At 39.1% G+C, this 72,089-nt stretch overlaps 2 protein-coding genes and 1 non-coding gene across 6 annotated transcripts; 2 read left to right on the plus strand and 1 right to left on the minus strand.

Moving 5' to 3' along the window:
• The first annotated feature begins 7,540 nt into the window (after nucleotides 1-7,540).
• On the plus strand, nucleotides 7,541-7,647 carry LOC142168533 (small nucleolar RNA R71). The gene has a single exon (XR_012698388.1). It is a non-coding gene; the product is annotated as a small nucleolar RNA R71 (small nucleolar RNA).
• Nucleotides 7,648-18,458: 10,811 nt separating this feature from the next.
• Nucleotides 18,459-24,205, plus strand: LOC107783022 (autophagy-related protein 18d-like). 2 transcript variants are annotated; one of them, XM_016603982.2, is made up of 5 exons: nucleotides 18,459-18,895; nucleotides 19,940-20,745; nucleotides 22,902-23,157; nucleotides 23,446-23,569; nucleotides 23,859-24,205. In XM_016603982.2, the coding sequence occupies exons 2-5, from the start codon at nucleotides 19,969-19,971 to the stop codon at nucleotides 23,950-23,952; spliced, it is 1,251 nt and encodes a 416-aa protein (XP_016459468.1). In that variant the 5' UTR covers nucleotides 18,459-18,895; nucleotides 19,940-19,968; the 3' UTR covers nucleotides 23,953-24,205. The 2 variants fall into 2 exon arrangements, with proteins under 2 accessions (XP_016459468.1, NP_001312280.1); NM_001325351.1 differs by lacking the exon at nucleotides 18,459-18,895 and having other exon boundaries at nucleotides 19,969-20,745; nucleotides 23,859-23,952.
• A 982-nt stretch (nucleotides 24,206-25,187) lies between these two features.
• On the minus strand, nucleotides 25,188-35,101 carry LOC107783021 (uncharacterized). 3 transcript variants are annotated; one of them, XR_012698069.1, is made up of 8 exons: nucleotides 34,387-35,101; nucleotides 31,163-31,239; nucleotides 30,865-31,033; nucleotides 29,872-29,960; nucleotides 29,611-29,775; nucleotides 29,358-29,435; nucleotides 27,607-28,393; nucleotides 25,188-25,712 (listed from the first exon to the last, which is right to left on the minus strand). XR_012698069.1 is itself a non-coding variant. In XM_016603981.2 (8 exons), exons 1-8 carry the CDS (start codon nucleotides 34,874-34,876, stop codon nucleotides 25,607-25,609), a joined length of 1,278 nt encoding a protein of 425 aa, XP_016459467.2. In that variant the 5' UTR covers nucleotides 34,877-35,101; the 3' UTR covers nucleotides 25,188-25,606. The 3 variants fall into 3 exon arrangements, 2 of the variants coding, with proteins under 2 accessions (XP_016459467.2, XP_075084210.1); XM_016603981.2 differs by having other exon boundaries at nucleotides 28,290-28,393; XM_075228109.1 differs by lacking the exons at nucleotides 25,188-25,712; nucleotides 27,607-28,393 and adding an exon at nucleotides 28,998-29,251.
• Between the last annotated feature and the right edge of the window lie 36,988 nt (nucleotides 35,102-72,089).

Here is a 72,089-nt window from a genome sequence, read left to right on the forward strand (position 1 = left end):
GACAATTGTATGACCTTGCTTACCTTGGTCGTATCCTTGACTTTTCCTTCCTCCATTACGAGAACAATTGGGCACCTCACACATTATACCTGTCATGTGCGTCATTCCTTTAATACTTAGGCCTTTCTCATTTTGTAGCACGATGTGCATCACTCCTTAATATTAATAAGGGAACTCCGAGACTAACTTAGAACCTTAATACATGATCGAGTATAGAAGAAGAGAAACATTTCCTAAATGTCGTTGTAGCCTCCCTATTATAAGTGTGGCCGGCAACACACCGATAAAAGGGACTCTACTGACACAGATCCATGACACCTTAGGACTCATAAACCATGCTCTGATACCAAGTTTGTCATGCCCCAAACTCAGGGAGCATGACCGACGCTCAACCGAGTAGACCCTGTCGAGCAAGCCTAATTTACATTAACCTCTTGTCATTACTCACGCATGATTTACCATAACATAATTAGATCTTGACTTTCATATTGAATACATTTGGCTCAATGTCCTAAAATTCTCCTCACGATAGGTACATAGCTTTATAAATATCTGTAAATACTGTGAACATAGATACATGACAAAACCCAAAACTTTAAGTACATAACCCACAGTGTACATGGAGCTTCTACGACAATAGATACCTATATACATAAAATGAACTAGATCCAAACACCCACTAGAACCGTAGCGGGCTCACCATAAGCTGAGTAGTGAAGAAGATCCCTGTCAAAGATACATATCATCCTATAGAAGTATACCTCATCCATTAAAAGATGCAGCGCCCCCGGAAAAAGGGACGTGAGTACATGTGGAATAGTACTCGTATGTAAGACAGTCAAAACAACATATGAATATATGGTAACTCAAATAAGAGGCAAATAAAGTACATCAAGAAACTACAAAACATCTCATAGGATCACATTTCAAGTCTTATTATACTTGCATCATTCTAAACTTCTTTTAGGATCAACTGAGCCATATGAACTAAACGTGGAATACATAATATAATGTAATTGTAACAAAATATACAAACAAGGCCAATGAAAGTGGCACCTTCCTCCCTTATTATACACATATACATTTCATAGACCGTCCTTAGTGTTCACATATCATATTATACACCTATGCGTCTCATAGACGGTTCACAGTATCACCTATACAATACACTTGTGCGTTTCGTAGACTATTCACAGTGTTCACTTACACAATACAAATACACCTATTCAAGGGCTTGGAAATACAACATGAATATGATGAATCATAGCAACAATAAAAGGGCTTAGATAGCCGTTAACGTCAAGCAAATTTATTTAGAGCTTCCAATAACATTTATAGATATTCAGTCGGGATTCCTCTATAACCACCTTCACACAAAGCGGCCGTGCCGCCTCACCCCAACATATGCGGGTGGAGGTGTATCATGATACCACAATCTCTACACAAAGAAGTCATGCCGCCTCATCCCAATATATGCGGGTGAAGGTGTATCACCATACCACAATCCCTACACAAAGCAGCCCTGCCGCCTCACAATAATATATGCAGGTGGAGGTGCATCAAAATACCACAATCCCTACACAAAGTGGCCCTGCCGCCTCACCTCAATATATGCGGGTGGAGGTGCATCATAATACCACAATCCCTACACAAAGCGGCCTTGCCGCCTCACCCCAATATATGCGGGTGGAGGTGCATCACAATACCACAATCCCTACACAAAGATGTCATGCCGCCTCACCCCAATATATGCGGGTAGAGGTGTATCACAATACCACAGTCCCTACACAAAGCGACCCTACCGCCTCACCCCAATATATGCGGGTGGAGGTGTATCACAATACCACAATACATACACAAAGCGGCCCTGCCGCCTCACCCCAATATATGCGAGTGGAGGTAAATCACAATACCACAATCCCTACACAAAGCAGTCATGTCGCCTCACCCCAATATATGCGGGTGGAGGTCTATCACAATACCACAATACCTACACAAAGCGGTTCTGTCGCCTCACCCAAATATATGCGGGTGGAGGTGTATTCCACAATACCAAAACTCTACACAAAGTGGCCTTGCCGCCTCACCCCAATGTATGCAGGTGGAGGTGTAATCCCAATCACAATACCATATATAAACTCAAAGCGACATAGTTTGTCATTACATTTAAGGTCGTAATTTCTCACATCATTGGAATAATTCATGTTCGTGCTCATCATGGAGAAACACAACTCATTACATTAGCACATGCATGGTAAATCAATAAGTCTATTTCAATGGCACATGGACCCAATTCCTTTTCTTAAGGTTCATCATCATTTAACAAAGGACATCTCCCTTCCATCTCATTACTCACTCCCTTGACATCTTGAGGTCATTATCTAGGTTCATGACTCTTGGGGACTTGACAATCGAAGTCATTTACATAAATTATTTCAGAAGCATACAACTATAGTTTAAAACATTGGGACATACAACACTTCATAATTCTCATTTAGGCAACGACCACATTTCATGTTCATACTATCACTTACTTGTACTTACCATGGGTGATCATAGAACATTAAGAGCATTTAGAACATTTAAGAACATCATAATCTTTACTCACAAGAATGTAGGGGCTTATAACGCATTGGAAACCAAAGTACAAATACGTACATCTCATAACCTTTCACACCATATATCACTTAATCCGTACTTTCAACCACTTACAATATTATTATTTCATTGGCTCTCTTGGCCATACATATAATTCTTCTTTCATGGCGCAATGTCCGTATTTCATATTCTACACTTTCATATCTTTCCTTTCATGGATCATCATCATAAATATCAACATATACAATATTCCGGAAATCACAACTTTAGGTTCATTGGCAATGAAGACTCTAAACACAATGGATTTCATTCCAAGAAATGGAGTAAAATGATTGGCAATCGAAGCACAAGTTAAAATCATAAACGAATAACCCATCATTTATTCTAGAAATACTTTCCCCCATAAGGGCAATACACCATTTCAACTCATGATTATGTAAGAGCTCAAAATATATTGGAAATACCTACCAAGCATAGCATTAGTTCGAACAACCACATTTGGACATGACTTGAATACATAAGATTTTGGATAAATCTATTTTCGGAGTTAATTTGGAATAGTTGAATCAAGGATCATTTCAAAATATTTCACACATCATTTCATTTTGTTGGCGCTATTGGCTACAAGTATAACTTTCACTCTTGGCACGTTGGCCACACTTTATATCCGCAATTCATTTATTTCACTTCCAACCATCTTTATAGATTATCAACAATAAGACATTTCCAATCAAGACTTTAGGTACACATATGAGCAACTAAGGGTCTTAAGCATAATGAGATTTTCTCACACAATTTGACATCATAACCTTCATTTGAAACACGACTCAAAGACATAGTATTTTAATACACATATCATTCTTGAACACATTCCCAAAGGATAACATAATGTGATAGGAGCATTAGGAACATGTTTGTAATACATAATTCTCGACACTTTGCTTATTCGGGACAATCGAATTTTTTGGGAACAACTCGGAACATAGAATAAGGAACTTGAGCCAACAATACTTGAAACTTACGGGAAGATCATGAAATTCATTTCTAAAAGAGTAGTTTAGCCAACATACCTGAAATTCATCCCTTAATGATACTACAATGATCCACTACACTAAAAAACTTCAATCTTCAATAACAACATTCAATGGGAACAACATTATTAACAAATCCCATAGTTTAGGCCATTTAGGTATTTTATCGAACACCTAGTAGGTATGAATCTCTACACTTCTTAACCATAGAATTAGTTCATCCAACTACTACCATTTACCAACAATTTATCCTACCATCATTCTTAAACAATTCATAACTTCCAACATCACATACATGACTATCCATCCACACCCAACCAATAAAATTCCATCAAATAATCAGCTTTCAATCTCTACAATGGTTATGTATTTAAATTGGGAACTTATAGCTTCCAATCACCATACCATAAGTTCCAATACTTAATAAATACTCATATTTCCATAATATATCCATACATGTAAGTCTAAGGGTGTATGATTACCTTTTGGAAGAAATCTTGCAGAACCCTCCTTTGAGTTCTTGAAGAAATATCTTGAAAATCTATGTATTTTATGGAGGATTGAGTTTAGTTTTAGGATGGAATTGATGGAATGAAATACAAAATTAGTAGGGATTACTCACCTTGAATATGGGAGGAGTTGGAGGTCTTGAGAGAGTGGAGGAAAACCCCAAAGTTCAGCCAAGAGAAATGGGGTAAAATGAACCCCGAATGAGTATATAGCGTTTCGGGCGCCACAGGTGGCGTGGGGCACTGGTACCAGTACCTAAAAGAAATCCCAGTGCCAGGGATAGTGCTCTACGCTACCCTAGGCACTGGCGATGGGAAATCATTTCTATCTTGCTTGAAAATGGGCATAACTCTCTCATACGTTGTCCGAATTCGATGAATCTTTTTGCTATGGCTCCGTAATTTCAGTACGGATCTAATGATTCAATCAAAACTGAATTTGGAGCTCATTTTCTTAATGTGATACCACTTATACTCCAAGAAAAGACGTCGTTGAAACACTTTTGATGTCAAAATAATGTGGTTCCACCCCATAGGTCTCCTTTGATACTCGAATACACCCGAATACCGTTGACGCACTTTAAAATCTTAAATCATTGGAAAATTTTAATGGGGCCTTGACACGTCATTCATAACTTTTCACACATATTGACATATAGGCATAGAGATGCATTTTTCTCATGCCATTTGAAAATGAAACATTTACCTGTTGAAAGCTTTTTGGGAAAATTACAGTTTCCAAACTTACTCATATTTTTGGCGATTACGGTAAAGGATTTGGGTTTCACTGATATACTTGGAAAGCATACCTATTTTTCTGGAACTGTGAACGAGCTGAGCATTTTATCTTTGAGTTACTTCTTTTATTACTTTCATTAAGTTGTTATAAACTGTTGTTGGCTATTGGTGTTGGATTCCGACCTATGTTCTAGCCCGTCACTACTTTTAACCTAAGGTTAGGTTTGTTACTTATTGAGTACATGGGGTCGGTTGTACTCATACTACACTTCTGCACCTTGCGGGCAGATGTTGCATGTTGATGTTGTGGTGATCGACATGAGCTGGATATGAAGATGTACTTGCATTCTGGTTATAATTGCCTCTTGTTCATGGTAGCTCTAGACTTATGAAAAATCTGTTTATGTATTATTCAGACATATGATGTATTTTTATTTCACACCAGCGTTGTAAATTCTAATCTTAGAAGCTCATGATTTGTACTACCAGTCCTTGAATAATGTATAGGATTCAAATATTTTCTTAATTGTCTTATTAAATTTTATTGGAATTAGATAGTTGTTAATTGGCTTACCTAGCGGGTTGGGTTAGGTGCAATCATGACTAGTTGGATTTTGGGTCGTGACACTTTTTCCTTTCGACTTTAATCCCTCAAGAAACCTGTCGATGATATCCATCGTCGGGAAAAATAAAACTTTTTAAAAATTTTATGGTTTTTTCAAAAAATTTCCTATCTCTAACTACTACAACTAAGCAAAAAGAAACACATATACATACAAATATCCCCCACCCCAAATTTTAAGTTATGGCATGTCCCCATGACACACAATTAAAAAGCATAAATTAAAGGAAACTTTCCTGAACATCTAGTCAAGGTTTGAGTCGAAGTTGCGCTCCATTCCTCGCCTCCGAACTAATACACACAACCATGTGGATAGCTTCTTCTCGGCCTTCTTGGGGTACACCTCACACTTATCTTTCTCGCTCACCGCAACCTTCGCTTTCGAGCCCTTCACTTTCAACTCAACACTCGCAGTTGACTTGTCCTTTTGTGCCCCCATTTCTACATCCATCTTAAAAGTCATAGTCTCCTCACCCACTCTAAGCATGAGTTTTCTCTCGTGTATATCCTATATAGCTCTACCCGTTGCTAAGAATGGTCTTCCTAGGATGAGGGGGACCTCCTTGTTTTCCTCCATATTTACCACTATAAAATCCATAGGAAATACGAACTTATCCACCCGAACTAACACATCTTCCACTATCCCCTCGGGTATTATAGTCTTTTGGTCTGCCAGTTGCAAAGATGTGGTTACAGACCTGATCTCTCAAATCTCCTTCTCCAATTTTCTGTAGATAGATAGAGGCATTAAATTAATTGAGGCACCAGAATCACACAAGGATTTATCAAAATTAATAGTTTCTAAAGAGCAAGGTATAGTAAAACTCCCTAGATCTCCACACTTTTGTGGGAGTTTATTTTGCAATATCGCACTGCAATGCTCTGTGAGCTTGGCCACTGAGGTCTCCTCTATTTTTCTCTTCTTCGTAAGGATCTCTTTCAAGAATTTGGCATAAGAATTCATCTACGAGAGCACTTCTGTGAATGATAAGTTTACATGAACCTGTTTCAGCACATCTAGAAATCTCCCAAACTGCTTGTCCAGCTTTTCTCTACTTTGTTTTTGAGAGAAAGGTAGATCAGGCATATGTTTGCTCTTCTCAGGGTCCTCCCTTCTTGACTTTTCTTCCTTATTATTCTTCTTCTCAGCTTTCATCTGGCCTTTCTTCTTCTTATCAACATCACTCTTCAGCAGCTCCCCACTTTCTTTTTCAAGTCTTACATCATTTTGGATTGGGGTGAGATCTTCCAACACTTGCCCACTTCTCAGAGTTACAACATTCACTGTTTTCTTGGGATTTCTTTCCGTATCAGCAGGGAGAGTTCCTGGAATCCTCTCAGACAATAGAGTGGCTAGCTGCCCAACCTGTCTTTCTAGGTTTCGAAAACTCGTGCCCAGTTCTTTGATAACTGCTCCATGTTCCCGTATAGCTGAGCTATGAGCTTCAAGCCTCTCATCAGTTTTCAGAATGAAAGCCTTCATGAGATCTTCTATGCCAGAGTGAATGGGATGTTGAGGCTGATATTGCTGCCTCTGCTGATTTTTGAAGACCGGAGCTCCTTGTCCCTGGGGTCTAGGGTTGTTTTGTTGCCATGCATTTGCAGTACCCCCAGGTGAACTCCATGAAAAACCGGGGTGCCTCTGATCCATTGCATTAAAATTATAATTTCCCACAACATTCACTTCCTCAGTTGAGGCTTGACACTCATGAGTAGGGTGTCCTATTCCACATATATCACAAGCTGCGTAAGGCTCATTTTATATCGAGGGTAAGGTAAGCTTTCGTATTTCTTTAGCCATAGTATCAAGATGTACCTGCACAAATGTATTAGCATAAACTTGGTGAACACCAGTTGATCTTCTTCTTCTTTCAGCACTCTCAGAGGGCCACTAATTAGCATCTTCAGATAAATCATCAAGAATCGTAACTATCTCCTCTGGAGTCTTCTTCATCAAAGGGCCTCCAACTGCATTGCTCAATGTTCTACGCGAGGCCGGTGTCAATCCTTCCCAAAAGTCCCGGAGTTGCATCCGTAGTTCAATTCCGCTATGTTGACACTTTCTAACTATCTCATTAAACCTCTCCCATGCTTCAAAAACAGTTTCAGTCTCTTTCTGGTAGAAGTTATGGATTTCTCTTCAAATCTTGCCCGTCTTAGCTGAGGAGAAATATTTATTAAAATATTTTCTGGTCATTTCCTCCCAGGTTCTAATCGATCCACTGGGAAAACTTCGAAGCCACTCATTCACATCATCTTTAAGTGAAAAGGGGAATGCCCTTAAGTACACTGCATCTTGTGACACCCAATTATATTGAAAGGTGTTCATAATCTCCTCGAAGTCCATTAGATGTGTGTTTGGATTTTCGTTTGGCTTCCCTCTGAAGACAAAGCAATTTTGAAGGGTTTGAAGCAACCCTTACTTCAACTCGAAATTGTTTGCTGCTATTGGAGGTGGTCTAACACTGGATAATCCTTGATTGTAGGCCGGTCTAGCATAATCGCCAAGTGGTCTCCCAGGCATAGGAGCTATATTTTTGAACTGGTCTGCAGCTAAGGGTTGATGCTGATTAAGTCTATGACCCCTCTCTTCTTCATAGATATTCTGTGCATCTCTAATAGCTGCTTTCTCGGCATCCCATGTTAGTTTTTCTCGGAGTTTGGCTAACTCTCTTGCAGCTAAATCTATATTATCATCACCGTTTCTAGCCATAGTTTCTTAGTTTGAGGATTGACTAACCTTTTCTAACTTCTCAGTGAGATCTCTTTCCTTCCTCAATTGTCGCAGTTTTGTTTCTAACTCTGGCTCATATGGTAGCACTTCTTTCGCAGAAGCTCGATTCATGCACCAATCTTAACCTGTAACCTGCGCACAACCCAAGAACACCAACCGTAAAAAGGGAAAAATAAAATAAAAAGAAAAAAATTCCTGAATTAGCACTACAAATGTTTTAAAACACTATTAATTGCCAATCCCCGGCAACAACGCCAAAATTTGATGAGCGCAAAACACACACTTAAATTGTGCTTGCTAATCAAAGATAGTATAGTATAATATCGTTCCCACATGGATTGGAGTTAAGTAGTATTTTCGTAGTTTCTAGCTTGATTGCTATCCAGGATAATCAACAGTTGGGATTTATATGATTAAAAACTAAAATTAACTAAGAATCTAAAGCTATTGACTAATGACTATCGAGACAAGGAATAAGCAAATAAGGTTATCAATGGGAGAAGATAGGGTTTTGATAGGATAGGTACAAGATAATTGTTCGGGATCTAACTCTAGATAATTCAATAGATAATTCACTTCTAATGTTCAAGTGAGTCTCTCGAATTCACTCAATTATTAGTTCAAATATTCAGCAGAACTCCTCTCTCGATTAAGTCTTAACCTCACGAGATGAACCAATTTTAAGCACGTAAAGATATGCAAGAATGCGTAGTGGATTGGTTTTTAGGAAAACCTCTTTTGATTATTCTCCTAACTAGGTTTAATCAATGATTCAACTAGCCTCTTTCGATTACTTCGAAGAATCTATGAACTCAACCAACAATATAATATAAAAATATCACAAGTTATGTCTCTCTCGATTACATGAACTAGTGAATATAGATGCAACAATTAAATCATCCAAAACGATTCAATACATAAAACTAGAGTTATAATTCACAAACAATCATCAATACACCAAATTCATCAAACCCTAAAGGGAACTACTCCATAAATATGAAAAATTTCATCACAAATATAATTAAAGTATAAGAAAGCATAAATTCGATCCAAACTCGGGTCTTGAGTGAGGAAGGAATGATGAAATCCTTGTGCTCGTGCTCTTCCAACTCCTCCTTAGCGTCCTTAGGTCTAAAGTATGTCAAAAGTCCAGAAAATAATATTTTTTCCATGTGTTTATACCATGTAGGATCGGGCCCAGATGAAATCACCCTTTTCTAGCCGAAATAGGAAATTCACTCTGTCAAATTTGTACAGGCGCGCTGCATGGGGCGACGCGCCATGTGGGAAAGCAGTGGGGAACTTCAGAGGTCTAGCACTTTTCAAGAAGCAGGATTTTACACAGCTGCGGTGCCCCACGTGCCGCGGCTGTGTGGTTTTCTCAGAGTACAGATTAAATCTTGTGTTTTGACGTCCAGACTTGGTCCTCGACCCCCGACCACGATCCCAACTTAATCCCTTGGGCTTTTACTCAGACTTCAAAGCTCCAAATAGCTAGAATTAGCTCCACAACATCTACATAGCTCGGAATCAATCCTACACGGCATTAAACACATAATAAGTACAAAACACTACCAATTAAAGCTCAACACAAGTAAAGTGTAGTGAATTAGAGTGCAATAAGCGACTAAAATACGTAATTATAGCCTACCATCACACCGTCGAAAGAGGTTAAGGAGCATCTCCAACAAAAAAAAATGCCTTGTGTCCAACCTGTTGATTATGTTCTTGAGTTGCAAAAGTTGAAAGCTGATATTAAAAAAGTTTGTATTGGTTTTTTATTTATATTTGAAAACCTTTGTTTAGTATGTATATTGTAAGTCTATTATTTTTCTTCTTTGTTTCTTTTTTTAGCTCGATCAACAGTTAAAATCCTTTATGAAATATGTTTCTGATAAATTCAAGGAAGTCTTTGAGGTGATAAATTTCAAGGTATATGTTTCTTTTGCATATTCCCCTTTATTCTTTAGTTAACTTATTTTTTTTGTTTAAATAGCTTAGTGGAAGCGAAAACAAATATGATCCACATACTAAGGGAGACACAGCTGGTGGTCAGCATAATAGTAATTTTCTAAGTAATATGGAGTTAGGCGGAAATGAAGACGTGGACATGGATGGTTCTAAGGTGTGCTTTCTTGTGCATTCTGCCCTTTTTCTTTCTTTCTTATTTTAGATAATTTGATTCCTTTTTTAAATAGATTAGTGAAAGCAAAGGCAAAGATGTTTCACATACTCAAGGAGACACCAGTGCACATCATCCTGGTAACTTTGTGCTAGAGCATGATGCAGATCAGTTAGGTGTCAATATCAAGGAAGGACCTTTTGGTGGTATTTTTATTATGTCCATTGCTACAGTAATTTTACACCATATGGAGGCACGATGGTGCTGTTGGTGAGACTACAAATATTGGTGAGGTACCAGGGGAGATGCAAGAAGAATCTGAGAAAGAGGTTTTAGAATCTCAAACTGTTATCTACAAGCCTGAATTACTTCATGAAATTTCGTCGAAAACGCGAAAAAGAAAAAGATAATCGGTTATGGTCGTGCAATCTCCATTTATTATTGTATTTCATCGAGGATCCAGTAGTGGTGTTATTGCAGTGAAAGAGAAAAGCAAATTTATGCTATTAAGCATCTTTTTCAAAGCAGAGTCAGTCATGGTATAAAAAATTATTTGTTGAATATATTTCTTGCGTGGGTTAGAGAAGGAAATGTAACAGCCTAACCTACTAGTGATATTGTCCGTTTTGAGTCTAGGTCGGCACGGCTTTAAAATGCGTTATTAGGGTCTAAGGCCTGTTTACTTATATACTCAGCATCTCTCCCATATTCTATCGATGTGAGATTTGCCTAGGGTGTGATATACACCCTCCTTAGGGACTCGGCATCCTCGCTGAGATTTTCCCCACCACTATTCAAGGTTGCACGCGAAGTGGCTCTGATATAATATGTAACAGCCCAACCCACTAGTAATATTGTCCACTTTAGGCCTAGGCCCGCACGACTTTAAAGCATATCACTAGGATCTAAGAAATGTCTACTTATATACCCAGTATCTTTCCGTTGCCTAGGGTGTCATAGGGAAGTCCAGGAAAAAGTATGTTTTGAATTTCTGAGTTTTTTCATTTTCATGTTTTAGTGAAGTGCCATTTGTATCATTATTGCATATTAAATTACCTGTATCTCCTTTGTGTATATTGGTTGCATCAAATTGAATATGTTATACCACGAAGGAAATCTACCCGAAGCATATTAGTGAATTGAAGCCTAACTGTAATCTTGGTATTTATCATATTGATAACAACGAACGATTTCACACTTTGGCCTATAATGGTTTGCGTTTGGAAGACACAGTATGTAAGAATATACTTTTATAGTTTGTTTCATTTTTAGATTTCGTTACCTATTTTATACTATAATACTGATTAATTATATCTTATTTGTTGATTCTGCAAATTGATATTTTCTTCTATTATCTTAGGAAGAAGAGGAAGTATAGCGAAGATTTACCTGTAAATTGTACCACCACAGATTGGTACTTCGATGAGAAAATTAACGATTGTGCTGTATTTGCAACATCATTTTCCTAGTATTTCATTGAGGGCAAGACACCTCAGTGTGACGATCCGATATGTCGTTTTAAGTACTAGCTTTCTTTTTTGTGTTTCGAGACCTTCCATAGCATCATTTAATGAATTATAACTTGCGTGCTATGTACGTGTCAATTTTCGGAAAGTTTAAATGCAAATTTTAAAGGAAAATATAATTTTTGACTTTGAAAGTGGCTAAAGTTGACTATAGTCAATATTTTGGTAAACGACATATCAGTGTTTTGATAATTTCGGTAGGCTCGTATGATAATTTTTGACTTGTACGCATATTTAGTTGGAGTCCCGGGTGACCCGAGGCCGTTTCAGTTTTATGCAAAAAAAATTTAGAAAATTGAGTTGAACTTTGAAAATTCTTGAGTTTTTGCGTTTGATTCTTGAATTTAAATATTATTTTGATGATTTGAACTTATGAGCGAGTTCGTGCGATATTATTACACTTGTGTGGATATTTGGATTGGAGCCTGAGGGGCTCAGGTGAGTTTCAGATATGTTGTGGACTGATTTGGTGTGATTGTTGTGTTGCTGAACTGTAGATCTCGCATTTGCGAGAACCTGCTCGCATTTGCAACACCGGGAAAAGGGATGGCAGCTTCGCTTTTGCGAAGATTTATTTGCATATGCGATGGGTTCAACCTTCGTATTTGCGAAGTTCTTGTCGCAATTGCGATTATAGGGCAGAATGGGACAACTTCGCTTTTGCGAAGCCAATTCCGCATTTCAAGTGGTCCAGTGTTTGCATTTGCGATCATTGTGTTGCATTTGCGACATCAGAAGAGTTCATGCACTAATTTGCATTTGCAATTAGTGGTTCACTTTTGTGAACATCGCAATTGCAAATCAAAGTTCGCAATTGTGATACCTGTAGCAGGGTAAAATATTGGAATTTCGGGACTTAGCTCATTTTACATTATTTTTTAGACTTAGACTCCATAGAGGCAATTTTTGGAAGGCAATTTCTTCCCAACTTTATAAGTTAGTAACTTTAACTTGTTTTCATTCAATATCCATTACTTTTTCATGAATTTCATTATCAGATCTAAGATTCCTATACTAGAAATTGGGGGTTTAGGGTAGAAACTAGAGATTTTGTAAAATTGAGATTTAGACCTCAAATTAGGTTCAGATCTTGAAATAAATCACATATTTAGTCTCGGGGATGAATGAGTAATCGAAATTTAGTCTTAATTTCGGATTTTGACCACATGAGCCCGGATTGACCTTTTCAATTATGTTAAAGATCGAACCTTTTCCGTATGAGGGTAGTTTTTAAATCTTGTTTTGACTTGTTTGAATAATAATTGACTAGATTCAGGTAGTTTGGAGGCTTGTTCTAAAGGAAAAGATATGTTGAGTTGTTGATCTTATTCCGAAAAGAGGTAAATATCGTGGTTAACCTTGATTTGAGGGAATTAGGACATGATTAATCCATTTGCTACGTAATTTATGTGTAGGGACGGTGTATATGCGAGGTGACGAGTGTATATGAGTTGTCATGGATTCGATCTTCTCGGACTTCGAAGGTCCCGTTAACCTGGTTGACCACGAGGAGGGAATCACACTTAGCCTCTACGACTTTCGCTACCAAACTTCTGGCTAGTTCGAGACCTGCAATCATGGCCTCATACTCGGCCTCATTGTTAGTCAATTTTGCAATTCTGATAGACTGTCTAACTATATTACCTGTGGGCGATTTTAGTACGATGCCTAGTTCGGACCCCTTTGCGTTCGAGGCACCGTCCTTAAAGAGGGTCCAGACTCCCTAGGAGCTACTCGATTTTATCAATAGTTCTTTCTCAATCTCGGGTACGAGGACCGACGTAAAGTCAGCCATGAAATTTGCCAAGATTTGAGATTTGATAGCGGTTCGGGGTCGGTACTCAATATCGTACCCGCCAATTTCTATGGCCTATTTAGCCAATCGACCTGAAAGCTTAGGTTTGTGCAAAATACTGCGAAGAGGATAAGTTGTTACAACATGTATTGAATGATATTGGAAATATGGTTTTAGTTTCCTAGAGGCACTTATTAAAGCAAGCGCTAACTTTTCTAAGTGTGGATACCTAGTTTCGGCCTCGCCTAAGGTCCGACTGACTTAATAAATAGGGAATTACGTACCTCATTCTTCTCGGGCCAGGACTCTGCTTACCGCTATCTCCGAGACAGATAAGTACAAGTAAAGTTGTTCGTTCACTTTCGGGGTATGAAGAAGCGGCAGGCTCGATAAATACCACTTCAGCTCCTCCAAAGCCTGCTGGCATTCCGGAGTCCATGCAAGGCTGCTCTTTTTCTTAAGTAGTGAGAAAAACTGGTGGCTCCTATCTGAGGATCTCGAAATGAATCGTCCTAGGGTGGCTATCTGTCCCGTTAGCCTCTGCACAGCCTTTACATTATCTACTACTGTGATGTCCTCGATAGCTTTGATTTTATCATGGTTGATCTCGATTCCTCGATTGGATACCATGAAACCAAGAAACTTGCCCGAGCCAACCCCGAATTCACATTTTTCGGGATTGAGTTTCATATTGTACTCTCTTAGTATGTCGAATGTTTTCTGTAAGTGCTTTAAATGGTCTTCTGATCGTAGGGACTTAACTAACATGTCATCAATATAAACTTCCATTGAATTTCCTATTTGTTTTTCGAACATTCAGTTTACTAGGCATTGATAAGTTGCACAAACATATTTTAGACCGAATGGCATTACGTTATAACAGTAGGTACCGTACTTAGTGATGAACGAGGTCTTTTCTTGGTCCTCTTGGTTCATCTGTATCTGGTTGTACTCGGAGTAGGCATCGAGAAAACTGAAAGTCTCGTGGCCGGCCGTGGCATCGATCATACGATCGATATTAGGCAAAGGAAAAGAATCCTTAGGGCATGTTTTATTAAGGTCTTTATAATCTATACACATTCTAAGTTTGTTTCCCTTTTTAGGGACTACCACCACATTTGCTAGCCATTCGGGGTAGTTTACTTCTCGAATGGATCATATTTTAAGAAGTTTGGTTACCTAGTCTTTGATGAAGGCATGTTTGACCTCGAACTGGGGCCTTCTTTTTTGCTTTACCGGATGGAATTTCGGATCCAAACTTAGTCTATGAGTAGTTACTTCTAGTGGGATCCATGTCATGTCAAGATGGGACCAAGCGAAACAATTTATGTTAGCTATAAGAAATTAAATAAGCTTTTTCCTAAGCTCGGGATTTAACCCCGTGCCCAGGTATACCTTTCGTTTGGGCAGATGTTCGACCAGCGTGATTTGCTCTAGTTCTTCGACTGTTGATTGGGTAGCGTCGGAATCATCGGGGACCACGAAGGATCGAGGGACCCCATATTCATCATCTTCGCTAGTCTTCAGATTCCCTAGTAGGGTCGAGGCTGACGTTTGTGATTGCTATTTGGTATTACGTTCCCCTTTCAAATCTGATCCTTTGGTCGATGATAGTGAAGATATCGGAATTACTTCATCGACGACAAACATTTCTTTTGTGGCCGGTTGCTCTCCGTAGATCGTTTTGAAACCCTCCGATATTGGGAATTTCAGAACCTGGTGGAGGGTCGAGGGTACAACTCTCATATTGTGGATCCACGGTCTTCCAAAAAGAGAGTTATACCTCATGTCGCCTTCGATCACGTGGAACTTTATTTCTTGGATGGTCCCGGCCACGTTTATTTGGCAGAATTATCTCGCCCTTAGTAGTTTCATATGCCATATTGAATCCGTTTAGAACCGGGGTTGCGGGCACGGCCTGGTCCTGTAGACCGAGCTGTTCTACGACCTTCGATCTAATAATGTTGGCCGAACTACCTGGATCAATTAACACACGCTTAACTTGAGTTGTATTCATAAGTACAGATATTACCAGTGCATCGTTATGGGGTTGGGTGATTCCTTCTGCGTCTTCATCACTAAAGGACAAGGTTCCTTTAAGTGTGTAATCCTGAGACCGAGATCGCTTCTCTCTTACAATCGACATCATAGTGCATTTAAGCACCGGCCTCTAGGGGATATCGATCCCACCGATGATCATGTGGATGATATGGTGTGGCTCTTCTTGTTCGTTTTGTCTTTTGAAATCCTTATTTTTGAAATGGTTTTTGGCCCGGTCACTTAAAAGTTCTCGAAGGTGCCCTTTATTGAATAACCGGGCTACCTCCTCTCTCAATTGCCTGCAATCTTCCGTTATGTGGCCATGAGTGCCATGATATTCACACATTTGATTTGGGATTCCTCTAGGTTGGATCGGTCTGCAGAGGTCGAGGCCATTTAGTATCTTTGATGCGTCTGATAGCCGACACGATGGCGGATGCATCGATGTTGAAGTTATATTCCGATAATCGCGGTGCTTCCTTAGGTCCAGTATGCCTGTCGAACCCATTCTTGTTCATCAGCCCCCGAGACCCTTGACCTCGATCACTTCTTCTATTGCTTTGTATGAGGTTAGGTCCTGGTTCGTTACCCCTATAATCTCCACTATACGGCCGGTATCGGTCCCTGATCGGCCTTTGTTCTCGGTTGATGTCCCTTTTAATAACGGACCCAAAACCCAACTGGTCGTCTTCGACTCTAATATTCGATTGATACCGATTATGAACATCGACCAAGGTAATAGCTGGGTATTCGATCAGGTTCTGCTTCAACCGTCGTGAAGCTATCGAGCCTCGTTCGTTCCGACCTTGAGTGAAAGCTTGAACAGCCCAATCATCTGTGACTGGTGGTAGGTCCATTCGTTCCATTTGGAAACGAGATACGAATTCTCTTAGCATCTCATTATCTTTTTGTCTTACCTTGAAAAGGTCCGATTTCCTGGTCTCGACCTGTATGGCTCCAGCATGTGCTTTTACGAAAGAATCTGCAAGCATAGCAAAAGAATCGATAGAGTTAGACGGTAAATTATGATACTATATCATTGCTTCTTTTGACAGGGTTTCACCGAAATTTTTCAATAATACAGATTCGATCTCGTCGTCTTCTAGATCGTTCCCTTTAATGGCACATGTGTAAGAGGTAACGTGTTCGTTGGGGTTGGTCGTTCCATTATATTTAGGAATTTCGGGCATGCGAAACTTTTTGGGGATCGATTTCGGAGCTACGCTCGGGGGGAAAGGCTTTTGTACGAACTTTTTGGAATCTAAGCCTTTTAATATCGGTGGTGCCCCCGGGATCTGATCAACCCTGGAGTTATACGTTTCCATCTTTTTGTCATTTTCTTCAATCCTCCTTTCTCCTGACTCTATTCGTTTTGTCAATTCCTCGAGCATCTTAACAATTTCGGGATTAGTCCCCAATTCTTGCTCATTTGACCTTACTACAACTGGTCCCGTTTTGTGGGTGATTTCTTGGGGTGGACTGGGCTCGAGTCTAGTCGGTGCCTGGGTTTGGCTCTACAACTGGGCTATTGCTACTTGTTGAGCTTGCAACATTTCGAAAATCATACGCAAGCTGATTCCGTTTTCCTCAGCGTTTTGGGTATTTGGAGCTGCAGATCGAGTTCTACCATGAATGCTATTTTCAGGGTCGGAACGTTGGTTTGCCTCGATTGCCACATGTGAATTAATGTCTATTGACTCTTCGACCCGAGCTCCAACGGAATAGACGAGTGGCCTTCCACCCCCGGGGGGTTAAGTTGTTGTTCTCATCTTGAAGGCCAGCTTTATTGTCGATAGGTAGGGTCATTAATTGAGAATTCGTCGTTTTCAACCTGAAATCAAAGACACTTCCAAGAGCAAATGTAAAATAGTGTGTTTCACAGAGATTCGTACCAAATAATCACTATTATCCTTAGCCCCACGGTGGGCGCCAAACTGTTTACCCGAAAAACGGATAGAGTTGAATTTATACGTAGTTCTAAGAATACGTGGTATAACTTGGTACAAATCGGAAAAGTAAGTAGAAATATATCAAATATTGACTGTATAAAGGAATGAAATACAAACCAAGTTGATTAGAGAATGATTTATAAACGAACAAGATAAATCAACATCCAAAGCTCAAAAAAGGATAAACTCTCTATATATCAGTGTAATAATCTTTGAAATGTAAGTGTATGAATGTTTTTATCTTTTCTTCGGATGTTCTATCTGCCCTTACAGAAATGATACTCACTCTTAATATAGTGAAAAAATTCTACTTTGGATATAATAAAAAATACATAGTGGAGATCCCATGATAGATTAATTAATTAGCTTTTCCTTAATTCCCGCCGAGATTGTCTCTCTAAGTGCGGCTACAACGACTCTTTGTCTCATAACTCGATCTAGGTTGGTCTTGGTACTGATCGATCTCCGGATCCCGAGCTCGATATCGACTCGAGCTCGATATTGACTCGGGCTCGGTATTGACTCGGGCTCGGTATTGACTCGAGCTCGATATTGACTTTGAGCTCGGTATTGAATCGGTCCCTGAATCTTGAGTTTGATAACGTGGCTTCGGATCTCATCTCGATATTATGAAGACGACCCTTGGTCCGTTATGTTCCAATCTTGACTAATTACACGAAGAGCAAAACAAGTTTTGACCGTATACACTAATATGCTAGTAATATATATTAATTAGTAATCCTTTTTGTTTTCCTAACAAAAGGTCACACATGAATGATCTAATGAAATTTTATTGTAGATCAATGGAAGCCGTAGTTTCTTCTTTACCTTTTCTTTCTTTTTTTCTTTATAGACAATTCAATTATGAAGTATGTTTCCGTAGAAAGTAAAACTCCATTTAGATTTTAGATGGGGATTTTGACTCGAACATGATTTTCTTAAATTTAATACAAAAAAGAAAACATCTAAACAAGGATGATGGTGTCACTCTGTCAAAAACAAAAGATCCCCTCGAATCCGCGGATCTCCCCAACAGGCCACACCCAAAAATAGAAATAACCAGAATAACCCGTCGGACTCTTCTCTCCTCAGTCGTGCTTTCCTCTCCAATCTTTCCCCTCAATCACAATTCACCCTCCCAAAGATCTGGGCTTCTCTCTCTTTGATCGTGACATCGCAATCGCTACCACAAAATTTGAGCTTCACCAATCGCTGCCGAACTAACACAAAGGTCAACACATTTTACTCTTATTTATGTTTTTTTTTTTCCATTTTCAATTGTACATGCCCGAATGTGGATAATTAGGGTTTACTTAAAGATACTATCTTTCTGATTTTTTCATTTTAGTTAGGTGATTTTAAACTGTACGATTTAAAATCCAGTCAATTCTAATGATAATTGACGCGAGCTGAGGTTTGCTTGAAGAGTGAGTATACTGTGCTGAAAAAATTGAGCTTCTTCAGGAAATCAGAGAACAAGATCATTGAGTGATGATAAGATGAATCAGGCTTTATTAGTGATGCTCCTCTATTTATGTCTAAAGGCAAATAGTAATTTAATTAAAGAGATAAAACTGTGACTTAGAATTGATTGAAAGATTATGGTGTGAAATCCTTTTCAACTTGCAACTACATGTCCAGAATGTGGTTCACACAAATGCACTGTGCCACTTTAATTTAGCCTGCAAAGAATCAAGCTCTTAAACTGTGAACATTTTCCTAGAGACAAATTGGCCTCAGCAAGTGATCATCTAATTTGTGGTAGCATTTGCAAAAACATGCTCTTGGAGAGGGTCAAGACGTTTTAAAGTTAAAACTTTTTTAAAAAATGCAGAGAACAACACGTAGAAAGTGTCTCAAGTTTTGTATTTCCTTTTTCATGTGGTTCATGACTATTTAAATATAAAACTTATCAGAAAAGTGTCTTCTAAAATTTAGCTTCAACTAGTTTTCATTTCTAATTCCAATATAATTAATGTTATTGCTTGGCTGCCCTCTAAAACATAAATGTTCTCTAGATCTATAGAGGTTCTTCTGTGGGCTAAGAAGTAAACTTTATACAGCAAATTTTGTTGTTGACGATGGTGGAAAACCAAAAAGATACTCATGCTGCTTTGGTAGTTATGTACTTTTGCGTTCTGTGCTATTACTCACGCACTTCTAGACTTAAGTATTACGAGCCTTTTACATTTGTTCCTTGCTGTCTTAAGGTATGCACTAATTGTTTTACATTTGTTTGTCGTCTTTATGTGCTTTTTCAAATTTGATTTTGTAGATTTCCATAGCTTCTGTTTGCATTTGGTGATGACTACTCTATCATCCCCAACGAGTTCAACTGTCTCACCATCTCGAGGGACACTTCCACCAGCAGCCTATGGGACATATGAATCCCCCATGATCGGGGCCTCTCATTCTGGCCATTCTGAACCAGAGATCAGTGACAATGATGATACAGAGCTACACTCTGTGTCATGGAATCAGGATTACAGTTGCTTTGCTGCTGGCACTAGCCGTGGCTTTCGTGTATATAACTGTGATCCTTTCAAAGAGACTTTCAGACGTGATCTGAAAAGTGGTGGGTTTGGAATAGTAGAGATGTTGTTCCGATGCAACATTTTAGCACTTGTCGGTGCCAGGACTAACGCCCAATACCCACCTAATAAAGTTATTATATGGGATGATCATCAGAGCCGATGCATTGGTGAATTTTCATTTAGGTCTGACGTTTGTGCAGTGAAACTAAGACGGGATTGTATTGTTGTAGTCCTTGAGCACAAGATATATGTCTACAACTTTATGGATCTGAAGCTTCTTCATCAGATAGAAACTGTGGGCAATCCCAGGGGACTTTGCTGCCTCTCACACCATTTAAATACATCTGTATTGGCTTGCCCAGGCGTTCGAAGAGGACAGGTCCGGGCTGAGCATTTTGGCTTGAATATGACAAAGTTGATCAAGGCGCATGATTCTCAGATAGCATGTTTAACCTTGACTATGGATGGGCTGCTTCTTGCAACAGCAAGCACTCGGGGAACTTTGATAAGACTCTTCAACACCATGGATGGAACTCAGTTGCAAGAGGTAGTTTCTTCTCTCATTTCTGAGGAATTTTGTTGAAGAACTAGAGATTCAAATGGTGATAGGAAGGGATGAGCACAAAGCTGGCTCATTCCTTTTGCAGTTTTCTTAGTGTCGGATTCTCATAAAAGTCGGGCGTTGTCATCAAATATTCCCGTTCCAATTTTTCCTGAATTACTTTCCGGCATGGAGATTATTTTTGACATGTTAAGGTACATACCTGTTAAGTTTCTAAGGTCAAAAGACATCATCTTGAGGTCAAACTAGCATATAAGAACGTAATTGTATAACTCAGCTGCCTAGTAAAAGAAGTCAATCTTGTGGGATGGGCCATATGAAAAGTAGTTTTAGTTAATGGGCCGTAAAGAGTGGTAAGGTACTTATTTACATCAAAGCTTAACTTGGAGGCCATTTCGTCTCTGATCCAGCACAAAAAGGAAAATGGATACATACAAAGGTTATGTAATTGCAAAATGTGAAACAACTTATAAACATACATTCGTAGGTGTTTAGAGGTATAATGAAGTAATTAAAAGTTTCCTCTCATTAATAGTGATAGGGAGGAGGACGGAAGCAAAAGAGGCGGGAGAGAATTAGTGTGTATTGCATGTAGAGAGTAAAATAATATCTTGAAATGTGAGAGAAATGAATGACTCGGGTAAAAAACCCTTCATCAAGATGAGTTAGCAGAGGTGCAAGTTTCCTGTGTTTGCCAGAATCAGAAGTGGAAGAAGTACCAGAGTCAGTTGTGAGAAATGCGTCATGACCCTGACTAGGGGAAGAATGGGAGGTATTGTAGCGCTACGGAGTAAAATGGCGTTGGTACTTTGGGATGTGAGGAAGGGGAGTTATTCCATTGGTATTTCTTTAATAATATGTGGGCACTGTTATTTAGTGGGGCTTTATGGGAGTCTATAGGCCATAGGTGAGGGATCAAAACTAGAGTTTCGGTAGGAAGTTTCAGGGTGGATGTGGGTGGCAAGAGATTCCATGGGCAATTGGTGGGAATCTCCATGCAATTAGGTTACTGGAAAAAAGCTGAACTAGGAGGCATTCTCTAGAGCAATGGGGGATTATGGGGCTTCATAAGTTGTCACCAGTTGATCAATTTTCCATTGGCATGTGCAAGATATACTTGGTCAATTGATGAGAATTTTATATCAAAATCGAGACTTGACAAATTTCTTATCTTCATAGGGTGAGAGGAGATAGATATATATTCAGTCGCTATCTAAAGTTCTCTTCACGGCTTCAACAAGTTTTAGTTTTTCCTTCTAAATGTAGTTCACATGTAATTGAGAAGTAGCCTTAACATTTTGTGTAAAAATCAAACTATGTCACTTTAGATTGGAGAAAGGAGTATAATATTAAGTATTTTAGACTCGGTATTGCTAATAGATGGGATCCTTTTGCATCACAGTGAACTCTATAGTGTTGCTTATAGACAAAACTACAATAGGTGAAAATGGTACGACCTTCAAATTTCATTTATCTATGTATGATACTGAAAATGGAATGACCTTGAAATATTCAAAACTTTTAATACTTTTCATGAGATAATTTAAATGAATACCGTAGTTAGTGAGGGTTCATATAGCCGAACCCAACTTGTTTGGAATTGAGGTGTAGTAGTTGTTGTATGTATGTATGATGCTGAATATTTTGAATTTCTATATAGGTATGGTTTTACATGCTTTAGGGGGGGTAATATTTCTCAAGCATGCTTCTGTCTTGTTTCTGGTGGTTGAAAATGGAATTGCTGAATGGACAGGACATCAAAAGTCTACTTAGCTTTAAGAATTAATTGTTGTCTCCTGTTAGTTGAGTCTTCTTTAGCTCTTCACTCTGCTGCTAGTTTGTTAAGAATCTCTCCTTAAGAATACTTTAGGGCCTGTAATACTCTTGTGAGACAATCCACAAAATCTTTGAGACTTCTAATTGTCTACAAAATACAAAATGGTATTAATGGGGCCACCTTTTGGTTTTAGATACTGATTTTGAGATGTTTTCCTCTAATTTCCTATTAGATTAAAAGCATGCTTTATATGATTCCTGTTCTATTTTGGCTTTCCTTTCATCTAATGGTGACTCTAATACTGAATGATAATATGTTATCTTTAGCATAGATTGCTTAATTCCTTACATATGCTTTGCGTTAGGTGCGTAGAGGGGTTGACAAAGCAGATATCTATAGTATTGCACTATCACCAAATGTGCAGTGGTTGGCCGTCTCTAGCGACAAAGGTACCATCCATGTGTACAGCCTAAGAGTACGTGTTGTTGGCGAGGATGCTGCAGCTGATTCTGCTGTTAGAACTCCAACATTATTGTGTCAAAATTCATCAAATTCTCTTGATGCACTTATTTCTCCAAGTACTGGAGCCAACCCTGGTTCATCATTGTCTTTTATGAAAGGTGAGCATGTTATGAAATTACACATCAACCCGAAATGCCTGTACAATGTTTCCCTGACAATAATAATTACATTAATAGGAATATGCCATAGTATTTTAAACTGATTTTGTAATGACTATGCTGTATTATTCTAACTGCCAAGTTTAATAAGGTCAATTGATTGACTTCTGAAACTGATTTGATATTCTCACAAAATTTTACCTCTTTATCCATAGTGGTGAGGTGACACTGCCAATTTTCTGTTGGAACTGTTCTAATTTGATTTCTTTTCTGAATACAAATTTTCAGGAGTTCTGCCAAAATACTTTAGCTCTGAATGGTCATTTGCTCAGTTTCACTTGCCAGAATGTACCCAGTACATTGTTGCGTTTGGTTCTCAGAACACTGTTGTTACTGCTGGCACTGATGGAAGGTACTAAATAATTTTCTTTTTGGCTTAATATGTTACTCTGTTGCAACAATAGTCAGCAAATTCAGTTTAACCTTTTGGCATATGTTCTTTTGGCGCTTTGGGTGGAGATTGGAGTAATTGAGTAGATAAAATAGGGTGTAAGAATTTAGCAATGACCAACCCCCCCAAAAATAAAAATTAAGAAGAAGAAATATTTAGCATTTGTTCAATGTATTCTGGCATTAGAACTAAAAAGTTTGTACCGTTTCTAAAATGTTCTCCTTTCTCTCACCTCTTGGACTTCTGTCAGTTTCTATAGGTGCAGCTTTGATCCTGTGAATGGAGGAGAAATGGTACAGCAGGAATATGTCCGCTTTCTGAAAACAGAGAGTAGGCAGAGATAGTTCTGTTTCTAAAAGTACTTTCCCTGTAAATAAATCTCAGATTTACTCTCATGTGAAATTGAAAAGAAGGGAGAAATGCTAGTAAATAATAAGTTATGTTTGCTGATTAATGTGTATATAATGGCTCTTGCGGCTCTCTCTATATAAAATTTTCAGATTATCTGCTGTATTGTTTATACTAATGTAATTTATTCTGTACGAATACATGGAACTTTTGCACCGTCTCTGTATATAAGCGATTGCTTTCCTTTTACTGGATTCTCAAGTATTCATTTGATTGTGCTTTTTATGACAGCTAGATGGTGTTGAATTTACTCGGTATTGTTTCTGGTTCAATAGTTTAGACATCTCTGCTCTAAGTAAACATTTATGACCTTGTATTACCAACTTTCATGTCCTGATAGAAGCAATGTATGATGCTATAGGAAGGCTTGGTTGGCAATGGCTTAATCTCACTACCGGGTTTCAGAACCAGTTTGATTAGTTTTGATAAAAGGGTCTTTTTTATTTTCCTGTTTGTAATAAATTCCGCAGCCGAGTGCATGTGGATCATCGATTGGGAAAAAGAAGCTAAGAAGCAGTACTAATGTAGACACAACTCTAGCCGTTCAACATTTGATTGTTAATGCTGATAACAAATGTTTGCACGCAGGGTCTATACATGTTTCTATTTTCTGCTCCATCCGTAACATTTATCTGGACACCAAGTTTAATTTATTAATTTGATAGTCTATAATATACTAGAGTAATTACGACGAGAAATGACCCAAATTTCCCTTGCGCAAGGATGATAGTTAAAAAAAATAAATTTAAAAAAAGCATCAAATCAGAGTTGTATCGCGAACAATTTAATAAATTCAAATTCTTGTAAGTTGTTCAAGTTATACACAAATAAAACAGTGTCAAATAGCTTAGAGCAAATTCTAAAATAGAATGAGTGTCATATTTAATATTACATGAAAGGTTCTCATAAACATTGAGACAAAATAAATCTCTCTTTTTGAGGGGAAGGATCAGCCAGAGGTCTGGAAATTAATCACAGGGCTGGCTCGTCATAGGACCTTGACTACATACCGGCCGAAGGCCTTAAGTTCTGGAATTAGGGAAGGGAAAAAGCCATAGCTGCATTAAGCACTTGTTTTTAAAAGGAAGGTTAAAAAGACGGTAACAAGATGAGATGCACCATAAGAGGCTTGGGAAATAAAACAAACTCATAGCCAATAAAGATGCGAGTGTCACCGGCCCCAACACCATCACTTGTATTTCATTAGTGTTGTATGATACATGGGATATACTATGATATTAATTTTTCTCAAGTTGAAATGATAATGAGGAACTGTACAGGCCTGAAAAAAGAAACAAAATTTTTGTGTTTGTGGTTAAATTTTGTGAATTACATAACATTACATGAATATTTTCTCTATACAAAAATGAAGCACAATATGTACTGATATTGGATCAGGACATCCTCTCATCCCCACCAAATCCTCAGAGAAGCTGCATCAAGAGCAGAGCCCATTCTTACGCAACATCCTCGTGGAAACCTTAACAGGGCAACCCCCAGAATCAGGTAATTTCATAACTCAGAAACTGGCCAAGTCGAGGATAATGCCACTACCACGGAAAGATATTCACTCTGGTGTAACATCTATATTTAGAATAACTGGAAGAAAAGGCCAGTCGATCCATCTCCAAAAGATTTTAGATCAGCAGGTCTGACCAAGGCTCTGCACAAAGGGCAACTTCTTTCCCTTTCAAACCTGAAACATGGTGTTTAGAGGACACTAACTGTTAGCACAAGCATAGACATAACACTTTTTAAGCATTCAGAATATGTCCATGATAATAGGCAACAGCCAAGCAATAAGGCAGAGAAGCAAATTGATTTAAAGATCAATTTTTTTCTCAAGGGGATAGCGGGAACATAATAATGATTGAGCAGTTACTACTTCAAAAATAACACTATGTGAACACAGACGCTCTCTCCTTTTCCTCTCCTTTTCAGCATTAAGGTCTGCTTTGATAGACCAGATTAGCCTATGGAAACATCTTTAGACTAAAATTGAAAATGACAGCAGACTCAATCACAGTTTTCTTTTCCTTCTGAGGGCAAGACGAATTCATTTGTGATAACATGATATGCTTCCACCGAATTAGGGACTAGCGACTATTTTCAATTAGATAAAAACTCGCTCTGAGAGCAAATTACAGTTACTTTGGCTAATGGTCATGACAACTAGTTCAGAGAGTTACAAAGGGCTCTCAAATACAAATGCAACAATCTCAATTTCAGCAAGTAGAGTTCTTTCCAGACATTGCCCAATTAGTAGCATTTATGGCATTCATTAAATATTCCAGTAGGCATTCCCTTGTTCTAATGGCTGCCTATGGGCTATGGCCTTCACCGGCAATACATGGCAGGATCAACACAAATGCTGATGATAGTTTGGCGCACTTCAAATATTTTATTAGAAGCAAAATGCTATAAAGCACTTTGTAATTAATGTTGCAGGACCAATGAGAAAAAAACACACATGAATCACAGCATAATGTCTGAAATGTCTGACCACCTCATTAAAAAGTTCAAACTATACATGCAGGTCAGACTCTTTTTTGTTGGGCCAAGCACGTGATAATTTTTTTAAATAATGGATGGCGGTGAGATGTAAGCCCAGGACCAATCTCTATATTATGGTAAGAATCTTTTTGATAAGGCTATACTATGGTGAGAATCTACCAGAATCTGCAGATATGATATATCTATTTTTTTTTGAAAATGATATGAGTATCTAATATTATACCTTAGATTAGGTAAATATTATTCTTTATAGCAATAATATTTTAATTACAAAAATAATCAAGTATCAGATAAAGACCTCGGTCGCTGTAGGAAGGAAGGCACCTGAGAGGAGGGCAGCCAATCACGGGAGAGATGAGCAGTTGACATCCAAGAGAGAAACAATGCCTAAACGGACATAGGAGAGAGGAGCAATGCCGGAACATTCACCGCAGAAATTAGCGGTGCATGATCAGTCATTGTAGAGATGTGTGGCGCTGGTTGCCGGAGAAATGAGAGGTGTCGCCTGCCGGAGAGAGGAACAGTGCCAAGGTTATCGCAGGAGAGAGGAATCCAGCCGGTTGCTGGAGAGAAGAATGGCTCCTACATGATCACGGAAGAGAAGCCATGCCTAAATGATCATTTGAGAAGCGGCGCCTGAACAGTCCCGACAAGAATGACATCTGCTTGTCGAAGAGAGGAGCAACAACTGCACGATCGTTTCAGAGAGGAGCAACAACTGAATGGTCATTTCAGAGAGTAGAGAGGCGGGTGTTGGAGAGGGGAGCGACATCAAACAATGGACTAGGAGAATATGTGTATAGATTTACAAATGTGTAGATTCATCGAACTTGAATAAGAAAATACTACAGAATGTTCTATAGGATAGCCTGTATTTAATAAATAATATATTTACTTCTCTTGTTGGGCATCGAGTATGATTATTTACTACATTGTACGTAACTTAAGATTCCTATGCAAGAAGCCCCTCTTATAAATTGCTTGTTAACCAAATTCAACAAGAGTTTCCGCATTTATTTTCACATGGTACCAGAGCCTCTACAATCTTGGTAAAGATTTAAGTGATTTCCGCTTACCGGCCGGAATGCCTTACACCACATGCCCTGCTAGTGTTTTTCTTCTTTCTTTCCTCTTTGGGTGAATGATGGTGCTTCTCTCTCAAACAATCAGCGTCATCTTCTCCCCGGACTAGAAAAAACTTCTCTCTGGCGATCAACGTCGTTCCTCTCTACGCACGACCGGTGCCACTCCATTTTCTACTCTCCATGACCCTCCTCTAAACATTACTGTTTTCTTTTATTGTTCTGCCAATTCAAGCTATGCTAATAGTGCCTTGGAGATTTACAACACCAAACCTCTATATGTTGTCCACAAAGCACTTTATTTCGCTGTGCAGTTTCCAACAAATTTTGCGACAAAAAATTCCAACACTGCTTAATTTTTTGGTGATTGTGCACTATTCAGAGATTTTGGTGGCAATCCTTTGGTGATTGTGCACTATCCCAGCAACATTTTGGCGGTCTTCAAAATTAGCAATTTCAAAATTGGTTTGCCAATTTGAGGGAGCGTGTTGAATGTTACTAGAATGCGTCTAGATCAACATATGTCTAGCTTCATCGAACTTGAATAAGAAAAATGTTAATAGGAATTCTATAGGATTCTTTAGGATATTCTGTATTTAACTAATAAAATATTTAATAACCTTGTTAGGAATAAAGAATGACTACCTACCAATTATAACTGCAAAGGAAATACTAACCATTCTGAGACACAGTCTTCACAAAAGATGTGTTTGCAACGCAACAAAATTGGTGCATTCATCTTCTCCTGGCAAATAGCACATAGATCACCAGCTGCAGTTACCTTGTTGAAACATAAAACGTAAGATTACATGAGAGAATTGCATATTAAAGATATAAGGAAAAGGAAAGATATCTAATTAGGTAATTCTCTTCCTTGCCAAAATGAGCGATAATATGCTTACTGCTCGTTCCATATAAGTAACTCTAAGAACACAGAAGAGTATCTTTACAGCTTCTCTAAGTAACTAAAAAAGGCTGATGAATCTAAGGACACGCCATAAAAGAGTGGATCTTTATGTCATTTATAGCTTCAGACCTAGTGTCACTTTAATCTTTTGCATTTGCTATTTTATGTCTCACAGATCTGTCTGTTAGTATATTAAACTGGGGATTGCTTTAGATTGCTTCTAGTTGAAATTGTCACAAAACACCCCAACTTCAGCTCCGCAACTTTTACATTTGGTAGTCCCGAGCACACTTTCCACTATTTGGCCTAGACACCAAGAAAAGGCAAAAGTTTTATGAATGTAAATTGTCCTTAGATAACTGAGATTAAAGTCTATAAACGAGGGTTAAGATTTTTGGCATTTACTGCATGTCCGTATGCATAAACCACTGAGTCAATGGTCATTTAGAAGTTGAACCAACATTACCTACTTGGAAAAAGAAGAGTGAATAGCTTAAAGATAGGTAAAGAAACGAAGAGCGCAAACAACATAGAGGTTGTACGACACACTTCAATGTTGGTAACACAACTCAATAGCTTACAAAAAAGATATGGTCAATCTATAAAGGAATAAAGTTGCTATAAGGAAGCGACATGAAATTTATCATCAGACCAAAGAAAAGCGACGAAAAAAAAAATATAGGATGTTACCCTCTCATTATCCACGAAGAGCACAATAATTTTTCCTCCCACCTTACACAAGTATATTTTTCAATTTTAGTGCATCAATTCATACATATAACTGCTTCTAACTGTAAAATAGAGAAGAAACATTGCAAGCCAATGACAAAAATGATACCTGGTCAGGTGTGGCATGTGACCCATAATGGATTTCCTTAATCGACAATGCCTTCAAAGCAGTAAAGAATGATTGAACCTGCGGACCAGAAACTAAGTGTGACGGAGAGGGAAACCATGCCAAATTTGTATAAAAATTGTGGGGTGCTCCCCCACCCCCCTGCCGGGGGGGCGGGGGAGAGTTGGGGAGGACGGTGGCTTTTCCATTTAATTTTGGTAACCACCAACAGAAATTAGCTCCACAAAGACCTTACCTTCTCAACAATTGATGTAAGCTTAAACGTCAAGTACAATCCTGTTGTCAATGATGAAAAAAGGCTTCCATATTCTTTGTTGAGAAAGAACCTATACCAGACAGGAGCCGGTAATAATGCACGATATAGAAGCAGGGTATACTCCACCAGAGTCAGCATTTGGCCCTACGAGACCAATCAAGTTCAGTGTTCTTTGCAAAAAACATAGAGGAAATCAACAAATCGCCAGATAAAACATAAAACATTGGCTTCATAGTATACCTGTCTGCGGAAATTGTGGCCCCTGCCATTCTTGTAATACATAAGCAGTGCCAACTTCAAAGCCATTGCTGCCTGTCGCACCATTGTATCTGGATATAACAACATTTAGGAGAAGGTGAGGACTGATGCTCCTTCCTATGAGATGTCTAGAGTTAAGAGCCTTCATAGCACCCCAAAAAGATGAAGATAGATTTATTTAGTACAACATTGAAAGGGCAGCCCGGTGCACTAAGCTCCCACTATGGCGGGGTGGAAGGACCGGACCACATTGGAAATGTGGAACAATATAGAGTGGAACAATCACTTTCTACATGGCAAAAATGAACTATTGAAGCATAAAGGGCACCTGATATAGGGTCATCAAGGGGGGAATTAAGCCGCTAGGCAATATTGTCTGATATGATTTCATGAATAACTCCTTGGTATGATTTCATGAATAACTCCTTGGTATGATTTCATGAATAATTCCCTTGTATGATTTCATGTATATTATTTCTTCCTTCTCCTTTTCACACTCTTTCATTTTCTAAGGGGTCTGGAGCTAAGCAGAGGGTTTTCCTTTCTTTTATTTGATTGGTAAAAAGGAGAAAGATCCCTAGTGATGAAAGCAGAGGGGTCTTTCTTTTTCTTGTTTATTTATTTATTTTTTTTTGGGGGGGGGGGGTGGTTTGGTGGGTGGGGGGGGCTGTGAAGGAAGTAGGTTTTCTATTATATGATTGCAGCGGAATTATCCTATCTCCCAAACCCTGAAGTAGGAAAAATAGAGCAATGTCATGTGAATTTAATTTGAGGGAAACTAGAATAATGATCAGAAACAGAAGAAATTTCGGATCTTAAGTTGCCACTTCACAAAAGCACTCTGATTTAATATTTCAGGGCAATTATTCATGTTAGGACAGAAATATTGGCAAATTATTAGAAGGTGACCAGATGTGTATAGCATTATACAAATGTATGCAGAACAAAGAGTAGAAGCGTATCAAAAAATCATACCATTTACCAGGATGATGAAAATAGCATGCCAAAAAGGTGGAATAACTTTCGGGGGAACCATAAGTAATGGATAGAAAAGATCATCTTTGTGATACCACCAATAGATTCCAATAACATGAAGCATATACAGCAGAAAATAACCAAGAAGGACATTGATCTTTCGCTCCCCCTGCAAATATCAGCACTTCAGTATGACCATATTCTGAGTCCACTTTAATCTTTGTATCGAGCTTCAAAGAGGATAAGTGTTGCACAGCAAGTAAAACTAAATACAATTAAAGATGGAGCACAATTGCACCTTTAGAGCTGTCTGCTTCCGAAGAATGTCATTTGACTTGAACATGAAGGCAGTGATCCAAATTGTGACAAAGAAACCTGCAAAACATGAATTAGAGAATGAAATAAAGGACTCATGCAGCTGAAAAGAAATTTAGCATGTATATGTGAATAATCAAACTTTTAGCAATGAAATTGGAACGAGAATTGCCAATATTGACAAGTGTCCATGTCTGAAAAAACCAATTGAAACTTGAAAGCCAGCTTGAATTATGCAGCACTCGTCAAACTTTTATCGGGCACTAAGTCTATTCATACTGTCAGCAACTTTACTTCAGTAACATGCATCATGATGCACTAGTCTCCATGACGAAGGTGAAAATTGGCACCATCGTTTTTTTCGTCCCCATCTATAAACCTAGTATTAGTCAATAATCCACTTCAATCATTTACTGCTCGCCATTGCTGAAAACTTCATTTAAGATTAATTGAGAGTTCATTTGTTACAATATACATTACTCTCGGGAACCAGTAAATGTTGCCAGAAGGAAAAAATAGATAATGCCGTCAAACGTCTCTAGGGGAATGTTCATCAAAATATAACCATATATCAGGAAAAGAAAACAGGCCAATCACATCTTAGAAAATAACATGATAAGTTAAAAAGGCAAAGAGCTATGTGAATCTCCCAACACGTCAAAAAATTTCATAGAACTGTTTATCATGTTCAAAGGCATTCTCCTACATATTTTTAGAGTTCTATCTTCACGTTTCTTTTCATTAGCCTCAGTGACTCTAAGAAGTGAGCACACAACAGACGCGTAATGAGTAGGAGTGGTCATAGAACAAAAATGTATTACTCTCATAATCAAAAAGCTCCCCTTCAGCAGTTACATCAAACATCACATAACATTCCGGTCAATATCATGGTAACCGTTATCAATCAATAGAAGCACCAAAAAGAAAAAATGATAGAGCCCATATCCAGATTGATTCCTAGGTAATAGAATGGCAGGTTGCCAGCTTTTAGATTTTCGCCAACACGACGACCCGACATGAGGATACCAACTGCAGCTGACAAGTGAAGCTAGTGAGTTAAGCCTCAAGCCTTCAGGGGTCATTTTTGGTAGGAGAACAAGTTATCCTGGGATTATAATGATGGGATTATAATACAGGGAGTAAATAATGACGGATTATTCAGTGAATATATATTTATGGTAGATGTATGGTTCGTTGGCCTAAAAATGGGATATACTGGTTATAAAATAAGCATGTGTTTGGTGTTTACTAGATAAGTTGGGATAAACTTTTATTTTCAATTTTAACCTTGGATTGTTTAAAAGACTTTGGGAAAGAGCCTTAGAGAAGTATATCTTTGCCGTTTTAGTGTTTACCCCGGGATTAACCAATCCCCGGATTATTATCCCACCCTCAATGTGAGATAGAATAAACACATTGTGGGATTAATTAATCCCGGGATTACCAATAACGAATACAAAATTCAACCAAACGCGGGATAAAATAATCCCGCATCTAATCCCGGGATTATTTTCCCTTATTCCACATACCAAATGACCCCTCATAGACAGCCTAGGGACTCGGCCCTGAGCAAATTGCAGATGCCAGCATAGCCAGCTAGTCCAGAGTCTTAGATGTATAATTTTACTTGTTCACCTATTAGTCTAAAAGAACATACAACAAAGGGTCTCCACACGGTATCTTATGCCAACTTGGGCTTCCCACTCCATGTTTACATTACATTTCTTTTAGCAGAGTGTAGAGGTATATATCTCTGTTTTAAAAGGCGTTTCTGGGGCGAGCCCCAGCGAGGCGTACCAAAAACGCCCTGGGGCGATGGTGTGGGGCGAAAGTCTCAAGAGGCGTACGCCCCGCAATTCGGGGCGTTCGGGGTGCATTTTTTTAGTAAGGAGTAAGCCCCAGAGACTTTTTCAAATTAAAACAAAATTTGTTGAATTAGTCCTTCATATAATACCCAAATTCTCAAAAGTCAGTTTGGTAATTACTCAAAAGGTTTAAAAAGGAACTCAAAAGTATTAAATTTAAAAGTAAAGACCTTTTTTATTGATTTAAGCCCTAATTCATGATTTTCCAATTTTTTATTTTGTCCGCTAGTCTGCTAATATCTCCCAAAAGTAACGAATATTTAATTTTTTTTACAAATAGAAAGAGAACTACATTTTTCTTCGTAGCAGCAAATTCAAAGTTCAAATTGCAAGTTAATCATCCTTTTTGTTCCTCCATATAGAAAACTTTATTCTTTTAGACTCAAATTACTTGTGCTCGTAAGTAACGTATAATAGACTGTTTTGATTAGTTTTTGTGGGGATGGAGCACACATATATATAGTTTTCTTCAATTTTTATGCAATTTTACCTGTTTATAAATATTAACTGTCATTATATTATTTTATAAAATATTAAAAATTAAATACCTATGGGGCTTACGCCCCGCTGAGGCATATGTAAAACGCCCCGCCTTACGCCCACGCCTTTTATCACCATATGACAGCATGTCACACAAAGAGGCATATGTATCACTAAAAATATCTAAAACGAATGCAGTATCTACAGAGTTTCCATTTATTATATTTTTTAAGTAACCGATTAATCCGCCCTGAGATTTCATCCATTATAGTTTAATGCCAAATATTTCTTTTGTATGCTTTGTTAGGACAACGATGTCATTTCCACATGACTTGCCTTCTCTTTTGCATTGTATAAAGACCTTGCTTGCACTCATTTGGAAGGTGGCGTTCTTCTTTGAGTTCAGTTTTCATTTGAACTTTTGTTTCACTATTCACACTCTTCTTCAGTTTAAGTTTGGTTCAGTAACATTTGCTACACATTAATAACATGCTTAGGTTACTACTGATAATCACATTCTCTCTCACAACCGTTGAGTAATCAGAACCAATCATCAGTGTAGTCTCAACTTCAAACCTTTAACCACCACAAAGTAGCAAAAATATTGTGCAACTCCAAACATGACGGAGCAACAACTAAGCCTCAGTCACAAACAAATTGGGGTCAGCTATATGAATCCTCATTGACCATGTTACTTCATATAAACTCCCAACAATATACAAAATAGAATAATAATATAAACAAAAGTAAGAAAAAAAAAATATTAGAAGTTGTTTATATTTTCTAGTGACATAGAAATCTTACTATTATAAAAGCATAGGACGTAAAGTAGAATTGCAAACATGACTAAAAAAGAGTATACCTTGCAAGTGTTGGCGGATGAAAACAACTACGAGGAGCAAGGAAAAAGGAAGAATCTGCTCAATCAACCTTGCAGCCTGCTGTATATCATACCTTTGGTATGAGGAAGAAGAATCCCTATTACCCCCACTCCCCGTAGAACTAGAACCCCTCTCCTCCATCACATCAACATCAACACCAACACCCTCACTCCTAACCCCATCATTTTCATTTATCCTAATTGAAACTTCCCCACTACTACTAGCATTACTGTTACCACTATTAGATATTGATTCAGAGTTATCGGGAATACGGTTATTATCAGGAATGAGCAAATACGCTTCAGGGTTGTCGGGTCGGACCCGGAGTAAACCGGAGTATTCAAGGAAAGTAGAAAGCGGGTACCTCAAGACTCGAAGTGGAGTGAGATTAAATCCGAAGGTGCTTGAATTAGAAGTAGGTGGAGATGATGAATTAGAATTCGGGTTTGTGTCAACACTTGATGTCTCCATCAATACAAGACTTTGAAAAAACAATAGAGTAAACAAGGCAATATATAGGGTTCTTGTTGCTATACAATTTTGGAGTATTAATGCAAATTTTAGTAGCTGAAGAAGAAGAAGAAGTAGCTGAAGGAGGAGGGAGAAAGCTCAGTCATAAACTTAAGGCTAAAGAAAAAAGAAATATTAGAGGAAAATTGGGAAGAAGGGTCTAAATGGAGAAATAGTTATTCCAATAATTTTTATGCATTACCAAAAACATAAATTTATGCCAAAAGGAGGAAGGAAGAGTAAATTTAGTTTTCCCTTTTGACTTGGAAACTTGAATAATAATAATAATAATAATAATAATAATAATAATAATAATAATAATAATAATAATATATTCTCCCTCTCCATTTTTACACCTCACTTGAGAACCTATTAATAAAAGAATTTTTTGACTATTATACCTTTATTTAATACTTTTCATTTCTAAATATCTTATGTTATGTAGTCAACTTTTTTCTTCTTTCAAGAACATTTAACACTAAGAGCAAAATAGAAAAACGTAATTAATATACCTTGATTTTTTAAAATCACAACTATTTTGGACCGGAAGGAGTATTAGGATAGATAGGTTCTCTCCACAAGGGATTCGTGCCTTGAAATTTAAAAAAACAAATCGAATGAAAAACGTTTCTCCTTTTAATGAATCTTACACAAATCGAATACGTCAAATGATTTCTCAGATGAAAGTATCAAAGTTATCCAAAACTCCGCTTCTAAGAATGCAACATGCAATTTAGTCTAACGGTGCTTGAAAGTCTTTGTTAGAATAATTATTCCTGAAATATTTTTACTATATGATTAGATTGAGTACACATTATAACACATACGACAACTACGGGTCAATTGGTTTTTTGGCCTTTTACAAACTTGTTTTTAGTTTTATGACTCTACCTCTTTTTTTACACATGGGAGAGATCTTTCATTTACACATAAGAGATCTAAAAAATATATTTTCTTAAATTAAACATTGTAAAAGGCCAAGAAGGCCTAAAACTTCCGACAACTACTATGATAAAACCGTGTGCAGACTAAACATATTCCTCAATAATGTACACTCTTATGCATCTCTTTCTCGTTTAACTGCTCAATTTTTCTTCAATGTCTGTATTATTTGCTCTTCTTCTACATAGGCAACTGATTTTCAGTCAACAACTTCGTTGTTTATAGGCTTCGAATGTTGAATTCATTTCACCGATTTTTTCCGATAGTTAAATATAGAACTCAAGCCTATATACTCGTATCGACAATATCAAAATTGGCACCTATGTTGAAGTCTATATTACACAAAGTAAAATCTTAAAATAATCGTTCGAAGAAATAAAAGAAATAATAGACTATATACAGTCCAAGATCGACATGCCAAATAATGTCTTATTTTAAGTGCTAGCATTAGATTGTGGTTATCCAAAGACTCTCTAATAAAAAGACACTTTAAACTTTCCATTCATAATATTTTTTTCTATATAGAACCCTCTTTGACCATTATCCTTAAGGACTTCTACAGTCAATAAATTTTTTCATATATATATGTCTGCAATTTAAAATTCATCATGGATTAGTAGAAGTTTTATTTACTTGACCGTAAATTTTTGTTTATAGTTTTAGTTTCATTATATTGTAATTGAAATTCTAGTTATTTGACGCTTAATTTATGTTATAGTATGAAGTTCATGGTCTTGAAACCTTAGCTTTGCTTTCAGCTAGAGCTTGAGATGTAAGTTGGGTGTTGGGGATTTTGAATGGCCAGGAGAATTTTTTTTAAGTTTACGATCCCTTATATGCTATAATAAAAGAGTATTGAAATTGGATCAAATGTGTGTGTTGACCCATAATATGGGAACTGAGGATTTGAAGGACCGTTGATATTAATTCTAAGCGGTGTTGCATATGTTGTTAGAGCCTCACATAATTTTGAAAAATAATAGAACTAACTTTAATGAGGAAGTGAGGATTTGAAGGACTACTGATATTAATTCTAGGCGGTGTTGCATAGGTTGTTAGAGCCTCACATAATTTTGAAAAATACTAGAACTAACTTTAACGAGGACACAGTTCATAAGAGAATACGCATGTTGTTAGGGAAAATCGTGGGTTAACCCACACGCAATCCATACAAAGCAAATAGAGAAGAAAAAGAATACACGAATTTAGAGAGGTTCGGCTAAGCCTAATCATCGGGGCAGAAGCAGAGAACTGAGAAAAATAGCATAGTACAAATAATTCTCACCTAAAACCCTTATATACAGAGGCGGATCCAGGATTTAAATCCTATGGGTTCAATTTTAAGTTTTTAACATTGAACCCATTATATTTTTTTAATGTTATGGGTTCATATCTACTATTCTTGAAATTTTAACGAATTTTTACATATAAATTTTTACTCCGCGTCAAAAGTTATGGGTTCAGTTGAACCCGTAGGTAATACACTGCATCCGCCTCTACTTATATATAGATCTCAAGTAATCCCAAACCTATAAGAGAAAGGTTTTCCCAATCCTACAATGACGATTAATTTTTCTTTCTCAAATCTATTAGATTAATGAGTTTCCTAAACCTATATGGATTATGGGTTTCTGAAAAATAAAAAATAGTAATTCATGCTACAAATAACAATTCTTCCCCTTGACATGAATTTTCTTCTCAATAGGAACAACATCTCTCTGTTTTATCCTCAATCCTCGCCATGGCTCTACCAATTACGGCACATATCAACCAAGAGACTCAATCTCAGCACAAATCCATCGATCTGTTTCTAGACTAGAAAAAGCTTCTTTTAAGCTATTATAGGCTCAAACACGTTAATGGTCTCTATAACTGACAAGGTAAATATTTGTAACGATTCGGCCGGTCGTTTTGAGTATTGTAACTCTATTTTTCTGTTTATTGCTTATTCTATGTTCATTTATGGTTATGTGGCTTACCGGGGTAGTTGGTTTGGTTCCGGGATATTTCGGAATGAATTGGGACACTTAGTCCCAAGGTTGGAAGCTTAAGTTGGAAGAGTTGACCGGATATTGACTTATGAGTAAACGACTCTGAAATAGAGTTTAAATGGTTCTGATAGTTTTGTATGGTGATTTTGAACTTAGGAGTATGTCCGAATATTGATTTAGAGGCTCGTAGGTTGTTTTGGCTTGAATTGGCGAAAGTGGAAAGTTGTAGGTTTGGAAAGTTGAGAAGTTTGACCGAGAGTTGACTTTGTTGATACCGAGCTCGGATTTTAGTTCCTTGAATTGGAATAGGTCTATTGTGTCATTTATGACCTGTGTGCAAAATTGAGGTCAATCGGAGTTGGTTTGGTGTGTCTCGGCATTGGTTTTAGAAGTTGAAAGTTCAATAGGTCATTAGGCTTGAATTGGGGTGCGATTCGTATTTTCGATGTTGTTTGATGTGATTTGAGGCTTCGACTAAGTTCGTATGATATTTTAGGATGTATTAGTATGTTTGGATGGGGTTCCGGAGGGCCTCGGGTGAGATTCAGATTGATTTCTGATTGAATTTGGCCTTATGGAATTGCTGATTTTTCTGGTATCTGGTTTCCTCTCACGCGATAGCGTGAAGAGAATCGCCATCGCGTAGGGTTAATTCTGGTAGGAGAATATTTGTTCAATGTGTTCGCGAGTTTGTTTATGCGATCGCGGAGCTTTGGTTAGTTGTGCACCGCGAACACGGGTGATGGGACGCGTCCGCGAAGAAGGAAGGGGAGGTCTGGGAAGTTCACGCATTTGTTCTTCGCGATCACGTGTCCTTGTCCGCGATCGCATAGGTCTAGGTTACTGAGCATCGCGTTCGCGACTGGTTGTTCGCGTAGACCATTTCTTGAGGGCAGTAAGCTTTGTTCTTCACGATCGCGAAAGGGAACACCCGGGCAGACTATTTAATTTCAAAAATGATGGTTAGAGTATTATTTCATATTTGGACTTGGGGAGCTCGGCTAGGAAGATTTTTGAGAGGGATTTCACTACAAATTAAGAGGTAAGCTATTTTTGATCACTTTTGTCCAATAATATTGAATACCCATTGACTTCTACACCTAGATTATGTGTTTTAAGGTGAAATTTGGGGGATTTTGGACTTTGGATTGGAGAGTAAGATTTAGGAGTTTGAGGGTCGATTTGTGGTCGGGATTGGATGATTTTGGTATGGTTGGACTCGTTATTGAATGGGTTTTCGGATTTTATAAAATTTGTCGGGTTCCGAGGCATGAGCCCGAGGTTGACTTCTTGAATTTGGTTAAAGAACTTAGCTTTATCGTATGGAATCGATTCCTATAGCTTGTATTGATTATATTAAGTTGTTTGTGACTAGATTCGAGTCATTCGGAGGCTGATTCGCGAGGCAAGAGTTTGTTGGAGCATAGAGTTGCGCACTTTGAAGTAAGTAACACTTCTAAACTAGGTACTGAGGGTATGAATCCCTAAAATAAGTGTTATGTAGTTGGTGTAGAGGTGACGCACATGCTAGGTGACGGGCGTGTGGGTGTGCGCCGTGAGTTATTTGCTTAAGTTGAAATTATATACTCAGTCATATTCATTCATTTACATATCATATCTTAGTCTCTGTTATTATTTACTATTACATCATGTTATCATTGTTCGGGCTGAGTGGTATGAGATTTGTGAGCCCGTTAGACTGGAGAGATTGATGGCTGAGTTGGGGCCTGAGAGCCGGATTGTGAATGCTATTTATGGGATTGGGTTGCACGACGCAATAGTTATTTATAGGATCGGGCGGCATGCTGCATCAGGCCTTATTGGCTCATTTATGGGATCGAGTTGTACGCCGGAGCAGGTTTTATTGACTTATTATAGGATCGGACAGCACGCCACAGCAGGCCATGTTGGCTGTATATTAGCGCTTGGGCAGGATCCGCCGCTCCGGAGTCTGACATACCAGCAGTGAGCGCAGGTACCGTACAATGATGAGTGACTGTGTGTAATGAGTAGGAGTTGAGATAGACAGATTGAGTACTCTGAGAGCGTGAGTACTTGGGAGTATCACTGTGATGCATTACATTTGACATGCATATTTGATAAATAGTCGTAAAGATGTAACATTCCTCATGCTAGCTGTACTTGACATATTTTATCAGTGTTGAGCTTAAATTGTTGAACTCGAAAGCATGTCTACATTTCCGTACTATGTACGAACTGATTATGGAAGTTCTCTAAGTTATTACTGTCATTTACCTGTTATATCTGTACTATCATTACCCGTATTCGGACTATATCTTTCTGAGCTCGCCACTGCTTTCAGCCCAAGATTAGCCGTGTTACTTATTGAGTACATTGGGACGGTTGTACTCATACTACACTCTGCAATTCGTGTGCAAATTCAGGTACATCTGGACACGGCGGTTGCTAGATTTGGTGCAGTATCTGCTCGGAGATTATTGAGGTAGTTGCTATGACGCCCGCAGAACTCGACTCTGCTTCCTTTCAGTTTATCAGTATTGTTCTATTTTCCAAACAGTTATATTAGAGTTTTAGACTGTGTTGACACTTAATAGCTTATATACTCGGTGACATCAGGATTTTGGGATTGTTTTAGTTGAGTCGCAGTTGTTCTTATCAGTTATTTATGAGATTTTCACTGTTAAACTTATTAAATCATGTTTCTGATTTAACATGCGTAGTTATTATGTGATTGTCGGCTTGCCTAGTAATGTGATGGGCGTTATCACGACATGTTGATATTTTGGTCGTGATAAGTTGGTATGAGAGCACTAGGTTACTTAGGTCTCACAAGTCATAAGCAGATTTAGTAGAGTCTTGCGGATCGGTACAGAGACGTCTGTACTTATCCTCGAAAGGCTACCGAACCATTAGGAAACTTCACTTTCTTGTATTCTTGTTGTGTAGATTTGTTGATTGCGGAAACTAAAATTCAATTATTCTATTCTCTCACAGATGGTGAGGACACGTGTGACCAGATCAGGCGGACGACCACAGTACCACCAGGTAGGGCCGCGAGAAGCCGGGGCCGCGGTAGAGGCCGAGGTGCTGCTCGTATAGCAGCTAGAGCAGCACCTGTGGAGCCACCAATTTCTCCAGCTCAGGAGCAGATACCAGATGTAGTTGAGCCGGTGGGACCAACTCAAGCACCAGTTGTGCCCATTGTGATTCCAGGCCTTCAGGAGGCATTGGCCCAGATATTGACTGTATGCTCTAGCCTTGCTCAGGCTTTCATTTCAGGCCGCATCAGCCATTTCTCAGGCCGGGGGAGGTGCTCAAACTCCCATTGCCCGTACTCCATAGCAGGTGGTTCAGGGATTTTAAACACCGGGAGTACTACCAGCCCAACCGATTGCAGCTACTCGGGCCCAGGTTGCTCCACCTATGAGTAACGAGGAGCAGAAGAGACTAGAGCGGGTTGGGAGGCTCAGGCCTCCAGAGTTCAATGAGGCTGAGTCAGAGGATGCTCAGGATTTCTTAACAGGTGCCAGCGGATCCTTCGCACGATGGGTATTCTGGAGACTAGTAGAGTCTCATTTACTACTTTTCAGCTATCGAGGGGTAGCCTTCAGATGGTGGGAAGGCCTATGAGTTGAGCAGGCTAGCCGGCGCTGCACCACTTATGTGGCATGAGCAGCTACGCAAGGAGGGTATGTCAGTGACCTAGTATGAGATGAAATTTTCAGAGTTGGCACATCACGCATCTAGTTGGTTCCCACATAGAGGGATTGGATTAGGAGGTTCATTGATGGCCTCAACTATGGACTGCGCTTCATCATCACTCGGAGATTGCGTCAGGTGCTAGGTTCGACAAGGTGGTTGATATTGCTAGATGCCTAGAGCAGGTTCGTAGTCAGGAGCGTGAGGAGAGGGAGGCCAAAAGGCCTCGTTGTTCAGGTAGTTTCAGCAGTGCCTTATCTGGAGGGCAGTCCCACCACAACAGGGGTCGTCCTTATAGGCCCGCTCAGATGGCTCGTCCGGTTCATCGTGGTGCATCAGCTAGCCATGGTTCATACAGTGCTCGTCTGAGTTAGTCATCTCTTAGTGCCCTCCCAGATTAGAGTTCATCTCGTGCTCCATCAGTTCAGGGTTCATCTGTACCAAGTCCTTCTGGTAGTTATTGTGGTTCTCGGGTCCGATTCAATACCAGCTGCCATTGATGGATCAGAGTTGCTTTGAGTGTAGAGAGTTTGGGCATATGAAGAGGCATTGTCCCCATCTTTTGGGAGGTCCAGTTCAGCAGAGGGGTCAGTCTATGACCTCCGCACTAGTTATTTCACCACACGCTCAGCCAGCTCGGGGTGGGGCTCAGACAGCTAGAGGTCGCCCTAGAGGGGGAGGCCGATTAGGTGACTATCAGGCTCGATGCTATGCTTTTCCCACCAGGTCAGAGGTTGTTGCTTCAGACGCAATGATCACAATTATTGTTTCAGTATGCCACATGGATGCTTCCATATTATTTGACCCTGGTTTCACTTATTCATATGTATCATTGTATTTTGCTTATTATTTGGATATGCCCCGTGATTCCTTAGTTACACTTGTTCATGTGTCTACGCCAGTGAGTGATTCTATTATTGTGGACTTCATATATTGGTTGTGTGTGGTGACTATTGGGGGATTGGAGATGAGAGTTGATCAATTATATTATGTCTGATTTTGACGTGATTTTGGGTATGGATTGGTTGTCCCCATGTCATACTATTATAGATTATCGTGCTAAGACCGTGACGTTGGCGATGCCGGGATTGCCTAGGACTGAGTGGAGAGGTTCTCTGGACTACGTTCCTGGTAGGGTGATCTCATATTTGAAGGCCTAACAGATGGTTGAGAAGGATTATCTGGCATATATGGCTTTTGTGAGGGATGTTGGTGTTGATACTCCTGCTATTGATTCTGTTCTGGTAGTGCGAGACTTTTTGTATATGTTTTCTGCAGGCCTGTCGGGCATGCCACCCGACAGGGACATTGATTTTGGTATTGACTTGGTGTCGTGCACTCAGCTCATTTCTATTCTTCCGTATCATATGGCACCGGCAGAGTTTAAGGAATTGAAAGAGCAACTTCAGGAGCTTCTTAATAAGGGATTCATTAGGCCTAGTATGTCGCCTTGGGGTGCACTGGTTCTGTTTGTGAAGAAGAAGGATGGTACAATGCGGATGTGCATTGATTATAAGAAGTTAAACAAAGTTACATTAAGAACAAGTATCATTTGATGCGCATTGATGACTTATTTGACCAGCTTCAGGGAGCTAGAGTGTTCTCTAAGATTGATTTGAGGTCTGAGTATCACTAGTTGAAGATTCGGGACTCGGATATTCTGAAGACGGCATTCAGGACCCACTATGATCACTATGAGTTCCTTGTGGTATCCCCAGCAACATTCATGCATCTGATGTTTGATGGTTTGGAGACATTGTGTTGGTGAATTTCTTATGATAGTGTGTCCTTCCTTGTGTTTGTCATACACCTTGCATTTCTTTCTCTGTTGTTTTGATGAAGAAGCTTTATGCTAAATTCTCCAAGTGTGAGTTTTGGCTCGGTTTTGTGGCATTCTTGGAGCACGTGGTGTCCAGTGAGGGGATCACGTTAGATCCTAAGAAGATTTAGGCAATTCAGAGTTGGCCCAGACCGTCTTCAGCTACTGAGATTTGGAGTTTTCTTGGCTTGGCCAGATATTATAGTCGCTTCGTGGAGGATTTCTCGTCCATTACTGCACCTTTGACTAGATTGACCCAGAAGGGTGCCCCATTCAGGCGGTCTGATGAGTGTGAGGAGAGTTTTCAGAAGCTCAAGAATGCCTTGACCACAACTCCAATTCTAGTTTTGCCTTCAGCATCGAGTTCATATACAATGTATTGTGATGCTTCTCGGATTGGTATTGGGTGTGTCTTGATGTAGGAGGGTAGAGGATTGCTTATGCTTCACGCCAATTGAATCCCCATGAGAAGAACTACCCCATTCATGATTTAGAACCATTATCCATGCATTGAAGATTTGGAGGAATTATATCTACGGCGTGCTTTGTGAGGTATTTACAGTTCATCGGAGTCTACAACACTTGTTCAAGCAAAATGATCTGAGTTTGAGGCAGCAGAGATGATTGGAGCTGTTAAAAGACTATGATATTACCATTTTGTATCATCCCGAGAAGGCCAATGTGGTGGCCGATGCCTTGAGTAGAAAGGCAGTGAGTATGGTCAGCCTTGCATTTATTCATGTTGGTGAGAGACCGCTTGCATCGGATGTTCAGGCCTTGGCCAATCAGTTCATGAGGTTAGATGTTTCGGAGCCTAGTCAGGTTCTAGCTTGCATGGTTTCTCGGTCTTCTTTATATGAGCGCATCAGAGAGCGTCAGTATGATGACCCCCATTTGCTTTTCCTTAAGGACACGGTTCAGCATGGTGATGCCAAGGAGGTTTCTATTGGAGATGATGGGGTGTTGCGAATGCAGGGTTGGATTTGTGTGCCCAATATGGATGGGTTACGTGAGTTGATTCTTGAGGAGACCCACAGTTCGCGGTATTCCATTCATCCGGGTGCTGCAAAGATGTATCAGGACTTGAGGTAGCACTATTGGTGGAGGAGAATGAAGAAAGATATAGTGGAGTTTGTAGCTCGGTGCTTGAACTATTAGCAAGTGAAGTACGAGCATCAAAGGTCGGGCAATTTGCTTTAGAGGCTTGAGATTCCTAAATGGAAATGAGGAGTGTATCACTATGGACTTCGTTGTTGGACTCCCATAGACCTTGAAGAAATTCGATGCTATTTGGGTGATCGTGGACCGGTTGACTAAGTCCGCACATTTTATTCCGGTGGTGAATACCTATTCCTCGGAGCGGTTGGCTGAGATCTATATTCGTGAGATTGTTCGTCTTCACGGTGTTCCGATGTTTGTTATTTCTGATTTGGGCACGCAATTCACATCGCAGTTTTGGAGAGCAGTGAAGCGAGTGTTAGGCACACGGATTGAGTTGAGTACAACATTCCACCCTCATATGGGCGGACAGTCCGAGCGCACTATTCGAATATTGGAGGATATGCTACACGCTTGTGTTATGGATTTTGGGGGTTTTTAGGATCAGTTTCTACTGCTTGCAGAGTTTGTTTATAACAACAACTACCAATCAAGTATTCAGATGGCTCCATATGAGGCCTTATATGGGAGGTAGTGTCGATCTCCAGTTGGGTGGTATGAGCCGGGGAAGGCTAGGTTATTGGACACGGATCTGGTCTAGGATGCCTTGGAAAAGGTCAAGTTAATTCAGGATCGGCTTAGTACGGCACGGTCTAGACATAAGAGTTACGCCAATCGGAAGGTCCGTGATGTTGCCTATATGGTAGGAGAGAAGGTATTACTCAGAGTTTCACCCATGAAGGGTGTTATAAGGTTTGGGAAGAAGGGCAAGTTGAGCCCTCGATATATTGGCCCTTTTGAGGTGCTTGAGAAGATTGGAGAGATGGCCTACAAGCTTGCACTGCCACCTAGTCTATCGAGTTTTCACCCAGTGTTTCATGTTTCAATGCTCCGGAAGTATTTCGGTGATCTGTCTCATATTTTGGACTTCAGCAAGGTTCAGTTAGATGGATATTTGACTTATAATATGGAGCCGGTGGCCATTTTGGATCGGCAGGTTCGAAAGTTAAGATCAAAGAATATAGCTTCAGTGAAAGCACAATGGAGAGGTGAGCTAGTCGAGGAGCTACTTGGGAGACCGAGTGGGAGATGCGGAGCAGCTATCCACACCTATTTGAGACTCCATGTATGATTCTAGACCCGTTCGAGGACGAACGTTTGTTTAAGAGGGGGAAGATGTAACAACCCGATCGGTCGTCTCGAGTATTGTAGCACTGTTTTCCCATTTATTTCTTATTCTATGTTCATTTATGGTTATGTGACTTGGCGGGGTGGTTGGTTTGGTTCTGGAGATGTTTCGAAATACATTGGGACACTTAGTCCCAAGGTTGGAAGCTTAAGTTGAAAGAGTTGACCGGATGTTAAATTATGAGTAAACTACTCCGAAATAGAGTTTAGATGGCTCCAATAGCTTCAAATGGTGATTTTGGACTTAGGAGTATGTCCGAATATAGATTTGGAGGTCCGTAAGTCGTTTTGGCTTGAATTGGCGAAAGTTGGAAAGTTGAAGGTTTGAAAAGTAAAAAGCTTGATTGAGAGTTGATTTTATTGATACCAGGCTAGGATTTTGGTTTCGGGAGTTGGATTAGGTCTTTTGTGTCACTTATGACTTTTGTGCAAAATTTGAGGTCAATCGGAGTTGGTTGGTGTGTTTCGGCATTGGTTTTAGAAGTTGGAAGTTCAATAGTTCGTTACGCTTGAATTGGGATGCGATTCGTATTTTCGATGTTCTTTGATGTGATTTGAGGCTTTGAATAAGTGTGTATGATGTTTTAGGATGTGTTGGTATATTGGGATGAGGTCACGGGGGCCTCGGGTGAGATTTCGATTGATTTCGAATTGAGTTTGGCCTTATGGAATTGCTGATTTTCTAGTTTCCTCTTACGGGATTGCGTGAAGAGAGTGGCGACCGTGTAGGGTTAATTTTGGCAGGAGGATTTTTGTTCAACGCGTTCACGAGTTTTTTTTACGCGATCACGGAGCTTTGGTTAGTTGTGCACCGTGAACGCGGGTGATGGTACGCGTCCGCGAAGAAGCAAGGGGAGGTCTGGGAAGTTCATGCGTTTGTTCTTCGAGATCGCATGTCCTTGTCCACGATCGTGTAGGTCTGAGTTACTGAGCATCGCGTTCACGACTCATTGTTTGCGTTCGCGTAGACCATTTCTTGAGGGCATTAAGCTTTGTTCTTCGTGATCGTGAAGGGGAACACCTAGGCAGACTATTTAATTTAAAAAATGAGGGTTAGAGTATTATTTCATATTTGAACTTGGGGAGCTCAGCTAGGGGCGATTTTTGAGAGGGATTTCACTACTAATCAAGAGGTAAGCTATTTTTGATTACTTTTGTCCAATAATATTTAATACCCATTGATTTCTACACCTAGATTATATGTTTTTACGGTGAAATTTGGGGGATTTTGGATGAGGGATTGGAGAGTAAGATTTGGGGATTTGAGGGTCGATTTGTGGTCGGAATCGGATGATTTTGGTATGGTTGGACTCGTTATTGAATGGGTGTTCAGATTTTATAAATTTTGTCGAGTTCTGATGCATGGGCCTAGGGTTGAGTTTTGGGTCGACCTTTTGAATTTGGTTAAAGAATTTAGCTTTGTCGTATGGAATCGATTCCTATAACTTGTATTGATTATATTAAGTTGTTTGTGACTAGATTCGAGTTGTTCAGAGGCTGATTCGGGATGCAAGGGTTTGTTGGAGCATTGAGTTGCGCACCTTGAGGTAAGTAACACATCTAAATTTGGTACTAAGGGTATGAATCTCTAAAATCGTGTTATGTGGTTGGTGTTGAGGTGACGCACAAACTAGATGATGGGCGTGTGGGCGTGTACCGTGGTAATTATAACTCGTTTGATTCTGTGGTACTGTGTAGTTGTCTTGTCTTGTTCTATCTGCGGAATTTCGATGTGTTAGAGTAATTGAGCTGTGATTCATGTTAGAAATCATGTTTAGGTTATGTGCTTATTTTGTTGGGACCCACTGAGGTCATTTCTGCTGTTGAGTTATTTGCTTAAGTTGCAATTATATACTCATTCATATTCATTCATTTGCATATCATATCTCAGTCTTTGTTATCATTTAGTGTTACATCATGTTAACATTGTTCGGGCTGAGTGGTATGATATTTGTGAACCCGTGAGACTGGAGAGATTGATGGCTGAGTTGGGGCCTAAGAGCCGGATTATGAGTGATATTTATGGCATCAGGCTGTATGTCGCAGCAGTTATTTATGTGATCGGGTTGCACGCTGCAGCAAGCCTTATTGGCTAATTTATGGGATCGGGTTACACGCGCGCAACAGGCTTTATTGACTTATTATTGGATCGGGCTGCACGCCGCAACATGCTATGTTGGTTGTATATTAGCGCTTAAGCAGGATGCGTCTCTCCGAAGTCTGACATACCAGCAGTAAGGGCAGGTACAGTACAGTGCTGAGTGATTGTGTGTGATGAGTGGGAGTTGAGACAGACATATTGAGTACTTTGAGAGCTTGAGTACCTGGGAGTATTACTGTGATGCATTACATTTGGCATGCATATTTGACATGTAGTCATAGAGATGTAACATTCCTCATGCTAGCTGTACTTGGCATATTTTATTTGTGTTGAGCTTAAATTATTAAACTCGAAAGCATGTCTACATTTTTGTACTGTGTACGAACTGATTATGGAAGTTCTCTGAGTTATTACTATCAGTTACCTATTATATATTTACTGTCATTATCTGGATTCGGACTGCATCTTTCCGAGCTCGTCATTGCTTTCAGCCCAAGGTTAGTCCCGTTACTTATTGAGTACGTTGTGTTAGTTGTACTCATACTATACTCTGCACTTAGTGTGCAAATTCAGGTACATCTGGACGCGGCGGTTGCTAGATTTGGTACAGTATATGCTCGAAGACTATTGAGGTAGCTGCTATGACGTCCGCAGACCTCGACTCTCCTTCCTTTCAGTTTATGCAGTACTGCTCTATTTTCCAAATAGTTGTATTAGAGTTTTAGACTGTGTTGATACTTAGTAGCTCATGTACTCGGTGACACCAGGATTTTGGGATTGCTGTAGTTGAGTCGCAGTTGTTCTTATCAGTTATTTATGAGATTTTCACTGTTGAACTTATTAAATCATGTTTTTAATTTAACATGCGTAGTTTTTATGTAATTGTTGGCTTGCCTAGTAATTGATAGGTGCCATCACGACATATTGAGATTTGGGTCGTGATAATATTACGACCCAAAATCCCAACCAAACAGGTTGTGATGGCGCCCAACCCCACTTGCTAGGCAAGCCAACACTTAACAATAATAATAAAAATAGGATTAAATATCTAACAGCATAATATCATAAATAAAGTGTAAAAGCTCAAAAATTAACATTATAAGTCTAAAACCATCACAACTATCTAAATAACTTCCCAAGACTGGTGTCACTAATTACATGAGCTCTATAGAATACTAAATACAAAGTCTGAAATAAATATAACACTATTTGAGTCTAATAAATAGTAATGAAGAAAATAGGATGGTGACTTCAAGGACTGCGAACGGATATGCAGCTCTACCTCAAGTCTCCGATGGCAACAGCTAAGCACCAATGGCGTAGCCACCCTACGCCAAGGGTGGTCAAGCGCACACCCTTTGCTGAAAAATTATACTGTGTATATAAGTTAAATACTACTTTATATGGCTATATATATATATTATAGTTTGAATACCCTTAACACAATTGAGTGAGGCAGTCTAGAGGCTCAGGGTTTTCAAAGTGACGTGTTGTTTTATTGGTTCAAAGTTCTCTGCCCATTTTATTTGCCAAAACTAAACAACCATGTGTGATCTATTTGATTCTTTTGCAATCTAAAAATAAACAAATCTTACAAGTAAGTTTTTAACTAAAAGTTATTTCTTAAATAAATTTTATAATTTAAAAGTCGAGCTCTACAAAACTTTTGGTACACTATTCACCGACAAAAATAATTATTGACTTATTTAATGTTTGAACACCCTTTACGAAATTTCTGGCTACGCCACTGTTAAGAACCTCTCGGGACTCCACTGGGATCAATACATGGATCTGCACAAGGAGTGTAGAAGTGTAGTATGAGTACAATCTATCTAATGTACTTAGTAGGTATTAAACCTAACTCCTACGAGGTAGTGACGAGGCTATGACAAGAAGCCCACTTAGTAAACTTGTGCAAATAATTAAAGGAAAAGCATACAAGAAAACAATAAATATTATGTAAATGAACAGATAAGTGAACAAGTAAGCATGTTTTCCGAATTCCACAATTTCAGCATAAATCCAAGAACCAAATCTGCATAGAGGAAACGACACATATAATCCATATGATATAAGTCTCCATATCGCATAAAATGAATAGGCACAAAATAACATGGCAAATTGCATGAAAACACCCGTCGTGCATACGTCTCTCATCCTCACCGCAAAGAGACACCGATCGTGCATCAATCATATCAAATCACACGAAAACATCCATCATGTCAATATCTTTCATCCTCACTGAATGAAAAAACCCATCGGGCAATAGCACTCGTCCTCGCCAAGCATATGAATATCAATAACAAGCATGATTGGAACGTATATATATATATATATATATATATATATATATATATATATATATATAGGAGCATGAGAAAAGAATAAGCAGAACACCAGAAGATATGTCTTTAACATCAATATGCCAAACATAATAACAAGGCCTCAACATAATCTAACAAGAAGATAAATAGTGATATCATAATCTTTCAACAACTTCAACCATCTCTGTTGCCTCAAATTCAAATACTTTTGCTTGAATAGATGCGGAAGACTCCGATGATCAGTGTAAACCTCACAATACACGCCATACAAGTAGTGCCTCAAAATATTGAGCGCGTGAATAATAACCGCCAACTCCAAATCATGTACCAGATAGTTTTCCCTATGGGGTTTCAACTGGCGTGACACATAGGCAATTACCCTACCGTCCTGCATCAAAACACACCCAAGACCAACACGCGAAGCATAACAATAGACAATATACATCCCTGATCCTGAGGGCAACACTAAAATTGGAGTCATAGCCAAAATTGGAGTTGTAGCCAAAGCATTCTTGAGCTTCTGAAAGCTCTCCTCACACTCGGCAGACCATCTAAACGGAGTGCCCTTCCGAGTCAACTTGGTCAATGAAGCTGTAATAGATGAGAACCCTTCCACAAAATGATGATAGTAACTAGGCAGCCTAAGCAACTCCTGATTTTTGTAGTGGTGGAAGTCTTAGCCAACTCTAAACTGCCTCAATAATATTTAGATCCACGTTGATCCCGTCACTAGACACCACATGGCCCAAAAATACCACCGAGTCCAACCAAAACTCACACTTGGAGAACTTAGCGTATAACTTCTTCTCCCTCAAAATCTAAAGCACAATCCTCAAATGTCGCTCGTGCTCCACGATACTACGGGAATACACCAATATATCATCAATGCACATAGTAACAGATAAATATAAATAACGCTGGAACACATTGTTCATCAAATGCATGAAAGTTGCTAGGGAATTAGTCAAACCAAAAGACGTCACCAAAAAATCATAATGCCTATAACAAGTCTTAAAAGCCATCTTAGGGATGTCGGAAGCCCTGATCTTTAATTGGTGATAACCCGATTTCAAGTCAATCTTTGAGAACACCCTCGCACCCTGAAGCTGATCAAATAAATCATCAATGCGTGACACTGGATACTTGTTCTTAATGGTAGCCTTTTTCAATTGCCTATAATCAATACATATTCTCACAGATCCATATTTCTTCTTTACAAACAACAACGAGGCACCCCAAGGTGTAACACTCATCTTGATGAACCCTTTATCCAACAACTCGTGTAGCTGCTCTTTCGATTCATTCAACTCAGCTAGCGCCATGCAATACAGTGAAATAGATATGGCCTAAGTGTCCGGTACCACATTAATACCAAAATTAATATCCCTATCGGGTGGCATGTCCGGTAGGTCTGCACTACTGGAACTGACTCAACAGTAGAAGTATCAATACTAAAATTTCTGACAAAAGCTAGATACGCCAAACACCCCTTCTCAACCATCCGTTGAGCCTTCAAAAATGAGATCTTTCTGCTCGGAGTGTGACGAAGAGAACCCCTCTATTCCAACCTTGGAAACCCGGCATACCCAAAGTCATGGTCTTAACATGACAACAAAAAATAGCATGGTAAAGAGATAGCCAGTCCATACCTAAGATCACATCAAAGTACACCATATTAACAAACAGAAGATCAATGCTAGTCTCATAAACCCCAATTGTAACCACACAAATCCGATACACATGATCCACCATAATAGAATCACCAACATGTGTAGATGTATGAACATGAATATCAAGAGAACCATGAGACATATCCAAATAAGGAGCAAAATATGATGACACATAAGAATAAGTAAACCCCAGGTCAATCAACACAGAAGCATATCTATGACAGACCGATACCAAACCTGTAATCACTGCATCTAAGGCCATCATGTCAGGTCTACCCGAAAAGCATAGCACCGAGCATGACCACCACTAGTAGGAGCTCCTCCAACTTGGCCTTCCCTTTTCGAGTGACCTATAGTTGCACGTCCTCTTGGTAGGGGTGGGGCAACTGGTGCAGAAATCGCTGGTTGAGAAAACTGTGGAACTATACCCCTGATAAGTATGGATTTTAACCACTTATTAGTACCTTCTTGCTTGAGTTTTAGTCTGAAAGTATTGATTTTTATTTCCAAAACTAATGAAATTGTGTGAATTGCAGGAATGTTGGGGGATTGGAGCTTAACGAAGAAATCTAACTCAAAAAGGAGTATTCCAGCTTAAAATGGCAAGAAGGAGAACTGTAGGCAGAAGTGCGGTCTACAAAAGATTATGCGATCCGATAAAATAAATATGTGGCTGCTAAAGCCTCAGAGGAGTTTGAAGAAGCACGGTCTGCACACCAAATTGTACGACCGCAAAAGCTGGTCGCACTGATAAGATTTGAAAACGTTCAGAGATGATGCAAAAAGACTAAGTGTAAAGCCTCATGAAAGTGCGGTCCGCAATCAAAATATGCAGCCATAGAAGCTGAAGTGCAGCCGCAGATGGAATTATGCGGCTGCAACATTCCTCCTAACTCAAGAGAAGAAGAAAAGTGCGGTCCGCACATAGAATTGTGCGGTTGCAGAACCTCCTAAAGGGCATTTTTGTCAACGAATTTCTGGATACTATAAATAGATGGGAAACACTTTTAGGGCAAGTTTTGTATTCCTAGCAGCTGTAGCGATTATATTTTACCCTTTTGGGAAATTTATGACCAAAATTGGAGAAGACTCATTAGTTTTATCAATTAATTGTAGTTTATGGCTTTAATTACTTCTTCTACTTTATTTTCTTTGCTTTCTAGCATGAGTAGCTAGATTTTATCTATGGTTGTCACCCAACACTAGTGTGCAAATTTTATGGGTTATTAATTTTAATGCTTGTTTATGATTGGATATTTGTTATTTAGCCTTGTTTATGCATTATTTCTAGAATTAATGGTTGCGAACATTGATTCATGTCTATTTGACTTAGTTCTTGCTTGAAAAAAGAGGAACCTAGTCTAGAAAAACTTGGCTTACAATAATTGAGCTAGTTAAGGTTTTGGCTAGTTTGATTAAAGGGTTTGAACTAGAAGATAGGAAAAACTCGGCTTGGAGTCATATCAATTGATTGCAATGCTACCCAATTGGACTTGAGAACGCCAATTGGGCATAATCACTCTATAACCGAGAGGTATTGAGTGGGTACTTGAGAATTGAGAGTTATAATACACCTCGATCCACAAAATAAGTATTAACATAATATACCCATTAGGTTTTCACCTTGGTGAATGTTACATCCCTAGGATTTTCCCAATATTTTTAAAAACACCAAAAACAATTTACTCTCTCTCTAGTTGCTCTTAATTAGTTTAATTTCTTAGTGTTAATTTGGACAACAATCACTTTTTGTTTGGAAGTATAATTTAGTTGTTTCACGTTCTCTCTTCCAATATCTACCTCAACACCCTTTATAAACACCCTGAGGAATTCGATCCCGACTCTAGTTGGGTATTATAGTTGTAACGACCATTTCCACTCACAATTGAATGCGAATTGGATGTGGATCAATTTTTGGCGCTGTCAACGGGAAGATTTTATAGTGTTAGCTATATATTTGAGCGTGTTCTTAAAATATCTTCTTTTCTTTCCATGTTACTAATTTGATGAAGTAATCGTAGGTAAAAAATGGAGAAGAATGATCTCGAAACTTTTCCATTGGGCAAGGTGGACGGCGAGGACGAACACCTAGATGATGTGCCTCAAGTGCCACAACCAAATCGTAGAAGTCGTGGTCAACAAGACAACGTGCCCCGCCTCCCCACCTCTATCACCACAATCACAAGCGGTGCAACACCAGATTTTGGCCAACGAAGGTTACGCAAGTGCAATAGTCCCTCCTCGCATTAGGGCGAGAAACTTTCAAATTACCAATGTGATGCTCACTTTGATTGAACAACGAGGCTTTTTCACCAGGGCACCTAGTCAAAATGATTACAAACATTTGAAGAGTTTTGTGGATACGTGTTGGAGGAGCAAACAAACAAATGTTTCGGAGGATGATTTGAGGCTAAGGTTTTTTCCCTTCTCCCTACAGAGTAAAGCTTTAGATTGGTTGGAATGATTGCCTAATCATTCGATCCATAGTTGGGATGAATTGGCGGCAAAGTTTATTACTAAGTTTTTCTCTCCCGGGCACATGGCTACTCTTAAGGATGAAATATTGGCTTTCAAGCAAGATCCCAATGAACCGTTGCATGAAATTTGGGAGCGGTATCGGACAATGGTAAAGGAGTGCCCAAACAATGATATGACCGACAACATGATCCAATAACAAACTTTCTACCATGGTATTAATACTACAAACCAATGCGTGGTCAATCAATTGGCCGGAGGAAACTTTATGACAACACCTTATGCAGAGGAATGTGTGATTCCTGATGAGATGGCAGAAACATCTTCGGCTTGGAAATCCCGAGCTAATGCTCCACAAGGTGATCCTAACATGATTCATCTCCATAAAGAGTTGCAAGACCATGGGCAAGACATTGCCGAATTGACAACAACTATGACCTAACTCGCCATGACCCAACTTAATCAAGTTCAAGCTCCTAAGCAAGTTCATGCTATGGAAGGGGTAAATGTGTTGGTCAAAAAGAAGAGGACCAAGGGTCCACAATTTTAATCCTGAGTGGAGAGTTATGCACAAGATGATGGCAGTTTTGATCAAGATGATTCTTATCATGAGCAAAAGGAAGAGGTACAATTTGTGAACAATTACCAAGGGAAAAGGAACAATTTCCAAGGCTCCAATCAACAACAATGGCGACCATAAAATAACCAAGGCAATTGGGGTTCGAACAATCAAGGGAATTGGCACAACAACAACAACCAAGGAAATTGGAGAGGAAACAACCAAAAGAAATTGGGGAGGCAATAATCAAGGTAGTTGGGGAAACTATAACAATCAAGGAAATTGGGGATCGGGTTTTCAAAGGCCCCTAATGTACCAACAACCTAGCAACCCACCTCCTTATCCTTACCATGGTTCAAGCTCTTCAAACAATGAGATGGTCCGTATTGAGAACATGTTCAGGCAAATGATGGAGAAGAATGCCGATTCAGATTCCCAACTTGCCTCACATACTACATTAATCCGTAATCTTGAAGTTCAAATGGGACAAATCTCTCAAGCTATTAATACTCGTCCTAAGGGTACACTACCAAGTGATATGGTGGTAAACCCAAAAGGCTGTAACAACACGGGGCATGCTATGGCAGTTATCACAAGAAGTGGAAGAGGCGGGAATGCACCCACCTCAAATGAAAGGCGACTTGTGGATGAAGACCAAGTGATACAAGAGGAGTAAATACCAAACAATAATGTTCAAGTAAGTGATGAGGTTCAGATTAATATTGATGATAGTGTGGAAGCGACTCATGAGGAGGTGAACCCATCTAGGAATCACATTATTGATATACCGGAGCCGGTAGTACAAAAGGCTAAGGCAACATTGCATAAGCCTCCACCTCCCTATCCTCAAAGACTTGCCAAGAAAAATGATTAGAATCAATTCAAGAAGTTCATCCAAATGATGAAAATCCTCTCTATTAATGTGCCATTGGTAGAAGCTTTGGAGCAAATGCCCATTTATGCCAAGTTTATGAAAGATCTTGTGACTAAGAAGAGGTCGATGAATTTTGAAACTATCAAAGTCACTCATCAAGTGAGTGCAATTGTTCATTATATGGCTCCTAAGTTGGAGGACCCCGATGCTTTCACGATTCCTTGTACTTTTGGGAGTGCCAATTTTGCTAAAGAACTTTGTGATCTTGGGGCAAGTATAAATTTGATGCCCTACTCGGTGTTTAAAACTTTGGGAATTGGGAAACCAATACCCACATATATGAGGTTGCAAATGGCCGATCGTACCATAAAGAGGCTGTTGGGAGTGATTGAGGATGTTTTGGTCTGGGTTGATAAATTCATTCTTTCGACGAACTTTGTTATTCTAGATTGTGAGGTTGATTATGAAGTGACTATTATTATTGGGAGACCTTTCCTTGCTACGGGTAAGGCTCTTTGTGATGTGAAAGCCGGAGAACTCACTTTCGGGGTTGGCGATGAAAAGGTGGTATTCCATGTGTGCAAGTCTATGCGGCAACCAAATAGCAATGAGGTATGTTCTTGGTAACCGATGTTATTGTTGATGATACAAGTGCTACAATCAATGTTGGTGATTTGTTGGAAGCCATTTTGCTAAACTTTGATGATGATGAGATGGATAGTTTCATGGAATGTGTGAACTCTTTGCAAGGAAATGGGTCGTACAACTATGCACCCCGAAAATTGTCTTTGGATCTTGAAAATAGGAAGACTCCTCCTACAAATCCTTCTATTGAAGAGCCACCTAGTTTGGAGTTGAAACCATTTCCACCACACATTCGGTATGAATTTCTTGGCCCTTGTTTGACTTTACCGGTTATGCTTTCCTCTTGTTTAACTAACGTGCAGGTTGATTCCACATTGGCGGTGTTGCAAAAGAGAAAAAAGGCTATTGGGCGGACTTTGGTGGATATTCGGGGTATAAGCCCCACATTTTGCATGCATAAGATCAAGTTGGAGGATGGTGCTAAACCGTCCATTGAACATCAAAGAAGACTCAATGAATCCATGCAAAAGGTGGTCAAGAAGGAGATTATCAAGTGGTTCGATTCCAGGATTGTCTACCCCATTTTCGATAGTTCATGGACCTCTCCGGTTTACTGTGTCCCAAAGAATGGGGGTATAACGGTTGTTACCAATGAGAAGAATGAGTTGATTCCCACAAGAACGGTGACCAGTTGGAGAGTTTGTATGGATTATCGTTAGCTCAACAAAGTCACAAGGAAGGATAACTTTTCACTTCCTTTTATGGAACAAATGCTCGATAGATTGGCCGGCCGTGTTTCTATTATTTTCTTGATGGATACTCAGGCTACAACCAAATTCTTATTGCTCCGGAAGATCAAGAGAAAATAACCTTTACATGTCCTTATGGTACTTTTGCTTCAAGAGGATTTCGTTTGGTTTGTGAAATGCATCGTTGACTTTTAAACGGTGTATGATGGCTATTTTCACGGACAAGGTGGAGGACTACCTTCAAGTCTTCATGGATGACTTCTTGGTGGTTAGGAATTCTTTTGATGATTATCTTGCAAATTTGGACAAAGTATTGGCTAGATGTAAAGAAACTAATTTGGTACTCAATTGGGAGAAATGTCATTTCATGGTTGAGGAAGGGATTTTCCTTGGCCATAAGATCTCAAAGAATGGTATTGAAGTTGACAAGGCGGATATTGACGTTATTTATAAGCTTTCACCCTCACTTCGGTAAAGGGTGTGCAAAGTTTCTTAGGCCATGCGGGTTTCTACCGGTGCTTTATCAAATATTTCTCTAAAGTGGTGAACACATTGTGTCAACTCCTTGAGAAAGATGACAAGTTTCATTGAAATGATGATTGTATGAGAGCTTTTGAACAATTGAAGCTCAAGTTGACAACTACTCCTATCATTATTTCTCCAAGTTGGAGTTTGTCGTTTGAGCTCATGTGTGTTGCAAGTGACATAGCGGTTGGGACTATTTTGGCACAACAAATCAATAATCATCCGGTTTACTATACTAGTAAGACTATGAATAGTTCCCAAATCAATTATACCATTACAGAGAAAGTGCTCCTTGCTATTGTGTTTGCAATTGAGAAGTTACGCCCATACTTGATGGGTGCCAGAGTTATTGTCCACATGGATCATGCGGCACTTTACTATCTTATGAGCAAAAAGCAATCTAAAGCTCAGTTGATGAGATGAGTTCTCTTGTTGCAAGAATCTGATATTGACATTCAAGACAAGAAGGGTAGTGAAAACCAAGTGGAAGACTACTTGTCTCGTTTGGAGGAGGAGGGGAGGCCACATGGCAGCCTTGAAATCAACGATTCTTTCCCCAATGAGCAACTTTTGGAACTATCAATAAAAGAGGTACCGTGGTTTGTGAACTTGGCCAATTTTCTTGTGAGTGGTATCATTCCGAACGAGTTCTCTTCAAACCAAAGAAAGAAGCTCAAAAGAGACCTTTTCCGAATTTTGTACGGATGGGGTGATTAGGAAGAGTGTGCCGGAAGAAGAGCAAAGTGATATTCTTGTAGTTTGTCATTCTTCGCCATATAGTGGTCATCATGGTAGAGCAAGAACGAAGGGAAAAGTTCTAAGTTGTGGTTTCTATTGGCCTACTCTTTACAAATATGCAAATGACTTAGTGAAAATATTTGATAAATGTCAATGGGCCGGTGGAATTTCAAAGAAAAATGAGTTGCCTTTCACAACCATCTCGGAGATTGATATTTTTGATGTTTGGGGAATTGACTTCATGGGCCCTTTTGTGAGTTCTTGTGGAAACACTTACATTTTGGTCGCAGTGGATTATGTGTCCAAATGGGTTGAGGTTGTTGCCTTACCCAAAAATGAGGTTAGAAGTGTAGTGGCTTTCTTGAAAAAGAATAATTTTATAAGATTTGGTACTCCACGTGCAATGATAAGTGATGGGGGTCACATTGTTGCAACAAGGCTTTCGAAAATTTACTTAGCAAATATGGTGTTACTCACAAGGTCACGACTCCCTATCACCCACAAGCTAGTGGTCAAGTGGAAGTCTCCAACCCAGAGATAAAGAGTATGTTGTCTAAAACGGTAAATGTAAAGCGGACGGATTGGTCCAAGAAGCTTGATGATGCGTTATGGGCTTATAGGACGGCTTACAAAACACCTATCGAAATGTCTCCATACCGGTTAGTGTTCCGAAAAGCTTGTCATCTTCCGGTGGAACTAGAGCACAAGGCAATGTGGGCCTTGAAGAAATTGAATCTTGATTGGGATGTAGCCGCTAACTTGAGGGTTACACACTTGAATGAATTGGATGAGTTCCGATACCATGATTATGAGAGTTCGTTCTTGTACAAAGAAAAGATGAAATATCTTCATGACAAGTACATTTGGAACAAAGAGTTCAAGGTCGATGATCTAGTATTATTGTTCAACTCAAGATTGATGATGTTTCCCGGGAAGCTTAAGTCCAAGTGGAGTGGTCCGTTTGAAATTATTAGTGTGATACCCTTTGGTGCATTGGATTTGAAGAACAAGAACAATGAAATATTTCTATTCAATGGTCACCGGGTGAAGCACTACTTGGAAAAAGTTGGAGAGAGACACATGGTGGCAGTTATTTACTTCACTTGAGGATGCTATGACATTGCATCGTGTTGCGACGTTAAATAAGGCGCTTCTTGGGAGGCAACCCAAGTTATTTTCCTTTTTCTCTTTGTAGTTAGATGTTATTTGTTATTTTTGACTTGATTTGAAGTGTGCTGTAGGGATGTGTGTTAGATGAGAAATGGTAGACATGGTTGTATCGACAAAACAAGAAATATAGACCACACTTTTTCTTTGTGCGGCCGTAGAAAAATAATGCCACCATAGAGGACTTTGTGCGGCCGCAGATTCATCTGCGGACCGCACTTCCTGGAGCAACTTAGATGGAAAATGACAGATCCTATGAACTTCTTACATGTCAGTGCGGTGCAAAAGTGCGACCTCTGGAGAATTGTGCGGCCACACTTGAAATTGTGCGGACCGCACAAGGGTGAATTACCACTGAATGCTAGGTAGCAGAGCGTGGACCGCACTCGTCTCTTTACCCTCTCAAAGTCTCTGGGCATAAATAGAAATTAAGACCTCATTTTACTCTTTTTACACTCTTGAGAATTTATTATTGCTCTGAGAATCTACCTGAGGATCTAGCACTTTCAAACACACACCACCATTTGCACCCACTAGGATCTTTACACATTTACACCATCTGGTATGCTTCATTTTATGTTCATTTTAATTTTTGAATTTAGTTTTCCTTTTTTGCTTCTTTTTAGGCCATCTGTTATTGTATTCCATCATTGTATACATGTGGGGTAGTTTTGTACTGGGTTATTGATAAAGCATGCTAGAATGGGTTGGGTTAACTGATTTCTATGTGTATACCATGTTTCCAAGTAGATTTGAATAATTTTTTTAATTTTTTTTTGCAAAACCTACGTAAATATTAAGATCTGCCCGTTATGATTCTTTAATGTGCGGCCGCACTTGGATTTGTGTGGTTCGCAGTTTGCTAGTTAAGGCAACTTTGGTTGGATGGTTTCTCTGCGACCGCACTTTAATTGTGCGGACCACATAATTTTTGGAAAGATCGCACAAATGGTCTGCACTGTCTATCAGAGGCTTGCCCTCTGAGCTTCAAAAGTGCGGACCGCACTTCAAATTGTGCGGGCCGCAAATGAGGTCTATAAGAGAAGAAGCATCAGAGCCCTTTGCACATCTGTGCAAAAGTCGAGCCGCACTTGGATTTGTGCGGTCCGTACTTCTACTCTGCGGGCCGCACTTCAAATTGTGCAGACCACACTTCACCCATTTCTTCTACATGTATAACTAACTGATACCTCACTGCTTCTATGTTGTTCTCACTCACGTACACGAGGCTTAACTATGCTGAATCATGATTTGCAACTGACAATTATCTTTATGTTTATACAGATAATGGTACGATCACGAGGTCAAGGTGAATCCACCAAAGGAAGAGGATAAGCTTAAAGGGGTCGAGGCAGAGGTGCCTTGCCCCTAAGTGTGCAGAAAACTATTTCGAAGAAAGCAACAGCAGGCTGAGGGAGAGGTAGAGATCTCTCTGAGTCTAGCTCATATGCCCCGTCTAGGGAAGCCTTCGAGGGAAACTCTATGTAAATTCCGGAGGAGCACACTAAGGAGCAATCCAGGCCACATGGGCAATCTGAGCCTTTGGATGTGACTTCTACATCCCACATCACTTCATAGGGTTCGGAGAGTGCTAGTCAGGAGTTTGATGTAGCTGTTGCGGGGTCTAATTCTGATGACGTCCCTGATGATAGGAGAGGGAAAGCAGGTACACATGTAGGTTTAGATAGGACAAAGAAGAAGGAGGCCTGGGAAGATAGATTTGTGAGTCGCCAGGCATTCTCTTATTTTCGGATATGGTGGGCTGTGAGGTCTTTGACTCATGAGTGGCAGTTCTTATTGAAAGATCTAGACAAAATCCAACTATTCTGGAGCAGTTTAAAAAGAGGAAAGAGTGGATGCTATTTACAAAAAAGCCAGTGGATGTAAAGGAGCTCCTTGTCCGAGAGTTTTATGCCAACACAACGCATATTCTCAAAGGGACAAATGTCACCAAAGTGCGCAACTTCAAGGTGAAGTTTGACCAGCATACTCTGAATGCATATTTGGGGTTTGATGATATGGAGCCGAAAGAGTATTTAGATAAGTGTGCTTTGAAGGAAGAAGCTAGACCATGGCTTGCGGAGATTCTAGTACTGGGGACCTCTCCCCCTTGGATTGCTACTGGGGTGCCTATCCTCCGGAGCACCCTGAGTTTTTAGGCCAAAAGGTGGCAACCTTTGTATGTAGCAGGCTTTACCCGTGCTTGAATGAGAACAACCAGCCCATACCTCGAGCTATTCTTGTGGCTTCTATCATGGCCGGGTACCCGATCAATGTGGGTGTCCCAATGTCGGCCAACATCTCCCTGGTGGCACAGCAGAGCAACACCTCTTACCCTTACTCCAACACTATTACAAAGTATTTGACAGATGCCAAGGTGGAGCCCAGGCCATTTGACACCAAGGTCAAGCCGACATGGCCTTTTGATTGGTACAAGCTGTAGGATCCGCGAAACCCGAAGAAGAATGTTCAGCCTTCTACTTCTACTGGCTAGTCTAATGAGCCGGTAGTGGTAGTTTTTGGTCCATCTGATATTCCATCCACATCAGCTGAGCCTTCTACCAGTACATCGACTGTTATGCCCGAGCCACCATCTTCATCTCCCTCTACAAATCCTTCCAAAACTCCTATTGCAGTTCCTACTCTAGCTTCGAGGCCCGTGCCCATGCCTTCAAGACCACTATCTGCTTTGCGAGTCTCCCAGACATTGACAAGTCTCAACAACTGGATACATGCAACTACTTCAAAACTGTTTGAGATTTCTAGTTCTGTTGCAGGGTAGACATCTACACAGGCACCCAAGGATCCCTCTGACATTGATGAGAAACTAAGCAAAATCTTGGACAACAAGAAGGTGATTAGGGATACATTGGTACAACATGGTGCTATGATTGAAAGGTTGAACAAGTAGGTGAAGAAGATGAGGAAGTCCCAGGCCAGCAAGAAGTCAGTTGATGAGCTTCGGACTGAGGTGACCCGGCTAGCTACAGCAGGAGATTTTCCATTTGACATGCTGCTTAACCCATCCAAGCCCCACCCAGCTCCATTTACATAGGATGCTCCTGCTGCTCCGACTGAGGAGCCGTTTCTTGCCGCCGACACTACTGACGCAGTGCGTGTGATGTTCACTTCTCCAGCCACTCCCAAACTTGATGATGACATTCCGTTGGCTGAGCCAACTGGGACTGATGCTGCTGGGGAAACAGTGATGACTGAGGACACTTAGGGAGTTTCTTCGCCTCTCTACTTTTGCTCTTACTTTATTAAGCATTGGGGACATTGCTTATTTTATTCGGAGGGTGGAGCTTATTTTATACATTGGATATATTTGGATACTCTGGAATGTAATAATTGGATGATTCTGTTTTATTTTTATTTTATCTATCTTTAGTAGTTGTTACTTTTATTAGCTTCTTTATTTGTTTACTTTGATTTTGTTTATGTTAGTAGTTTCTTTTCATGTTAGTATCTTTTATGTTTTTCTTAGTAGTGTGAATAATAAGCCTTTGATTTTCTTAATGCTATGGTTCTTTTCAAAGGTGATTTTTTGTGTGAACCGGGTGACTCATCATGAGGATGGATGGTGTGACAACTTTCTTAAGGGAATGAGTGTGTTTTATATTTAGATAGTAATAGTAGTAAGTAGTAAAGAATAAAAACCTAATCAAGTTATTCTCTAAAAAGAGTTATTTATGCTTCATTTGGCACCAACACACTTAACTGCATGCCTATGGTTTGAAATAAGGTTTTTGGAAGATAATAGCTCTAGTTAGTGACTTTGATATTCTTGAGTTGACTTTGATAATCATTAAGTGGTTACTTGGACCATACTGATCTTTAACATGATTGTGATCGTTGTAGGCTTTGGACTCTATCCTCTTTTACGGTCTAGTTGCATGAGAGGTGATGTGATTTTTGTTGCTAGTACAAGTACTTGAGTGGATAGTCTAGAACTTGCCCCAAATGTGTTTCAAGGCAAAATTTTGGTTTGCTTGGTTTGGAAGATGATTCTAGGCTTTCCTTGGTCCGTTTGAGCTTTCTATTGCCACCCTATGTTTGTTATCCCTAGTCAACCCCGTTGAGCCTTTAGCCTTTCTTTATTGGTAACCATGCTATAAGCCTTTACGTGTTTTATTTATAATCCTCTCTTGGCACCCCGGACCTTCCTTAGCACACCAAAAAGAGAGAAGAAATGATCTCTATGAAAAGAGAAGGCAAGAAAAGAATGAACAAAAAAAATGCCAAAAGAAACTAAAAAGGGAGATTGGTGAAATCAAGAAGAGGAAACTATCTCTAGTATGAGCATCAAGGGAGAAAAAGAATGAAATGAACAATAAAGAGTGATGGCAAGTCTCTTTAGCCCCCAATAAAAAGTGATGCCTCTAAGGGTTTGGTAAATGTGAGCCAAGAAATGAAAAGGTAAAGTGTTTAAGGAAGGGTGTAACCACTTATCCCATATGGTATCCTACCCCAACCCAAAAGCCTTCATTACAACCCGAAAGAATTCCTACTTTATTTTGAACCAAGTGAGCTTACATTAGTGGAGATCTACATGAGGGGCAAGCCTATGATACTTGAAGCTTTACTTGTGACATTCCTTTATGAGAGAAGAGTGAATCCTTTATTGCTCTAGAAATTGAGTGTTAATTCTTGAAGTGAGCACGGCAAATGAAAGGTAGAGGGGGAAGAGTTTGGAGTCCACCATGATTTACATGATAGAACAAGAGTCCTTGATGAGTAAAGTCAATTCTTGAAGCTCAAATGTCACATTAAAGTTATATGCACGTAACATATATTTTGTAACCTTGTTGAAAATGTATAAGTATTGTGGGTAATTGTTGGTCCCAACGGAGTATGAATGACTAATATTGACTCTTTGAAATGACCTTTCACTTAGAGGAGGTGGGAACTAATCTATTTGATTGAGAACAAGAAAATACTTAAGTTTGAGAGAGTTGATAAGTGTGAATTTTAACCATTTATTAGTACCTTCTTGCTTGAGTTTTAGTCCGAAAGTATTGATTTTTGTTTCCAAAACTAATGAAATCGTGTGAATTGCAGGCATGTAGGAAGATTGGCACTTAACTAAGAAATCTAACTCAAAAAGAAGTATTCCAACTCAAAAAGGCAAGAAGGAGAACTGTAGGCAGAAGTGCAGTCTGCAGAATTAACTGTAGGTAGAAGTGCAGTCTGCAGAAATAATTTGGCAGCCGCAGAAGATGATGTGGTCTGCAAAAATAAATATGCAGCCACAAAAGAAGCCCTGAAGCTTCAGAGGAGTTTGAAGAAGCGTGGTCCACACACCAAACTGTGCCTTCGCAAAAGCTTGTCGCATTGACAAGATTTGAAAAATTTAAGAGAAGGTGCAAAAAGACCAAGTGTGAAGCCTCGTGAAAGTGCAGTCTGCAATTAAAATATGCGGCCATAGAAGATGAAGTGCAGCCATAGATGGAATTATGCGGCTACAGAATTCCTCCCAAATCAAGAGAAGAAGAAAAGTGCGGTCCGCGCATGGAATTGTGCAGCTGCAGAACCTCCCGAAGGGCATTTTTATCAGCGAATTTCTGGACACTATAAATAGACGGGAAAAACTTTTTTAGAGCAAGTTTTGTATTCCTAGCGGTTGTATTTTACCCTTTTGGGAAATTTGTGACCAAAATTAGAGAAGACTCATTCGTTTTATCAATTAATTGTAGTTTATGGCTTTAATTACTTTTTCTAATTTGTTTTCTTTCCTTTCTAGCACGAGTAGCTAGATTTTATCTAGAGTTGTGACCCAACCCTAGTGTGTAAATCTTATGGGTTATTAATTTTAATGCTTGTTTATGATTGGTATTTATTGTTTAGACTTGTTTATGCATTATTTTAGAATTAATGGTTGCGAATATTGATTCATGCCTATTTGACTTAGTTCTTGCTTGAGAAAGAGGAACCTAATCTAGAAAAACTTGGCTAACAAGAAATTGAGCTAGTTAAGGTTCGGCTAGTTTGATTAAAGGGTTTGAACTAGAAAATAGGGAAAACCCGACTTGGTCTCATATCAATTGTTTGCAGTGCTACCCAATTGGACTTAAGAAAGACAATTGGGCATAACCACTCTATAATCGAGAGGTATTGAGTGAGTGCTTGAGAATTGAGAGTTATAATGCACCTCGATCCGCAAAACAAGCATTAATGTAATATATCCATTAGGTTTGCACCTAGGTGAAGTTTACATCCCTAGACTTTCCCATTTGTTTAAAAACACCAAATACAATTTACTCTCTCTCTAGTTGCTTTTAATTAGTTTAATTTCTTAGTGTTAATTTGAACAAAAAACACTTTTTATTTGGAAGTATAATTTAGTTGTTTCACGTTCTCTTCAAATATCTACCTCAACACCCTTTATAAACTCCCTGAAATCCTTATGATATAGTTAAAATCCTCAATAAATCGCCTCACCCTCTCAGCCTCGGTGGGGATCAAAATAGTAGCACGACGATATAAATCTATGAATCTTGCTTCATACTCGGTCACAATCAAGCGATCCTACTAAAGTTGCTCGAACTGACCTCTCAAATCATCCCTCGTAGTGTGGGGGATGTACCTCTCAAGGAGTAACTACGAGAACTAAGCCCACATAAGTGGAGGTGAACATGCTGGTATGCCCAGCTCATAAGCCTACCACCATCTCCGAGCGGCTCCTCTAAACTGAAAAGTAGTGAAGTCCACCATATTAGACTCTACCAATCCCATATTGCGATGCATATGGTGACATCTATATAGAAAGTCCTAGGCATCCCCAGAAACATCACCCTCAAAGTGTGGAGGAAACAACCTCTCTAATCTCTTCTGCCCATCGACAGAGATGTCAGGCAAAATATCGGGCCTAGATACTGCAGGAGGCTGCTTCGGAGTACGAGTGATAGGGGTCTGAACTCCCCCTCTAGTCTAAGACATAGCTGGAGCCACTGGAACTACTCTAGCCTGAGTCAAAGCATCAATAAAACTGATCATCTTGGACATGGCCTCCTAGAATACCGGGGCAGCAACAAAGACCTCTGGGTGCTGTGTGGAAGCTAGGGCCTCAATCTGATCATCAATAAACTGATCCATAGGCAGATCCACTGATACTTCTTGAACATGCTCCTAGGCTCTAGCGAGTGCTCTGCCCCTAGCCGCCACTATACGACCCCTGGTAGGTGCCCTAGCCCTACCCCATGGGGCTGTAGCTGGAGGTACTATCTTTCCATCACTGACTATTGTAGAAGCATATGTTCTAACCATCTGTGAGAGAGTAGAAGAGACAATTTAGGCTTAGAAAATAATCAACACACGACAAAGAATAAAAAACCTATAGCCTCTCGCAGATAGATACTGGCGTCTCTATATCGATTCACAAGAATCTAATAGGCCTGCTCGTGACTTGTGAGACCCTTAGAACCTAGAGCTCTGATACCAACTTGTCATGATCCAAAATCTTACCAAAGGCCGTAATGGTGCCTAACCTATTTCTAGCCAAGCCAACACTCAAGAAAATTCAATTATTAAGCTATTAACTAATTCATGATATAGAAACAAAGCGGAATAAGTCATACACATATATCAAAAAAAGCATAAATATCAGATAGGATCTACATGACCACAACTGTCTCACAAACTTTTCCTAAAATTCGGGTGTCACAACTAGTCACAAGCATCTAACAACAAACAAGAGCTCAACTGAATACAAAGTCTGTCCGAAAATGACTAATACAAAGACAGATATAAAGGGTAGGGAATGAAGGACTCATGTGCTGCGGATTAAATTAAGTAAGCAGTTCACCATAAATTCTCTTAATAGAAATCTTACTCCACTAGGTGTATGCCACCAAATCTAGCCTCAGAACCTGCACAAAAATGTGCAAAAGTATAGTATGAGTACAAAACACAGTGCTCAGTAAGTATGAAGTCCAGCCTCGAAAAAGTAGTGGCGAGAGGTCAATAGTTAGACCTACTATCGACTTAATAATCATAAGAGGCATGAACAATATATGAAATAAAGCATGATATCATCAGTCCAGTCCATCAACAACAACACAATACGCTGAAAGATAAACTTGCTTTTTCAATAGGAGATAACACACAATATCAGGCATCTCAAATCTTTCATAATTAGGATCAACAATCATAAGAGACACTGCATGAGTCTAAGCTACCAATGCGCAAGCTTACAACACAATGCCAATCCTCTACACGAGTCCATATAACTAATATAGATCGAGTATCCAAATAAATACCAATTTGAATATCTTGCGCTCATAGGATCGAATATAACATGGGTAATTACTTGACTTCGGTGGGACAATACCAAATCTAAGCGTCGTTATGGCGTGCAACCCGATCCACTAATAATTAATGCGAGTTGTAATCCGATACCCAAATTCCTGTGGCGGCATGCCACCCGATACACATATACAACCGTGGCGGTGTGACACCCGATACACACATATACCTATGGTGGCATGCTACCTGATCCATATATAATACCATTGCAGCGTGCAACCCGATCCATAACAATCTCATTAATCATCAATCCCCGCTCAAAATGTCCGTGGTGGCCAAACTCAATCTTTTCACAATATTTAACCCTCCAACTAATAGATATATGCATATGAGGCAACATAATCAAAGACATCGAATCATAATAATTGAAAGACGGATAAAAACACAAATAGCTAAAAGATAGATATGGCAAATTATGTAATTCAATTCATCTGAACGATATAATAAGAAATTTCATCGTTCAAGAATTTTATCATAATATTTAACATGAGTGAAATAAGTCATTTAATCATCAAAGTATAAAGTGATAAGACAAGTATGTGACTATGACTTGACAAGGAAGCTCAAAAAGGCAAGTAATCATTTATGCCCAATTTCAACAAGTCATAACTCTACACATGCTACTGCTAAGCCACAAATACGAGTCATCACGTAGTCATAGAATCATTGAACATGAATAATAAGCTCACATAGTCCAAATAAAGCATAAACATAACCCAAGCATTTACCGGATATGGTCATATACGCATACACACTCGTCACCTCGCATATACGATACTCCTAAATCGAGCAACCAATAGCAAATAGGTTACCTATGAAGAGAATTCCTTCTTACAATGATAGATAAGAGATTTATCTCCACCCAGTAATCTTTAACCTTCCAAAATAACCTTCCTTCACAAATATAGTAAAATACAACTCAATAACGTCAAACAAAGCCATAGGAATCAATTCCAAATAATAAATTTCAATCTTTAATCACACACCCAAAAGTCAACAAAAATTGACCTAGGTCCACTTGGTCAAAATTCGAGTCAAGAGGTAGAACCCGACTACGCATAACCCTACGAGTCCAAATATGTAATTAGATTTGAAAACCGAGTCCAAATCGACTCCCAAATCCTCAATTTATTCTCTCAAAAGTTTTAGTCAAAAACCCAAAATTTCTCTTTTGAATTTCATAATCTATGTATAATAATACATGAGGAAACAAGATATATTATCAAAACTAGTGGAAATAACTTACCCTCTTGCTTTGCGTGAATATCCCCTTCAAAAATATCCCTTCTCCAAGTTTAGGGTTCAAAATATGAAAGAATGGGCTACAATCCCAAAATATAACACTTAAGTGTTCTGCCTAATGATACCCTTCCTGGATGCAACATTAACCTCGTGAACGCGATGCACAGATGCCCTAGGCCTAAGCAAATGTGAGCCCCTTCCTGCGTGATCATGAAGGCCAACCTCCAGTGAACTTCCAGCCTGCCTCACCTCTACGCGAATGCGAGCCCCTTCTCGCGAACCCGAAGACCAACTGCCCCAACCCAATGCGAATGCGACCACCAGCTAGTGACACGAAGAACAAAATCATCCTGCTCCAAATTCTTCTCCCCAATCGCAAGACCTGCTCCTCAATCGCGAAGCACACTAGACACTAGCAAAATTTGCAACATCAAATCTGCTCTGGGTGCTCCAAAACTCACCCGAGCAATCTAGGACCCTGTCCAGTCATGCCAACAAGTCCATAAATACTACTCAGACTTATTCAAATCTTACGAACACATACGAGATCATCACATCTACAAATCAAAGATTCAAACACTAGTTGAACTTCTCTTAAGTTCAAGAACTTTTAAACTTCCAACCAAGCGTCTGATTCAAGCTTAACCAATCCGGATTACATCCAAACTTATCACACAAGTTACAAATGATAAAATGAACCTATTCCAAGTCTCGGAACAATAATCAAAATTCGATATAATAAAAGTCAACTCCTGGTCAAATTTAAGAATTTTCCAAACCTTCAAATTGCCAACTTTCGGAAAATAGCGCCAAAATATCCTAAGAACCTCTAAACCCAAATTCGAATATATGCCTAAGTTCAAAATTACCATACGAACCTATTGGAACCATTAAATCATCAATCTGAGGTCGTTTACATAAAAGTCAAGCCTTGGTCAACTCTTATAACTTAAGCTTCCAACAATCGAACTAAGTATTCCAATTTACTTCTAAACCTTTCCGAAACCAAACCCACTAACCCCGCAAGTCAAAAAATAATAAACAAGTGTACAAAAATATCAAATAGGAAAACGAGGTTCAAATATACAAAATAACCTACCGGGTCATTACAACAGTCTCACGCGTCTACTTATAAGTTGCAAATCAATTCATGTATGGACACATGTTGAAAGTTAAATTAGAATTGAGAACCCCGAAATTCTATCCATGACTAGAACTCACATCACAGATTTCTCCTACATAATCATTATCATCAGAATTATTGCCAGTATCAACAATATTTTTCGAATATCTACTTTCTACTTTCTATTTATCTTCTTCAGCTTATGATAATCTCTCCTATAGTGATCTTGATCCATGCACTCATAACAATTCTGCTTCCTTACTCAAGACTTTGATCTCGCGTTAAACTTTTTCCTATTAAAGTATTTTTATTGTGTTCTTCCTTTAATCATAAGACCTTCGACCTCAATTCTACTGTCTGAAAAGTTTTTTTTAACTCTTTAGATTTTAGTACATTACTAACATCATTTAGTAAAATATTATCTTTCAAGTATAGCAATGTACCAACAAAAGTATCATAAGATAGTGGTGAAGAATATAACTCAATCAAGGCTTGATCTTCACTTTCAATTTGATATTCACATTCTTCAGGTCCATTATAATTGAATTAAAATTATCAAGGTGAGTTTTAACAGGTGTACCTTCATTCATACGAAGATTGTACAACCTCTTTTTCAGGTAGAGGCGATTTGCTAGTGATTTCTTATAATACATATCTTTCAACTTCTTCTACAATGTTGCTGCAGAAATTTCTTCAACAATTTTCCGAAGAGTGCTATTTATAACGCTTATGAAGATCGCACTAAAAGTCCTCTTCTTCAGGTTTGCCTTCTCTGACTCTTTCATCTCTTTAGGAAAATCCTCTTCAATTGCCTTCCATAACCCATGTAACACCATGGACGATCTCATCCTAATTTTTCATAGACTGAAACTTGACCCTCTATCGAATTTTTCTATTTCATACTTTGTTGAAAATGAGAAAATATCTTAACCCTATATTATGTGTAAAAACCCACCTAGCCCTGATACCAATTATTGCGGAAGATTGTAGGTTAACTAGCACACAATCACACAAAAAGCAAATAGAGAAGAAAAAGAATATATGAATTTAACGAGGTTCGGCGAAGCCTAATCCTCGAGACAGAAGTAGATTTTTATCTTCATTATTTTTTTGTACTTGAGTCTGTCATTAACTTGGATATTTCTATCTTTCTTTTACGGCATTTGTTTATGTAAAACTTAGCAATATTTTCACGAAATTTTATACGGTATAACTAACTTATACACTATATTTATCATAAATAAATACACTTCAAAATAATTATAATACATAGTTATATATTGTGTTTTATAACAAATACCCTCTCTAAGGGAATTTCTACCCCTGAAGTAACTTTTTCATGTCTTCCTCCTTTCATCTTCATACTACAGCGGCCTCCCCCATCTCCCTTAAGCTCTATATCTCTCTTTGTTACAATTTCGCTGGAGAGCCACCGCAAGACTAATCTGCCAGAATACTGCATACCCATCAATTAGCTATGTGGTGCAACTTCAAAAAATGTACTATGATATAAGATATTTTGTTGGATTTCCTAGCATCCATACAGGAATAGTTAGTGATGCAACTGGACAAACTTTTGTATTGCCCTACGCTATCTCAGTGTTGTTGTTCATTAATAAAAGCTTTACTTCTCAATAAGAGGAGGGAAAAGGAAGTGTTTCTTGTTTGTCTTTTGTAAGTGAGTCTATTATGTTGTGGACTTTTTACCTTAGTTCAATTAGGGACAATTGCTTTTTTGGTCCCTTAATATTAGAAATTTTTAATTTTAGTTATGAGCTCATTTGACACAATTTGAAGAATGTACGTTTTGGTCTCTATTTCCAAATTTCTTAAATTTAATAAACTTAAAGTAAAAGTACCAAAATAAATCCTCTTTTTAAATGCTAAGGCCCTGCGAAATGACTTTACTTCAGATTGTTTCTTCTAAAGAGTGCCTCACTTGTTATGCTCTCGACAATT

The sequence above is a fragment of the Nicotiana tabacum genome, chromosome 13 (genome assembly GCF_000715075.1).
Source record: "Nicotiana tabacum cultivar K326 chromosome 13, ASM71507v2, whole genome shotgun sequence".
In the NCBI taxonomy this organism is placed as follows: Eukaryota; Viridiplantae; Streptophyta; class Magnoliopsida; order Solanales; family Solanaceae; genus Nicotiana; species Nicotiana tabacum.

Coding starts and splice junctions, on each gene's coding strand:
- LOC107783022 (XM_016603982.2), top strand. CDS start 19,969: ATGACTACTCTATCATCCCCAACGAGTTCAACTGTCTCACCATCTCGA. Junction 20,746..22,901: donor ATGGAACTCAGTTGCAAGAG/GTAGTTTCTTCT, acceptor GCTTTGCGTTAG/GTGCGTAGAGGGGTTGACAA. Junction 23,570..23,858: donor ACTGCTGGCACTGATGGAAG/GTACTAAATAAT, acceptor GACTTCTGTCAG/TTTCTATAGGTGCAGCTTTG.
- LOC107783021 (XM_016603981.2), bottom strand. CDS start 34,876: ATGGAGACATCAAGTGTTGACACAAACCCGAATTCTAATTCATCATCT. Junction 29,776..29,871: donor GCCACAATTTCCGCAGACAG/GTATACTATGAA, acceptor TTGGTCTCGTAG/GGCCAAATGCTGACTCTGGT. Junction 25,713..28,289: donor GAAGACTGTGTCTCAGAATG/GTTAGTATTTCC, acceptor ACCATGTTTCAG/GTTTGAAAGGGAAAGAAGTT.